Source organism: Phacochoerus africanus, chromosome X (assembly GCF_016906955.1).
Source record: "Phacochoerus africanus isolate WHEZ1 chromosome X, ROS_Pafr_v1, whole genome shotgun sequence".
NCBI lineage: Eukaryota > Metazoa > Chordata > Mammalia > Artiodactyla > Suidae > Phacochoerus > Phacochoerus africanus.
Window position 1 is genome coordinate 31,692,174 of NC_062560.1, and position 72,089 is coordinate 31,764,262.

Genomic DNA, 72,089 nt, shown 5'->3' on the forward strand with positions numbered 1-72,089 from the left:
TCCGCAGGAATGCATTAATAAAATCTATAGTTTCAACATTAGGGAATATAGTAATATAATTCCACTTATTTGATTTTAAAGGAATAGTACCACCACTATAGAATTTTTATAATAATTTGAATCAAGGAGAATTTACTAAATTGTGTAAATAGTTACATAACAAAGTCTACAGCAAGAATCATGTTTTATGGACAAACGACACGTATTCCATTTAAAATAAGGTAAAACTCAAGAATGATGCTTACGATTATTCTTTAATATAGTACTATGTTACTGACCATTTATATAAGACAAAAAAAACCCTAAGGATTAAAAGGTAAAAATCTATGAGTTTTGTATAGTTACACTAATCATAGGTGGTCAGACTGCAGAAATGGTACGTCAGACTCCAGAAATGGTATGAATAGGAGTTATGTTATAGTTAAATAAATGCATAAAATTTCTAAGATGTATTTTTAAGAGTATCTGAGAATAGGAGAAAGATGGGTCAATAGCTGGGGTGGAGAATAAGGAAATATTTGCTTTACTGTCCTGGAGTTTCTTGTATGTGATGGCAATCATTTGGGATAGGGTTTTGGAGGGGAGAGAAAGAGAGACAGAGATTGACTGGGATTGAATCATACCAAAAGTAAAGGCATATGGACACCTCATTGAGAGGAGACAGACATGCAGATAGTTTGGTATATGTGTCATTCTGTTGTGAGAAGTCCAAGGTAAATAAATAAGCCACATGTAGGTGCTCTGGTTGACAGCCACAGCTGTGTGCTCAACCAAGAGACAGTATGAGGCACCAGGCATGTCAATGAATCAACATGGACATTGAGCCCAGCCTAGTCTTCATATGTCTCCAGTCTAAATCACTGTTGTTTTTTTCCCTTCTTTTATTATTTTTTAACCACTAACTGGGTTACCAAACTACCACATATCGCTTCAAGTCTGGAAACAAATTTGAAATAAGAAGAGAGTGGTGGTGAAATTTAGTAATAATTCAGTTTTACAATAACTTATAAAACTCTGAAAGCCAGTCTAATTGTAGAAAGACTGATTCTATCAAATGCCAAATGGTCCAATTAGAGGACAATTAGTTGTCCTTTCTGATATTCATCTATCTCTGTTTGGTACCCCAAAGTGCAGGTCTTTCTTGACAGCTGTGCAGGCATCTCATTACATTCTGAAGGCATCACACAAAAATATTGAGCTAGGTGTTTGGAATCACTGAGTTGCCAAGGAAAGTATTTGGGCCAAAATTAGTCAACTGCCACAGTTCATACACCAACATCCAGGGAATGAAAGCCATGCAGAATCCAGTATTAAAAATAGAGGATCCGGAACTAAAGACTCTCATACTAAGTGAAGTCAGAAAGAGAAAGACAAATACCATATGATATCACTTAAATCTGGAATCTAATATATGGCACAAATGAACCTTTACACAGAAAAGAAAATCATGGACATGGAGAATAGACTTGTAGTTGCCAAGGGGGAGGGAGTGGGATGGACTAGGAATTTGGGGTTAATAGATGCAAACTATTGCCTTTGGAATGGATAAGCAATGAGATCCTGCTGTGTAGCACTGAGAACTATATCTAGTCACTTATGGTGGAGCAGGATAATGTGAGAAAAAGGACTGCATATGTGTATGTGTGACTGGATCACCTTGCTGTATAGGAGAAAATTGACAGAACACTATAAATCAGGTATAATGGAAAAAATCAATAAAAAAATAGATGATCCAGTTTTATATAAGGTTTCTCTTCTGGTATTACATTTTTAAAGAAACTTTCTTAATGAGATATAATTCATAAGCCATAAGACATCCATTTAAAATGTCTTGTACAATTCAATGTTTTTTAATAATAATCACGGAGTTGCATAACATTCATGACAATATTTTAGAGTATTTTAAAATACTTTAGAATTTACATATTTAAAATATTTTAGAATATTTCCCTCAACATACAAAGAAATCTCATACACGTTAATAGTTACTTCCCATTCCTTCTTCCACTCTCAGCTTTAGGAAACCACAAATCTACTTTCTGTCCCTATCCTTTTGTGCACTTTTCATATAAAAGGAATCATACAAAATGGAGTTTTCTGTGATTAACATCTTTTACTTAGCATAATTTTTCAATATTCATCCATGTTGAAGCATATATCGATACTGCATTCCTTATTATGATTGAATAATATTCCATTTATGCATGTATAACATTTTGTTCATCCTTTCATCACTTAATGTACATTTGAATTGTTTCCACATTTTTGCTATTGTAAATATGCTGCTATAAACATTTTTGTTTTAAGTTTTGGTTTGAACATCTGTTTTCAATTGTTTTTGTTATATCCCTCTGAGTAGAATGCTAATTCTATATTTAATATAGATTTTGGAGGAACTAACAGTTTTCCACAAACAATATTTAATTGGTATATCTTATCTCCACTAATGTATATTTTTGTCTTTTTCATTACAGACATATCTAGGGGGGTGTGAAATGGTTTTTCATGGGTTCCAAAGCATGTACCTAATTAGTTATGATGTTGAGCATCATTTCATATACTTAGTGGTAATTTGTACAGCTTTTTGGAGAAATATGTATCCCTATTTTAAATTGGATTTGTATTTTTTACTGCAGAGTTGTAAAAATGTTTCATATGGTATAGATACAAGTCCCCTCTCAGACACATGAATTACAAACCCATTTTTTCCCATTGTTTTTACTCACTTAATGGTGATTTTTTTTTGTCTTTTTGCCTTCTCTAGGGCTGCTCCCATGGAATATGGAGGTTCCCAGGCTAGGGGTCGAATTGGAGCTGTAGCCACCAGCCTACGCCAGAGCCACAGCAATTCCAGATCCGAGCTGCATCTGTGACCCACATCACAGCTCACAGCAACGCTGGATCCTTAACCCACTGAGCAAGGGCAGGGATCGAACCCTCAACCTCATGGTTCCCAGTCGGATTCATTAACCACTGTGCCAGGATGGGAACTCCCTTAATAGTGACTTTTAAAGCACAAAACTTTTTACCTATTATCTCTTTTGTCATTTCTGCATTTAATGTCATATCTAAACAAGCATTTCCTAAGGATTTACTGTTATGTTTCCTAGTACGCATTTCCTAGTATAACATAAACTTGCATTTTGTTATATGGTCTTTTTCAAGTTAATTTCTCCTATATTACAAGATAAGGTTCAAAATTCATTATTTTGTATGTGGATATCTAGTTGTCCCAGCAGCATTAAGTGAAAATAAAATTATCCCCCAATTGGATTGTCTTGGCACCTTTGTCAAAATCAACTGAGCAAAATGTAAGGGGTTAATTTTGGACTCCCAATTCAGTTCCAATGACATATATGTGGATGCCTATGTCAGTGCCACTTTCTCTCTTTCTTTTCACACTTTCATGATTAATACAGCTTTAGAAAAATTCTGAAATGGGACATATGTGTCCTCCACATTTGCCTTTTTCCAAAAATTTTTGATTACTCTGGATCCCATACATTTTATATTAATTTTAGAATCAACATGTTATTTCTTGAAAACAAATGAAGCTGAGATTTTTTTTTTGTCTTTTTGCCTTTTCTAGGGCCGCTCCTGTGGCATATGGAGGTTCCCAGGCTAGGGGTCCAATCAGAGCTGTAGCTGCCAGCCTATGCCAGAGCCACAGCAATGCAGGATCCGAGCCACGTCTGCAACCACAGCTCACGGCAATGCCGGATCCTTAACCCACTGAGCAAGGGCAGGGATCGAACCTGCAACCTCATGGTTCCTAGTCGGATTCATTAACCACTGCGCCACAATGGGAAATCCAGAAGCTGAGATTTTGATAACCACCTCACACTGGTCAGAATGGCCATCATTAGTAAATCTACAAATATAACAAATGCTGGAGAGGGTATGGAGAAAAAGGAACCCTCCTACACTCTTAGTGGGAATGTAAATTGGCACAACCACTATGGAAAACAGTATGGAGCTATCTCAGAAAACTAAATACAGAACTACCGTATGATAAAGCATCTGAGTTCTGGGCATATACCTGGACAAAATTTCATTGAAAAAGATACATGCACTCCTATGTTCATTGCATCATTATTCACAGTAGAAAAGACATGGAAACAACCTAAATGTCCATCAAGAGATGAATGGATTAAGAAAATGTGGTACATATATACAATAGAATAATACCCAGCCATAAAGAATAACAAAATAATGCCACTGGCAGCAACATGGATGGAACTAGAGATTCTCATACTAAGTGAAATAAGAAAGAAAAAGACAAATACCATATGATATCACTTATATCTGGAATCTAATATACAGCACAAATGAACCTATCTATAAAAAAGAAACAAACTCATAGACATAGAGAACAGACCTATGGTTGCCAAGAGGGAGGGGGAGAAGGTGGGAGGGACTGGGAGTTTGGGGTTATTAGAGGTGAACTATTGCATTTGGAATGGATCAGCAATGAGATCCTGCTGTATATCACAGGGAACTATACTTAATCACCTGTGATGGAACATGACGGACGATAGTATGAAAATAAAATGTATATAAATGTATAACTGGGTCACTTTTCTGTGCAGCAGAAATTGACACAACACTGTAAATCAACTATAATAAAAAATAAAAAATAAATATTCATTAAACTTCTAAAAAAAGAAGTTTTCTATAATAAAAAAAGGACTGCACTTAATCTGAAATTTCTCTGGGGGATATTGCCATCCTCACATAGTAAGTCTCCCAATCCAAGAATATGAAATGCCTTTCCATTTATTTAGATCTTCAATTTTTCTCAGCAATATTCTATAGTATTTAGTGTACAAGTCTTCCCCTCGTGGTTAACTTTATTCCAAAATTTTATATTATTTCTGAGGATATGTAAACAGAACTATTGTCCTTAATTTCATTTTCAGTGTTTTCATTGTTAAGGTTTAAAGCTAAAATTTTTGTGTGTATATTAATCTTTTGACCTGAAACTTTGCTGAAGTCATTTATTAACTCTAATAGGTTTTTAGTAGATACTTTGGATTCCTTATATACAATACAACATCATCTGAAAATATAATTTTTTTTCATAATCTTGATGCCTTATTTTTGCTTTATTGCCAAATCACTTTGGGTAGAATGTTCAGCACAAAGTTGAACAGAAGTACATGAGTGGCATCTGCTCATACCACTTCTGTTTATTGATGATAATGGGAAAGTGTCCAATCTTTCTCCATTAAATAAGCTGTTAGGTATGGTTGTTTCTTAGATGTCCGTTATTATTTTGAGAAATTTTCCCCCATTCCAAGTTCACTGAATATTTTTATTGTGAAAAATCATTTCGTTTTATCAAAGCTTTCTCTGTGTCTACTGATAATCACTGTCCTTTATTAAATGGATATACTGTATTGTATTAACTTATTTCTGAATTTTAAAACAATTGCATTCATGGAATAAATCCCACTTGGCCATAATAAACACATACACATATAAATACACACCCACACCCACACACATATGTCTTTGGTTCTTTTTCACATATCATTGAAGTCAGTTTGTTGTATTTTTTCGTTGAGGAATTATATATCTATACGACCTGTAGTTTTCTTTTCTTGTAATATCTTTGTCTGATTTTGGTACCAGGATAATTCTAGTTTGGAAGTATTCCCACCACTCATTCTTTGGAAGAGCTCCTAAGGGATTAGAAATAATTTTTCTCTGAATATCTAGAATTTATAGTGAAGATATCTGCCCTGGGCTTTTCCTTATCTGCAGGTTATTTAATTATTAAGTTCAACCATTTCATTTGTTACAGGTCAATCCAAATGATCTTTCTCTTCTTGAGTCAGTTCCACTTGTGTTTTGTTACAAAATTTTCACTTTTATTAAAGTGTTATATTTGTTTGCATATGCTTGTTCACAGTATTTCCTAATAAGTGATATTACTTTTCTGAAGTTGAGAGTGATATGCCCTCATTACTGAGTTTAATAATTTGAGTCCTCTTTCTTGTTAGTCTAGCAAAAGTTTTGCCAATTTTACTGATATTGTCAAAGAAAAATTTTTGTTTCGCTGATTTTTCTGTATTTTATTTTTACTCTATACTTTATCTCCATTGTAGCCTCAATTTCATCCTTCCTGATACTACCTTTGGATTTAGATTACTGTTACCTTACATTCCTCTTAAGGTAGAATGTCAGGGTACTGATTTGAAATCTTTTTTAGTATAGGTGTTCCCATATAGGTTTTCCTTTAAGTATTGTATTAGCTCAATTTCTTGACTTATACTGTACTTTAATTTTTGTTCTTTTCAAATATTTTTTCTAGTTTTCTTTGGGATTTTTCATTTGACCACTGATAACTTCAATGTGTGTTGTTTAATTTCCACATACTTCTGACTTTCCCAAATTTTCTTTTGTTTTTCATTTTTAATACCATTCTATTATGGTCAGAGAACATATTTTATATGATTTCAATCTTTATAAATTTTTGAAGCCTGCATTATGCCCTAATTTTGATGAAAATGTATATTCTACAGTTGTTGGGCATAGTGTTTTATAAACATCTATTAGAGTGAGTTAGCTTATATTCTCCTTTATTCTCATTGATCTGCTAACTAGCTGTTCTATCCATTATAAACGGAGAGATAATGAAATCTCCAAATACTATTGCTGAATTGTCTTATTTATCCCTTCATCTCTGCTACTTATGTTTCATGTATTTTAAAGCTATGTAGTTAGGTGCATATATGTCTGTAACTGTTTTTCTTTTTTATAGATCAAGTATTTGCAATTCTAAAATGTTCCTCTTATCACTAGAAACATTTTTAAAGTCAGTTTTATCCAAGGTTAACAAAGGCATTCCAGTTCTCCTATGGTTGCTGTTTGAATAGTGTATTTTCCCCCATAATTTTCCTTTTAATCCATTTGTAATTTGAATACAAAATGTATCTCCCTTAGTTAGCATGCAATCTTAGTGGCTTTTTTTTTTTAAATCAAGGTCACATTTTCAAGTTTTTGTCAATGTTTCATAATTTGTGTTGTTAGTAGTCATTCTAGATAATATAATGTAGCAACTCTCAATACTCTTATAACTGCTGTTCACATGTCTATTTCTTGTTGATTTATCTAGACAAGCTCAAAAAAGTATATTTCTCATATAGTATGAAACCTTGATGTTTCCCTCAGAGGACCACATTTCAACATGCACACTATCTTCCTGACAATCAAGGATGAGTCAGAGTTTTAGCTCTGCCCACTTTGAGTCCTTCATCCCTTCATCTTCAAATTAAGCTCCTGGCTGGTTATCCTACTGGGTGAGATATTAGCCCCCACTAATTGCCAGCTGATTGCTCTACTGTTTCCAAGAATGTTCTCAGGCATACATTGTTCCCCACTGAATTCCAGCTCCTTGACTGGGGCAAAATGTTGCCAAACTTTGAGGCTTCCTCAAACCTGCCGAGGAAATTATTTGTGCTATGGAGCAGGAGGGTGTGTGTGTGTGTGTGTGTGTGTGTGTGTGTGTGTGTGGCATATGCACACCTGTGCATGCATAGCAGGGAGTTGGGGGACTGGTACTGCTCTCCAATTATTACCAGCAAATGTGAAGTTTCTACAGCTCAGAGCCACAGGTGGTGGGATCTACCAAAGTTGAACAGTTGCTAAATCTGAAATAGTTCTTTAATTACACAAGATGGAGGTGATGGAAGCTACCACATGCCTACCAAGGCCCTCTGAAGCAGCTCTTCTGAAACATAGAAGTGTGTGGGAAATGGATATTGACACCTCATCTGCTTCATCCCTAGATGCATTCTACCTAGCAACAGCTGCATGTAGGGAACTGGAAGACATGCAACCACTGCCAGCCACATGATATAAAGTTTCCATATAGCACAAAGAAGTGAAAACGACAGATCTTGATGTTAGCTGGATGCCCAAATCATTCAAAAAAGCTCTTCCACCCCAGGATGTTGAGGAAGATTAGAACTGCAACTTGGCCATTGAACATACTGGAACAGCAATTCTGCAAGGCAGAGCTGTGGGGAATATAACTGTAGTAACTAACACTAATGCCAGAGCCTCCCATTGCTCTTGCTCTGCCTCCACGGATTTTGTTTATTAATTTTTTCCTCGATTTGTTCTTAGGCCTTTAATAAATCTCCAGAGACTTGGAGTGATTGACCCTGCTGACTGTTATCAGATTAATAGATACCTGTCCAGGGGAGAATGTTCTCTGAGCTCCTTTTACCGCCGTACCAGAAATTCCACTCAGCCACAAATGAGTGCAACTGAATAAGCTACCCAAACTAGAACCACCTAGGTAAGCCTAGTTAACTCACAGAACTGTTAGAGATAATAATATCTTATTGTTTTAAGTAACTAATTTTGCGGTGGTTTCTTATCCAGTGATAGTTAGAACACATTAACAGATTTACTATTTTTTTCTATTGTCTACTGTCACTGTCATATGAGTCAAGGCTGTAATTCTTTAGGATGAAAGGAAAATCCAACATAATGATTTTGTATGCATAAATATATTTTTAAATAGGTATATTCACATCTTTTGGTAATTATATATCACCACTAGGTTTCTTTGAACATCTCTTATAGGATAAAGAAAGTCAACCAAAAGATATGTATAATCTTATTTTAAACAATATACTCTGATTGTCTATGCAATCAATCATATAATGTGCCAGACTCTTCAGAATAGTCATCATTCTTAATTCTCTATCCATGTTATCTTATCCATTACAAAAAAGGGCATAATGACAGTCCTCTTTCTCTCTCAAAAAAAAAGTTATTGATATGAATCTCATATATTTCCTTCTCCCTTATTATATTCTGTAGTTTTCAAAGCCTACAAACAGAATTTTCTGTATGTTTCTGCCCATCATTTTAAAGGGGGAAACATAGATTCTTAACTGCCTATTAAATGTGAATGAACCCTACTTTCGCAGAAAATAACTAATGTATTCAACTTTTTAACATACTTTTCTAACACTTTAAAATTCTTGCAGATCTCAGTTTAAATCAGGCAGTACAGAATCAAAATATTCTGTTAAATTTGAAACAAACGATGCTTGTTGACATTATTTAAAATTCTATGCACATATTTTCTACAAGGAAATTTCTCATATGTAGACTGTTTTTTTTTTTTATTCAGACATTATATTTCTCCTTTGAACTCAATCAAGAGCTGGCACCTATCCTAGCAAACAAGGGTATGACATATCTACATTTTTTTTTAAGTGTGGGGATTTTAGATCATTATTTGGAGTGCAGTTTCCAGTTTATCATTTGTTTCTTTGACTATATAGCTTTACTAATAAAAAAAAATGCTTTGGGATATCCCTGCCAAGTTAGCTATATCTGCACATGGGTAAATAGTGGAAATTACTTCAAAATGTGGATTAAATATAATCAAATTATGTGACTCAAGGGATGTCAAAATAAAATTATTATGAATTACCTTTGAATATGATGGTTTTCAAAATTCTTTTTGAATACTATTGTGAAGGACCTATTCAAATTGAGAAAGAAAAACATAATTCAATGGCTGTCAACATAAGAAACACCGAGCAGGCAGAGCAAACATTATAGAAATGGTGACATTCTTGATTCTTGATTCACCCTCTGCATCTCCCTTAATTTCCTAGTTCTTTACTTTTTCATACTCAATTAATATAAAAATGTTACAAAAATTTGAATATGTTAAATTTGAATGTTGTAACAAGGTACCCCTCTTAGGAGAACAATGACTTCCTGCAGGTTCTTTTCTTTCTTTTTTTTTTTTTTTTTTGCTTTTTAGGGTCACACCCATAGCGTATGTTAAGTTCCCAGGCCAGGGGTAGAATGTGAGCTGTAGCTGCCAGGCTACCCACAGCTATGGTGGGATCACGTCTGAGACCCACACCACAGCTCACAGCAACACTGGATTGTCCACCTGAGCAATGCCAGGGAATTAACCCTCATCCTTAAGGGTGATAGTCAGATTTATTTCTGCTTTATTTCCACTGCTCCTCAATGGGAATTCCCAACTTTCTGTGGGTTTTTTTTTTTTGGTCTTTTTTGTCTTTTTAGGGCCTCTCCCAAGGCATACAGAGGTTCCCAAAATCGGAAATGCAGCTGCTGGCCTACACCACAGCCACAGCAACGTGGAATCCAAGCCACATCTGCGACCTACACCACAGCTCATGGAAACACCAGATCCTTAACCCACTGAGCAAGGCCAGGGATCAAACCCAAGACCTCATGGGTGCTAGTCGGGTTAGTTAACTGCTGAGCCATAATGGGAACTTTTTTTTTTTTTTGGTCTTCCTTCAGTTTTAATATCAAACTTGATTAGAGGAATTTGTCACTGGGTTAGTTAAGCATCCTCAACTTTTCTGCACAGTATTTGTCAATTTGTGGTTTTAAAACTCACATTTTAGGCATCAAAACACCTCAGAAATCCCACCAAATCTATGTGGTAGGCCTACTAAACAAATCCTCCCAGAAACCCACTGCATGCAGAACAGTTTCCATAGAATAAGTTGTACTCTTGAACTTGTTCAACTGATTAAATTTTAATAATAGTTTCAAAGCTCCAGAGTATCAGTCATTTCTTCAAAGTAGTTATAAAGTTTAAAGAAAACACTTATTTTTAAAAGACCACAATGTTCAACTATAAAATTATATAATGCTTTCTAAAAATCACAAAGAAATCCCTAAGAATTAAAAAAAAAATCTTAATGGAACATACATTCTCTCTTCCCTCTCTCATTCAAATGTTTTACCTTAGAAGTCTATATAACCTTGGAGTTCCCATCATTGCTCAGTGGATAATGAATCTGATTGGCATCTGGGAGGATACAGGATAAATCCCTGGCCTTGCTCAGTGTGTTAAGGATCCGGCCTTGCTGTGAGCTCTGTCGTAGGTCACAGACGTGGCTGGGATCCTGCGTTGCTGTGGCTGCGGCTTAGGCTGGCAGCTACAACTCCAATTTGACCCCTAGCCTGGGAATCTCTATATGCTGTGGGTGCAGCCCTAAAAAACAAAAAACAAAAAACAAAAAAAAAAGAAGAATGCTGAATCCTTAACCCACTGAGCCACTGAGCAAGGCCAGGGATTAAACCCACAACTTGGTTCCTAGTTGGATTCGTTTCCACTGCACCACAATGGGAATTCCAAGTCAGTGTAATTTATAGTTAAGTGCTTGTTTTCCCCCATTTTAACCAAAATTATACCAAAAAATAGTTTAAGTAAAGGAATTCCAGTAATATTAAATAGTTGTCATATCAGTGAAAGAAATGCATATCATTCTAAGGGAAATTTTTAAAAAAGAATCTTTCAAACACTTAAGCTGGATTGATTCAGTAAATGATGGTCACCAATGTATTATTTTAATTTCATTTGTATTATTATAATAATAATGAAAATTATCATTGATGATATTATAACTGAATATGCAATTCTTTTGTTTATACTGTGTAAAATTCTCAGCCAGCTAGGGTTTTTTGAGAAAGCTTTTTTCCTCAAAAAGACAATCCAATTGAACCTGTTGCTGCATTCCCATCTTTTTCTAAATGTTACAGTTACACAGTATTGTGGTTTCAACTCTTCTCATTTCAATATGTTAACAATGTCTCAAGTGTACTGCATGGTCATGTTCATTTTAATGTAAGTAAGGGTAATTTTCACAGAAAATGAATAAAATAACAGATTCTAAAAGTTATCAGTCATTTCCACCCAGAGAATGCCACATTTTTCATGTTTCTAGGTAAATACATAAATTATATGAGATTCCTGAAAATATTCTCCTCATGCCTACTCCCTCTGTTTTTAAATCTTACTTTCTTCATCTTACTGTGAATACTAAAATTTTTTTTACTTTTGTCAAAGCATTTAGCTCTTTCTCCCAATAAAGGCTCTATCCCTAAAATGTATTTAATTTGGGGGCCAGTTTTCATCAATGGAAAAGCCCATTCTAGCTCAGTAAGTTAACCATCTTCACCAAAAGAACATAATACTTATCATTTATTGCACCAGATCCTCTAAAATATTAGCTTGGACTCATTCTTTACTTTCTTCCTTGTTTGCTTTTACATAAATGAGTAAGTTAAGGAATTTATTTTTTCATACTGTCTTCCTTGGATTTAGATAATTAAATAAATGATATCAATACATTAAAACTGATCACCAAATTCTGTTTCATACAATCTTGCTGGATAGAGAAACAGTAAATACAATAAATCCAATAATATAACTTGACATGGTTTCAGAGAAGTTTCAAGTGTAAATTGCATTCCAGAATAGACGGTACCATTTAAAAATCAAAGACTTCTACTTTTGGTCAAGACTAACTGGAACTGAACAGACCCGCTCACCTGAAACGACTAACACTGGATAAAATATACCAAATAACAGTTTTAAAGGCATTTGACAAATGTCAATGATCCCTGAGAATAGGGAAACTAACAAGGTTAGTCTTATGATTTATCTCAGCTTAGTGCCTAGAGAGTTTCCAAGTTGGGGACTCCAAGAGAAGTCTAGCAACCTTGTCAACATTAGAAAATGGAGTTATAATTCTGGGAGAGGCTAACCTGACTAAAATTAGCAGGGTACAATATTTGCACGAATAGAGTCTGTACAAAGCAAGGGCTCTGGAGATGTGCAGAGACTTCTTCCAATGATCAGGTGAGTATTTATCAGTACATAAAATTACGAAAAATAATGAAGGTTGTGGAAAAACAGCCCAACAAGATTAGAGGAAATAAATATCGAAACTCACACAGAGTTAGTAATAGTTCATGTTCCTTCCAGAAGAAGAGTAGAAAAACTAATAAATCATGGGGCATCAAGCAGAATACTCAGTATGATTTTTTTTTATCAGAAGTGAGGCAAAATTACCCAATGACAAAAGACTGATTTAGTATTTGAAAGTGTATTAAAAGTAATTCCAAAAAGGATCAAACTCTTTAGAAATTACTTAACTGCATTCTGGAACAAAACTCAAGAATATTTATATGAGTATATTCAGCAACAAACAAGGTTAAAATCTATTAATCTGAGAGCAAATCAAAAAATTATCAGGTGTTCAAAAAAGAAATGCAACACATATGAGAAGGAAAATTAATCAATTAAAACTGAAGCTAAAATGACAAAGGGGATAAAATTACTAGCCAATATGTTCAAGAACTGAATATAGATAACATTAGAAACATCAAAAATATTTTTTAAAAACTAAAAATTCTACTATTGAAAAGTACAAAGAATTAGATGCAAAATATACTGGACTTAAAGGCAGAATAAACAGAAGAAAAGATTAATGAACCTAAAGGAATAATAAAATAAACTAAAATGACATATAAAGATAAAAAACTGGGAAAAAAATCTAAAAAGCCACTGAGCTTTAAGACAACTTAAAACAAGTTAATAGAATGTATTTGAAATCCCCAAGAAAGAATAAAGAAAACAAAATATTAGAAAATGTAACAACCTGATTTTTTAAATAAAACAAATACCATAAACCCCCAAATTCAAAGGTCAACACAAAAATCTTGAAAACAACTGAAGCAAGGAATATTATAATCAGTGATAAAGAGAGAAATTTAGTAATAGCTAGAAAATAAAAGACACATTAAAAGTAAAGGAATTAAGATAAGAATTGTAGATTTTTTTGGTTGGAAACAGTGCTAACAAGAAGGCAGTGAAGCAGTATCTTTTAAGTTTGGTTATCTGTAATTCTATATTCAGCAAAATTATTTTTCAAAAAGAAAAGTGAAATAAAGATATTTGATATATAAACAATCTTTACAAATCAACAAGTAGATATGTGCTACAAGAAATATTAAAGGAAGTACTTCTGGCAAAAGAAAAATAATTACCAGAGGAAACCATGATATGATATATATGTATATATATTTTTAAAAAGTAGAAATCGCTATTTTGTGGTTAACTGTAAATATTTCTCACTAAGTAAATGCCTTTAACACAAAATTGATTCTTTAAAGCAAAGATAATGAGTTGTGGACTATATAATATACATAAAAGTGTATGACAACAAGAGCAAAAATCTGGGACAAAAAAATGGAAAGACAGTGTTGCAAGTTTCTCCCCCTCCATAATTTCTTACATTATATATGAAATGATGCAATATTACTTCAAAGTGTTAAAATTTAAAGATATGTACTATAAAACATTATACAAGCAGTAAAATAACTGAAGAAATGAGTATAATCAATAACAAAGTAAATAAATTAAATCATAAAAGTAAAAAAACAATGAAAAAGAAGAAAAAGTGAAAAAAGAAAACAAACAAAACAACCTAACGCATATGGCAAATATAAAATAAATCCAAGATAGTAAACTTAACCCAATCCTATCAGTAATCATATTAAATACAACTGGTTGAAACAACCCAATAAAAAAGAAAAGATAATCCAAATGGATAAAATAAGAAGACCTAACCATACTCTGCAAAAATAAATGAATTTTACATATAAAAACAAAAAGGTTAAAAAGATAGAAATGGTATAACATACTAACAATAATAACAGAAAAGCTGGAGCACCTATATTACTATCAGACATAATTAATTTTAGAGAAAAGAATGTTACTAAGAATGCAAAGGGCCATTTCTCAATTATATAGTAGACAATTCAGCAAGAAGACATAATAAACATAAAAATTTAAGAAATTTAAAACAGTTTCAAAATAAGTGATAAAAAACTTTTAAATTACAAGGAGAAATAGCCAAATCCACAATTAAAAACAGAGATTTGACACTCTGCTTCATAGAACAAGCATTTGTAGAGCATTTCATGTCAAGACAGAATAATATGCATTCTTTTCAAATGAACAAAAATGCACTGAACTAGAATTCATTCTGGGCCAAAAAAGAGTATTATCAAATTGGAAAGAATTCAAGTCATACCAAATATGTTTTGTGACACCAAAGGAATCCAATTAGAAGTATACAATTAGAGGATAACTGGAAAATATCCCCATATTATTTTATAATAACCTATGCCGCAAAGAAGAAATTTGAAAGAAAATTAAAATTATTTTTAACTGAAGAAAAAATCAAAACATCAAGATATGTGAAATGCAGGAGTTCCTGCTGTGGTGAAACAGGATCAGTGGCATCTTACAAGTGCTGGGACACATGTTTCATCCCTAGCCTGGCACACTGGGTTAAGGATCTGGCATTGCTGCAGCTACGGCTTAGGTAGCAAGTGTGGCTCAGATCTGTCTGATCCCTGGCCTGGAAACTCCATGTGCCATGAGGTTGCCAAAAAAGAAAAAAAAAAATGCGGGATGCAGCTGAAGAAATCACTAGAGAACATTTTATTAAGTATAAAATGCTTATATTAGTAGTAATGTGTGGAACAATATTCATAATTTTTACATAAAGAAATAAACAAAAGAAATGCAAATAAATCCAAACTACATAGAAAAATGGAGATAATAACAAAACAGAAGAGAAATCAAGGAAATATATACAGAAAAAGAGGAAACATATAATAAAAATATTGGTCCTTGTATGCACACATGGACGACAAATAATCAAACACAAAATGGTCTATGGTGTAAATTAAAATCATACTGATATAGCATGACATACCAAAGAATGGGAAAAAAAACCTTAAAAATTAAAAAAAAAATCATAACAACTGCCTGTGTCAATTACTGGCAAGAATGTGAAATCACTAGAACTCACATCTAATGCTGGTGAAAATCCCAAATAGTATAATCATTTTCAAAAAAGTGCAAGGCGCATGCCCCTACTAGTCACTTTTTTCCTAGTTATTTATCCAAGAGTAGTAAACTCATGTGTCTACAAAAACAGTTGAACACAAATGTTCATAGCGGTGTTATTTATAAGAGGGGAAAAAAAAAACTCAACAGCAATCCCAAACCCAAATATATCAACAGGAAAATGGATAAAATAATTTTGATATAGCTATATATTGGCATATAGATATGGATATAGCTATATATTGATTATCACTCAGAACAATAACACTAAAGCAATGAATTATTAATATAGGCAACAACACTGATGGATCTCAAAATAACTATACTCAGTGAAAGAAGTCAGTAAGTATATACTATATGGGTTCTATTAATATAAAATTCTAGAAGATGCAAATGTATAGTGACAGAAAACAGATCAATGGCTGCCTGAGATGGAGGTGAAATAAAGGGTAGTTGGAAGAAATAAATAATGTGCAGGAAAAATTTTTAGAAGTGGTGAGAGTTTTTACGATTGTGATGGGAGTCTCACAGAAGTATATATTTATTAAAACTTAACAAAATGTACTATTTAAATACAAATAGTTATCTATTTAAGTACCAATAACACCCCCTATAAATCTGCTAAAATTTAAGAAGTACCAGTGAGTTATACAACTTAATAATATTTATACAATTAGATCTATAAAAGACACAATGCAATGGAGTGGGGCATGATGGGATGTATGTTGTGGCATCAGGGAGAAACGTTTCTTTTTGAAATTGTATAGGCAGTATAATATAAGTGAATGTACAATGTCATAGAATCCAAAATAACAAAATTGTAATCTCTTGCTCTCAAATAACTAGCTAAGTCAATTTGGGTGGTTCTTTTCTCCTCCCTATTGATCTGTAAACTAGAGAGTCTTCATCAGGGAACTTGAAAGTTTTTCTCCACTTTCCAATTCCACATCTAGATCCAGGAAAGGAACTGAATTTCTGGTTAAGCCATAACCCTTAGGTGATGTGTGACATGTCAATAAATGTCCACAAATTAGAAATATTAACACCCTTCAACAGTGCTGAATTGTCCAAGGCCTCAAAATATTCAGTATGAGATTAATAAACAGAAATATTTAAAACAACAGTCTACTTCCAGCAAAGCAATACTCTTTCTTATAATCTTCACATTTATCCTCTTGCAAATAACTTTTCTTGCCTATGTGAGGGTATTTACTTCTTTGGATTTATTGAAATACCTTTAAGTAACAATTATAATTTTCAAAATTTTGAAAACTGCACAAAACCTGTGAAGAAATCAATTGTCTGATGAGGAACTGAATGGGTGCTCTGTTTTATGATATATATCTTTATCACCTTCAATACAACAATTAAATTTTCACAGATTGAAATCAATTCTCTTTTCACACATTTCTCTTAAAAATACTATTTCATAAACTTCAGTTAGATAAAAGCTTACAGATTTTGATACCTGGCCTTCCCCTTCCTATCACCATTATGCACAAAAGAAAAATTGATTCTGACCTTGAAGTCAGAGTGTTAAAAATAAATCTCTTTTGCACTGATGTTCCTTTTCTCTGTTTCTGAAATGACTGTTTAAACTCACTCAGAGGATTACTCTAATGATCCACTAGCTTTTCATAAGTACTAAAGAGAAGTAAAAGTGATGTTTGTGCAGGGAAGTGTTTATAAGTTCCTAACACACTTCAAGGAAAAATACGTGTGTGTTTAAATGATGCTGAGCTTCCCCACATATTCCATATGTCCTCTATCAGTCAAGATGATAACTATTATTCAGAGAACTTATCAGAAGACATAAGTAATTCATAATACTAGAAATATTTATTTAAAACATTTACTTAAAAGCAAACATGATTTTCAAATCATGGGTTACAAAAAAGATATGGCAAATCAAGCCTAGTGACACAAGAGCAAATTCTATTTTTTCCAATTGTCCTAATTATAACAAGCCTTGGTGTAAATTTTAATTATTAGTCTCACAGCTATTTACATGATTTATTGTTGCAAAACTTACTTACCAAGATGTATACATTTCAAGTTTTCTAAATTTGAGTTTCTTAAAAACAGGATTTCTATGGTAGAAGACAAATTACTAAGAAAAGAAAAAGAGAAGAAAATATAAAGCTCACTCTTATCAGTGATAGGAAAATCCTACCTAAGAAGTCAAATGAAATTAAAAAAGAGAATAGAAACTGTTACAGAAATTTATGATAGAAAAGTAATCCCTGAGACAACTGTAACTTTAAAAAACAAATTTATTGAAACTTAAGGCTCTCGTTAGTAATCGCAGAGTTTACAAAAATGGCTTCCCTGCAGAAAACAAAATAAAAACCTGGACATTATACTAAATTCAAGCAATAGAAAGTGAACAGAAGCTTTCGGAATGTAATGGTGAGTACGTTTTCAAAGGAGGGGTGGTATATAAAGTGAAAGTCCATTTTTATGAATGTTAGCTTGGAGTCAGGTATAGTTATTCAGTGCATGAGGTGGCAAGCTATTGGAAAATTCATCACATTCCCACCTGGAAAGCCAGAAAACAAGATGGGGAAATTGCTGCTAAAGAAGAGTGTAAGGGAATCCAAAATGGGAAGGTGTTAATTCTATATACCCATATTTTTGCCTAACCTGTGCCACAAGCATGCACAAAAAAGAGTAAAAACAGCTCACTTAAAAACAAAGATCTGAACTGAGGCCAGAGCTGCAACTAAAAAAACCACAAGTTTGCAATTTAAGTTCAACTAAAATAATTATTAAAAGTAAGGAAACACAATTCACGTGATCAAAAATAATAGAATCCCCAAACCCTAAAACTTAATATCTGTATCTCCAAGATACAAAATTAGGCAGAAGTAGCAGGGATCTAGGGAAAAGTAAAAAAGAAAAGTCCAATTAAACAAAGACCAATTATGAGGTGACTCGGGTTTTGTGAATAGCAAAAAAGGATTTTGAAATGGCTATTATAACAATCCTCAATGAAGTAAAGCACAATATTCTCAGAATGAATGAAAAGAAAAATTTCATCAGAAAAAGAGTAAAATAGAAATTCAGAACTAAAAAAATCTTAAATAAAAAACACTTGATTGATTTTTGAGGTAAATGGAAATGACAGAGCAAACACTAAGTGAATGTGAATAAAAATCAACAGAAATTGCCAAATTGTGTAGAAAACAGGTATAAAAAGATTGAAAATAAAAGAAGACAGACTCAGAAAACTCTTCAGTAATGTATACAATCTGCCCTATATGTAATTAGAACCCAAGAAGAAGTGGAAAGAAAAAATAAGGCAGAAAAAATCTGAGGGAATAATGTCTAAAATTTTCTCAAGATTGATTAAAGGCAGAAAATTATAAACAGAACATGAAAAATACCATCAAACTGTTGAAATGTAGAAAAATAACACCTATTGAATATAGGAAGAGAAAAACAACTTATTACCTACAGGGCAACAACAACTCAATTAACAACTGACTTTTTCACCAGCCACTACAGGGGACAGAGAGGGGAATAGCACTACTAAAATACCAAAACAAATGAACAAATAAAACTGTCCACCCAGAATTTATACAAAGAACAGTCTATAAAATGTCCTTCAAGAGTCAGAGTAAAATAAAGACACTTTCAGGTTAATCAAATAAATAAGGAAAAGACCAAATAAATGAATACAATAATTTGTTGTCAGGAGATCTATAAGATAAGGAATGCTGAAGAAATTTCTACAGGTTGAAGCTGAGTAGTTAACAGATGGAAACTCAGATGCTCAAAAAGGAATGAGAAGCATTGGAAATCATAAATATCTGAGGGTATGCAAATCAACATTTGTTTTTTTCCCTCTTGAACATTGTACAGATTAAAGCAAATATTATGACTATTTTGTAGGGTTTGCAATGTACAAAAAATATAACACATAATAATCATAAAAACTCAGCAAATATTTTAGGTTTTGCGAGGCCCCTGTTGCAATTACTTAACTCTGCCACTGTAGCACAAAGGCAGCCAGAGATAAGTGGACAGTTATGGCTCTGTTCCAATAAAACTTTATTTACAGAGAAGGGAAGTGAACTATGGGTCACTGTTTGTCAACTCCTGCAAAAAAGGCTGAGGAATATATGGACCTATATAGTTTAACAGACTCTATAATTTATGTGAAGTGGTAAACTATTTACTGTAACTGTATAGGAAAAAGTAAAAGATATTTAAATTTTCAGAGCACTATACAAAATGTAAAGAAGGCAGTAGGAATATTAAAATAAAATGCTAAAAACATTTAAAATAATCTCCCAAAATGGTGGGGGGGCAGGGAAGGAGAAATGAAAAGAAAGGGAACAAGTAATAAAATGGTAGACACAAAACCATATAAATAATCATACTTAATTTTACTAGTCTGCAATATGAAGGCAGAGATTTACAGAATGGATTAAAAAAAAACAGACAGACCTAGTACAGTCTCCAAGAGAGGCACTCTAAATATAAAGTCACAAATGGGTAGATAGTAAAAGGATGGAAAAAAGATATACCATAAAAATGGTACTTATGAAAAGGCTTGAGTATCCACATTTTTATTTGTTTCTCTTTAGGACCACACCTGTGGCATATGGAGGTTCCCAGGCTAGGGGTCAAATGGGAGCTGCAGCCGCCAGTCTATGCCAGAGCCACAGCAACGCAGGATCTGAGCTGCGTCTGCGACCTACACCACAGCTCACAGCAACGCCAGATCCTTAATCCACTGACTGAGGCCAGGGATCAAACCCAAGTCCTCCTCATAGATGTTAGTCGGTTTTTTTAACTGCTGAGCCACGAGGGGAACTCTTAAGTACCCATGTTAATTGCAGATTAAAATGAATATCAAAATTTAAGATACTACAAAGATAATGAGTAATATTTTATAATGATAACGTGTAAATTATACAGGAAAACAATCATAAATATGTATATATTTAATGTTGGATTTTCACAATATATAAAGCAATTTTGACATAAAGGAATAAATCAGTAATTCCAAACCGAACTGCAGATTTTCACATTAATAGAACTATGCTAAGTGAAATAAACTATACAGAGAAAGAAATATCATATAATCTCCTTTATATGTGGAAAATAAATAATGTTGTACTCATGGCAACAGAGAGTAGCTGGGGGATGGAGTAAAGGGGAGGTATTGATCAAAGGGTAAAATTTTTCAGTTATGAGATGAATGAACCTAAGGTACAGCATTAGGTGACTATAAATAGACAATTAATAACATATTGCATATATGAAATTTGCTTAGAGAGTAGATCTCAAGTGTTCTCACCACAACATACAAAAGTAAACCTTGGAGGATGATGGCTATATTAATTACTTTGATTTTTGTAATCATTTAACAGTGTATAGATACATTAATATACCATGTTGCACACTTTAAATATATATAATTTTTGCCAAAAATAAGTTTAAATTTTTTTTGTCTTTTTTGCCATTTCTTTCCATATGGAGGTTCCCAGGCTAGGGGTCAAATCAGAGCTGTAGCCACCGGCCTACACCATAGTCACAGCAACGCAGGATCTGAGCCACATCTGCAACCTACACCACAGCTCACGGCAACTCCGGATCCCTAACCCACTGAGCAAGGCCAGGGATTGAACCCACAACCTCATGGTTCCTAGTCGGATTCGTTAACCACTGAGCCATGACGGGAACTCCAAGTTTAAAATTCTTAAAAATAATTTTAAGAAAACTGTGCAAAAATAAGTCATAGAAGACAAAAAAATTACCAACTTCACTTGATTGGTATTTATAGATCTCAAACCAGAACATCAGTACATAACATCAGAATATATATTATTTTCATGTATACATGGTATGTTACTGTGATATACAATATGCTGAGCTGGAAATCATGTCCCAAAATATTATTACTTTTTTAAGAATGAAATGAGTGCATTCTCTTATTAGATAACTAAAGAACAGTATATGTAGGACTATTTGGAAATCAAATAATAAATTTTAAATGAGACACTGGTCAGAGACGAAATCAAAAAGGAAATGAGAAAGTGTATTGAACTAAAAGGTAATAAAACACATAAAATGTGGTAGATGCAGCTTAAACAATGCTTAAAGGAAAATTTATACCAAATATTAATGTCAGAAGAGATGGGGATTTAAAATCAATTATCTAAGAAATCAGGAAAAGAAAAGCAAATTAAACTCAAAGTAAATAGCCTAAATAAAAAGCAGAAATCAATACAACTGAAAGAGATAAAAAGAAAGTAAATAAACTTAAAAGCTAGTCTTTGAAAAATTTTAAGCTTATAGCTAGAAATAACAAATCAAAGAAAGAAAAGAATCTGCAGGGCTTAAAGACAGTGCACCACTGCAGATCCTACAGAAATTAAACTGGTAATAATATAATATAATATAATGAATAATATATGCCTATAAATGCAACAACCTAAATTAAACAAACAACTCCATGAAATTTACAAATGACCCAATGATCCAAAAGTAAACAGGAAACTTAATTATCCTTATGCAGAATATTGACATTGTAATTTCCATAAAAACCAACCAACAACCAAAAAACACTCTGACCCTAGATTAATTGACAGGTAACTTCCTTCAGACATTTAAGGAAGAAAAATACCTATGCTAAACAAACTCTTAGTAGTAATGAAGAAAGAACAAAGACTTCTCAACTAATTTTTATCAATCCAGCATTTCCTGATTTCAAAAACAAAGATATCCCATGAAAAATATAAATGGATAGCTCTGATGAATATAGATGCAAAATGTGTCAGTAAAATTTTAGCAAATTTAATCCAACAATAAGTAAAGATGATACATCATGTCTAAACATGGTTTATCTAATTAATGCTATATTGACAAGCAACTCAATTAAAAAATGGGCAAATGTTTTAAACAGATACCTAACAAAAATATATGCAAAAAATATATGCACATGGAAAGACAAATATCCCTAGTCATCATGGAAATAAAAATTGCCCACAATATAATATGACATATTTGCAATAGTATGACTAAGGTTAAAACTACTGATGGCTCCTGGTACTACTAAGGATGTGAAGAGAGTAGAGATCTCATATGGCTTGGTAAGACTGTAAAGTGATCAGCCACTTTAAAAAAAAAGTTAGGCAAGTAGAGTTAGGCAAGTAACTGAAATACCTATGATAATTCTATTCCTAGCTATTTAAATGAAGGAAATAAAAATAAACACTCATACATTCTGATCCATTATTCAAATAGCCAAAATCAGGAAACAACCCAAATCTACATTATCTTAATTGTGCTAGAATTGTGGTACATCCACACTATGGGATATTATACAGTGACAGAAAGAAATGATGTGTTAACACATGCAAGAACTGGATGATTTAGCAAGAGAAATAAAAAACAAAATACTACATATATGACACCACTTATATGACTTTCTATAAAATCTATACTGACATATAAAAGATAAATAGTTGCCTGGGCCTGTGGGTGATGGAGGGAATCAAAGGGCATAAGGAAAAATAAATTAATGTGGTGAAATATTCTACATTTGAATTGTGGTGTTTGTACGCTTATACACAATTACTATAATTCATCAAACTGAACACTCAAAATGGGTGAAATCTATTGTATATAAACTATACTTCAGTAAAACTAAAAAATGTTTTGAAGCCTCAAATTGTTTTTGTTTGTTTGTGGTTCTAGATTTTCTACATCCTAGTGTTGGTACTGTGGGTACTTTTAATTTTTCAGTTCCAAGCTTCCCCCTTCCTCATCTCAGGAACCTTGCCAACTGTAAGGCTTCAACTACTGAATTTGTCCTATCTAGGCCATAGAACTCATATAATGACTTTAGCTTGTATGTATCCCTTCAACATTTCAAACTCAACATTTAAAAAATTGAAACCAGTCTAAACACCCCCCTATTTCTCTCTTCAAGTGATGCCAGTAAAGTCTTTTCAAAGAGCTCCTTTCATCATTTATTTCACCTTGTTATAAGCATCAGTGGCTCCCTGAAGCTTTCAGGGTACAATCTCTATTCCTCCAAACAAAAAGAATAAGGCTTTTATGATTTTGACCTTGGATTAGCTCTTTATCATCTATTTCAGCTATTTCCTGTACGATCCCTTTCATCATGGGTCAACAATTATAATGCTTTGGGGTGTGTGTACTGGAGGCAGCATGAAAGAAAAACAATAGCACAAGTGCATTGTATTAGAGTTTCCAGTGTCAGGAGTCCAGAGGTGTGCTGGTTAAGAGAGTGATGACCTCATCTAAGTATCTTAAGCAGCTGTCCTATAGCTCTGACTAACTGCTGTCTTCTGGACACAGGTTTAATAGTTCTGAATTTTCTGTATTAACTTTATGTGAAATTTCATGATAATCAATATTTGAAGATAATATTTAAAAACTTAAAACACTGAACAAATCAAATGAAATTTGTCAGCAGTCTGGATTCTAGATCACTAGTACAGAAGAACATCCAGTTTTTCTTCACCTATTTGTTAGTGCTCAAGTTCAACCTAGTTATCAACTCTAAGGGAGCCTTTTCTAATTTACTCTGTAAAAAATGGTAATGTAGATGCCTTTTATGTTTCCAGGGTAAATATCTAATAATTATTATTTACTCTTTGCCAAACATATCTTAAGCCCTCTAGAGATATTAAGTCATTTAATCTCTCCAACCACAGGATAGGTACTGTAATTCTTCTTACTTTACAGATGGTGTAAATGTGGTATGCAGAGTTTTAGTAACATTCCAAATATACAGATAGTAAATAACAAAGTCAGGATTCAAATCCATATAACAACAGAGCCCACATTATTAAAAACTGTAGTGTAATAATACTAGACTTTATGACTCAGTACTAAAATCATCAGTGTGTTCAAATGTTTACTCATTGGACTTTAAATATTTAAATAACAGGGATGATGATTTACTCTTCCTTTTGTTCAACAGAGCAAGGACATAAGTACCTGTAAGTACTGGTTGAGTGCATGAATGAGGTATTGCAAATTTTCAATATTGTTCCTATAATTTTTAATTTTAGAAGATATTACCCTCACCATAAAATTTCAAACAATACATTGAAAATATAAATTATAAAGTTTCTCCATTCTCTTATTCTGTCCTCCCTGGTCCTACTCATAAATCTCAAGGATGCACATTGTTACCCATTTCATTATTTTCTACTCTTTAAAAAAAATTTTTAGAATCTTTATAATTTGAAAAAAGGTCTATGGAACTACCATAACTAAGAAATAGGCTCTATTTTAAGAAAAATACTCACATGTACAACTCTCAGAATGAAGGAGAATAAAACTTCCATAATTTTATTATTAAGATCATTTTTTTCTCCAAAACTAATAAGTACCGTATCTGGAATACTCTGTGTAAGGAAATGAAACTATGATATTTACTTTAGTGTCGTCAATAATATAAAGTTTAAACTGAATTTGAACAATTAAAGAGAAATGAGTTAGTCTAAACACTGGTATAAACCACTCAGAAAATAATACCTCATGGGTGTGCTGCAAAATGGAATGGAAAAGTAGAAAGATCTGGCCTTGAAATATTTGTCGCTTAACAAATTCCAACTGCAAGTTATACAGTGAGAAGCATACTGATGGACTTTAGCACATAAACACTTATAGGTAAATGACCAGTAGAATATATATACAATCAAGATTCCACATGGTTAGATGAGAAGAGAGAATTCATAAATGTAGAGGCACAAGGCTGGTACAAGACCTTATACTACAGACTTAAAAGTTTGTGTCTCCCCAAAATTTATATATTTAAACATAATCCTCAATGTGATGGTGTGTGGAGGTAGACCTTTGGGAGGTGATTAGATTATGAGGGTGGCATCATTATAAAAGATGTTAGTGCCCTTCCTTCTTATGAGCACACAATGAGAATACAGCCATTTATGAACCATGACAAGGGTTCTGACCAGATAGTTTATCTGATGACACCTTGATCTTGGATTTCCCAGACTCCTGAAATGTGAGAAATAAATTTCTGCTGTTTATAAGACACCCAGTCTGTGCTATTTTGGTTATAGCCTGAATGTATGATGACATCTTACATGAAAGCCATATGGAAAAAAGCTTCCTACCTTGCAATACAGAAAGTACTGACATTGAACATAAAGCAATAGTGTTGCTAATTTGAACTTCCTAACAACAGCAAACATACCTTACTTGTTTAGTTGCCTAGGTCTGAAGGTACCTAGACCATATTCAACAGTGCCTAGGGACAAACTGACTGTGTCTGGTTATTCATCAATCAAATAATTCTTTCCACAGGATCCCCATAATCCACCTCCAGAGGGAAGTATAGCATTTCTGCAGCCAAGCAAAAATATGTGTCAGATACCTTATGTTTTCAAACAGAATACCATTTCTGCCTTGCACATCATTCTATTTTTAGTCAACACCAGAGATAATCAGTGTTTTGGGCTTTTGTCAAGGATGTCAACCATAAAGTGTCAGAATTCAGAACTTGCCAAAATTTTGTTGGCAGCATCTGCTAGTTGGGGAAGACATTTAAGTATTTATTAAGTGTCGATAAAGTATCCAGCCACATGTTGAGAGAATGCATTAGGTAGTACCAGGAATATGACAATTCTGAGAATAAGAATCTAAATTTCCATTGTTAGGAATAATGGCTAAGAGAATGTGAAAGCTTTGGCTTATGGGGAAAATGTCCACTATAATCATATTAAAAATTTTAACAGGAAACAAATTATTCAAGATAATTTATATAATTTTACTAGAAAAATTCAAACAGGGAACCCCATATGCCTATAACAATACCATATCACTTTGTACAGTGATTTAGTGAAATTTATAAGTTTCTCATAGATATGACCTGTTCATCATCCTATTGCTCTCTCTGCCCAACATATCGCATAAAGCACTTGTAAAAAGGAAACAAGTATTTCCTTAATAGTAGACATCAATTACAATATCCTAAAAATATTCATTCAACAAATGTTTATTGATTAAAATTTATGTTCTAAGCATTCTGCTAGGTGGTGGGTGTAGAGTAATGAAATATAAGCATAATCCTATTTCCACACAATATACAAGTTAGTGATGACAGATAATGAACAATGGTGGTAATAAGTGTCATAAAGAAATAACCATTTAGTGTTCAGCAGTTAGAGGAATCTAGGTTGATGAGAAATGCTAGAATATGCTACCATATTCCAGATACTCCTTCCTAGTGATACATGTAGCATGAAAGGACACTGAAGCCAAGGATTTTAGAAATCAAGCATTCAATTTGGCATGTGCTGGCATTTTTAACAGGAGGATATGATGAAATTCTTTAGTGACTCCTACTTACTGGAATGTGATTTCCTTTTTAACACTTGGCTTGATGTTGTGCTCATTCCTAATCTGCTGGCGTTATCTATACTCTTCCCTGTGCAGTAGCCATTTGTGTATATTCTCTTTTCCAATAGATTGGAAGTTTCATGGAAGTAGAAGTTAGGTGTCAAATCTAACAAGAGCAATGGTTCATAGATAACTGTTACTCCTTGGATTCTAGTACCGCTGAAGAAATCTGGGTAACTGCAGAATAATTTCTATAGAAAACAAAACTTTAATTTAAAATATCTATAATAAAAAAGAGGAAACAGTAGCCTTGAAATACATAAAAATATATCTAAATGTTTCAGTGAACAGTAAAAATTGAGCAGATCTGTTTCAAGGGAAGGAAAATTGGGCTTTTTCCTCTTTATTTGCTTTTCTCTTACCATTTTAGCAAATATAAAATTTACAGCTGGTCTCTCTTATCCTGTCAGAGTGATTTAGCTTTTGTTTTTGGGTTTGACAAGAGGGAATATTCCTATCTTGATTACCATTAATAGCAATGTTACACATGTACATCAACTACAAATGAATCCCAAATGTTTTAAATAGGTCTATGTAAATAAATGTTTGAAACAAAGGATGAAAAGAGAGTTCCACCAAGAGAAGGGGAAATGTATTTTTATGTGATTAAATTCTTACATATCAATTGATATTCAACTTCTTCATGACTTAAAAAAAACCCAAAACATTCATCCTCTGTGTATGAACTCTTAAGTGACAATCACCTTAAGACTATCTTTTTTTTTTTAAAACAAGGATGTAAGACACTAAGAATGAAACTTCCACGACTACCTTTAAGAAAAATCCAGTATCTTACATCAAGTTCAATATACATAATAAACACCAACATTTATCTTTCTAATGTGTCATCCCCTACAGTACAATGCCAGTTAACCAATGTTTAGTTGTAATGAAATACTATAGCCCACACATTCAATTGCCCTATTACAAAACAAAAATGACATTTATTTTAATAAACATACCACACAGAACATTTAGAAAAAATGTTTATATTTGATTGACATAACTCCTGAAATGTTTTCCTCATCAACTTATAAAGGATGTAAAGCTCTATTGGAGTTTAGACAGTATATGGTCATTCTTTCAAACTGAAAAAGCATCTCTTAGCTCTGGCATCATGTGGACCAGATATCTTTGTTCTTACTCTTACTAATTTTAGTAAACATATGTTAGATTTACTTACTAATTTTAGTTAGATTACTTACTAATTTTAATCAGCAGATGTTAGATTTCAGCCATTGCCTTCCAGAATACCAAGTTCTTTATTAAAGAATGTATAGTCACATCATAGTTCCTATGTTATACCCTACCCCCAACCTGTGACTCAATTAGACTTTCAAGTTATCCTCTCTTGTTCTGAAGTGTGTGTGTGTGTGTGTGTGTGTGTTTAGATGTGGTAATATCTATAAGCAGTATGTCCTGGCGGTCAATAGGACATATTCTCAGAATCATCCAATCTAAGATTATATTTTATCTCTAACACCAGCTAGGTATGTTAGCTTCATAGATTACTTAATCTCTCTACCATTAAGTTTCTTCATCTATAAATGTGGAAAATAGCAGCAACTTCCATGATGAGGTGGTTTTGAGGATTAAGTAAGGCAACAAGGATGAAATGTTTAGTATATGAAGTGATAACTGTAAATGTTGTATTAAATTACCTACCATCTTTACTGTTATTACTATCACAATAAGTGAAAAGGTGAGTATCATATAAATGGTAGCTATAAACAGAATGAGTTATTTAACAATTTAAAGTTACCTCATATGTGTAAAATTTCTACTTATATTGCAGAACTGAGCTGGAAAAAAGATTTTAAATGATTTTATTTTGTAGATTTTGTAAAATGTAATATTTATTAGAACCCATTTATTTAAAAAAGTTGATTTCTTGATAGGAGAGGCATATTGTTTTGAAATAATCATCATTTTCTTCACATTACTAGCACTTAAGAAATATCTAGATTTTTCAAAAAGTAGAAAATACTACCAATTCCCGTATTTTCCCCAAAGCAATCAGATTTCTCCTTTCATCCATTTGCATAACACTCAATTTTACTTTCAAATCACAAATGTTTGGAGGTAAACTATGCTAACAAAGGTTAAATAGAAATATGAAAATAAAAATTACAGTTTTCTCTGGAACACATATTTGAATTTATTTTCCAAAATGAAGTATGGAAGTTAACACTAAATCAGGCAATACTCTTCTAAATTTTAGAAAATCTTTTTATTTGAAGGGAGCAATAAATATTTGTAACGATGTGACATCTTTCACATGTTTGTAAGATTCCCAACAATAAAAAGTGATTAATTTTATTGCTAGAAGATTTTATCTTACAAAAATATGCAATAAAGATTCTAAACACACAGTTCCTACTTCACATGACTATTTTACTCTTTTTTATTTATTTATTTTTTTAAATTTGTTTTGTCTTTTTGCCTTTTCTAGGGCTGCTCCTGTGGCATATGGAGGTTCGCGGGCTAGGGATTGAATTCGAGCTGTAGCCACCGGCCTACGCCACAGCCACAGCAATGCAGGATCCAAGTCGAGTCTGCATCCTCATGGTTCCTAGTCGGATTCGTTAACCACTGCACCACGATGGGAACTCCTACTCTCTTTTTTAAATCATGTTTTCTTCTACTTTGTTGCTATTAATAAATTGCTACAGTAAAAAAATGCTTTTCTATTTCTCACTGATAATATAATGTCAAAATTAAAATAAGACACAAGTAATGTGACTTCATAAGACTTTCCAGAATTCACCAAAAAGAATCAATATTGCCAAATAAGATTAAGTAAGTGATGACAATGACAATGATTATGGGAAAGCTAACATGTACTGAAATTTTGCTATGTGTCAGGCACTGTACTAAACATATGCACATATTCTTGTCCCTCATCGTAATTCTATAGCATATGTACTTTTATCAATCTCATTTGTCACATAAGAAAATTAAAGCTAAAAGGGGTTAATTAATTTGACCTTATTAAGTGTATTAATAAAATAAGTATGAATGAATGGGCAATGGGGTCCTACAATACAGCACAGGGAACTGTGTACAATTGTGTCACTTTGCTGTACAACAGACATTGAAGAAACACTGTAAATCAACTATACTTTAAAAAATTATTTTTAAAAATAAGATAAGTAATATTTGAACCAAGGACTATAAATGTATAAGTTCAAGAGTTTAACGACTAAGGTCGTATAAGCTATGGCCACTTGTCAGCAATGGACAAAGTGATGCTCTTCAACTCCTGCTGAAGAAAATGACACCCAAGTGGTACAGCACATCCTTGGCCAAGCTCACCACCTCAAAGGTTAAAAAAAAAAAAGAATCATGCACTGCTTATTTCTTCGACAACTGAGGGGCCCTACTTCCTTTGACTCTACTCTGCTCAGGCACCCTTCAGGTCACCATGTTATTCATAGCTGGAGGTGATATCAGCTGTTAGGCTGTCTTCAAGGCTGAGAGAATGAACATCAATCAACCATTTATCATTCATTCATTGATCTCTGTTCTGTGACACACTGGTTGGGACTATGTGCCCTTAAAATAATTTAGTAAGTACCATTTACTTATCAGATGGTTTACAATAGAATCATTAAAAAGAAACACTGTATTCTATCAGTTTCAGGATGTGTCTTCTGAATTTCTATAGCTCTCTCTTCCTGTGACATAATCTACCATGATCATACATTGCCACACAATTTTTACACATGATTATCTCTTTTAAAAATTATACTATAATTCCTTGGGTGCCAGGTCTGGGTCCTCTTGATTCCTTTCATATTCCCCCCATCTCTGTGCAGTCCTGGCTCCCACAGGTCTTAATAATCTTGCTTGATGACTGTTTCTCAAACCTGTATTTAATGCTCCATTGTTCATACTCAAAATGAAGTTAATTTTTTGTAATTTTTTCTTTAATAGTGGAAGTATATTTATTTGTGTTATTTTTAAATTCAACTTGCCTCAAAACAACTTTCTTTCTTTCTTTTTTTCTTTTTTTAGGGCCACACCAGTGGCAAATGGAAGTTCCCAGGTTAGGGGTCCAATTGGAGCTACAGTTGCTGTTCTCCACAACATCCACAGCAACACAGTATCCAAGACATGTCTACAACCTACACCACAACTCATGGCAATGTCAGATCCCCAACCCACTGAGCGAGGCCAAGGATGGAACCCACATCCTCATGGATCCTAATCAGGTTTGTTAACCACTGAGCCACAAAGTGAACTCCCAAAACAACTTTCATTTTTTAAGGTGCTGATCAGGATGTGGAATAGACTCTCTTAGAACACAGTAAAGCCCACCCACCTACAGAAAATTACTTCAGCCTAAATCTAAAAGTAGCTAGTACAAGTTTAGCAATATATTTGGTATTAAAGTAGTAATAGATGTTATCTACAATCTCAATGGACAGCTCTGTAATACTTTAAAACAAATTACTATAAAGCATATGCAAATAATGTGGCATGCAGCATGAATAGGCCAGCTTGTAGTGACATGAGGATATATACCTATTTAACTATTTCCATCAAACACTATAGTGAAAGCCCATAGTTTTGCCTCACAGAACACATCATATTTGTTTGAACCTTTTTTGTCATTTATTTGGTAATTTAACCATGTCAAGTTAGAGTTGATACTGTCAGGTTGGAAGCTGCAGCAAGTTAAAAGCTTTGCCCCTTCTCCTCAGTGAGCCAATTAGCATGATGTTCCAGAACTGAAAGTACAATTTTCTATTATTCCTTTTTGTATGGGAATTTTAATTTTCTTCTGAAACTTTATTTTCTAAGCTTTAATTATGTATAATTGAGATGCAAAAATTGCACATATTGTACACATTTTGATGAGTCTGGATATATGTATACACTCGTGATACCATCACCTCAAAGTACTGAACATACCCATCACCTCCAAAACTATCTTGTTTTTAGGTATGTATGTTTTTGTGTTTTCTGGTAAGAATACTTAACATGAGGTCTATAATCTTAACCTGTTTTAAATGCACAATACCATTTTGCTAACTGTAAGTACTATGTTATTCAGCAAAAATTTAGAATATTTTAACCTAAGTAAAAATTTATGCCCATTGAGCTACAATTCCCTATTTTCCCCTCTTCCCAGGCCTTGATTATTCCTGTAGCCCTACTGTATTTTGAACTTCTATTTCAGATATCTCATGTAAGTGGACTCATGCACTACTTGTCCTTTTATCATGCGGCATAACGTCTTCTAGGTTTACTCATCTTTCTGAAAATGGCATGATTTCCTTAAGGCTGAAAAGTATTCCATTGTATGTATATCGCATACTTTCTTCATCCATTTATTGAATGGACATTTGTCTTGTTTCCATATCTTGGTTATTGTGAATAATGCTGTAATGAAATCAGGGTTCAGATATCTCTTCGAGATTTTGATTTCAGTTTTTTTTGGGGGATATATATACCCAGAAGTTGGATTGCTGAATCCTGTGGAAGTTTTAGATCTAATTTGTTATAGAATCTTGATAATGTTGTCCAATGTAAATTTGGTATGCTTTTGAAGGAAATATACATTTATACAGCTACCATTAAAAACAGTATGGAAGTTCCTCAAAACATTAAAAATGAGTACTAGGACATGATCCAGCAATCTGGGTTTGCTTCTTTATTCGGAGTAATTGAAATTCAAATTTCAAGATAGCATCTTGAATTTTGATAATGCCAAAGGTAAAGGAAATACCGCAAAAATTGTAAAATATACAAAACCTACAGAGGTACAGAAAACCAAGAAAGGATTAAGAACTGGCCTGTAATCATACTTCAATCTAATATCACTACACTGTTGTTTTCACAGCTTTGTAACAATGATTTTAAACTGGATTTTAGATACATATAACCTAACAGGTTAGGCCATTTTCAGAAGTTCAAAAAGTGAAGAAAATTACATCTCAAGCAATCCCTCTGAGAAAGTTGCCTGTGGCTACACTGAGTAATAAGAGGGTAAAAACTGAGAAACAGGAAGAACATAGGGGTCAATACATGGTAGAATTCACTCAGTAGTTAAGTCGCCATCTCTAAAGTAAGCTTAGAATGTTAATAACCTGCCCCCCCCTTGCAAGGAAGACGTAGTTAATAAATTCACAAAACCAGAGTTCCCTTCATGGCTCAGTGGTTAATAAACCTGACTAGGACCCATGAGGATGTGGGTTCCATCCCTGGCCTTGCTCAGTGGGTTAAGGATCGAGCATTGCCATGGGCTGTGGTGTAGGTCACAGATGTGACTCAGATTCCATGTTGTAGTGGCTGTGGTGTAGGTTGGTTGCTACAGCTCTGATTCAGCTCCTAGCCTGGGAACCTCCATATGTCACGAGCGTGGCACTAAAAAGCAAAAAATAAATAAAATAAAATAAAAATAAAAAATAAATTCACAAAACCAAGAAAGCCACAGATTTTGATATATTGATAAAACCTACATTACCCCACTGAGAGTCTAGTAGTGTTTACAATGTACAAAGATTTTCTTTATTCAACAAAGATTTCAAGTTATCTTATGATATAGAAACATCGAGTAAACTTTTACAAGGACAAGTATACCACCACACCTGAGCTGACTTCTAGATTAATCCAAAAAGTCAACTAAACAGCAATCAGCAATCTGAATGCTCACTCTCTAGTCCTTTAATTATGTGTCTAGTCTAACCCAATGCAAAATTAACTGAGTAATAAACAATTTTCCTTCTTTTTATCCTTTTTGGGTCTAGTGTTATTTCACTTATAATCTCTAGCTACCTTCAGAGAATGATATCTACAATAAACTTAATGACCTGCTTATATTAAACAAGTAGTAAATGAACATTAAATGATCAAATGTCTCTAAGAATAATTTTCTCAGACGATGACTAGAATGGATTCCAAAATGCAGTATGAATAAGATATAGGTTATGAGTGATGCTATGAAACATGCTTCCCCCTTAATCTTTTTTTTTTTTTTTGGTGTTTTTGTCTTTTGAGGGCCACACCTGCAGCATATGGAAGTTCCCAGGCTAGGGATCTAATCAGAGCTGTAGCTGCCAGCCTGTGCCACAGCCACAGCAACGCCAGATCTAAGCCGCATCTGTGCACTAAACCACAGCTCATGGCAATGCCAGATCCTTAACCCACTGAGCAAGGAGATGGATCGAACCTGCAACCACATGGTTCCTCGTCGGATTTGTTTCCACTGCACAACGATGGGAACTCCTACCCCTAATCTTAATAAAGAAAAATAAATCCAGTGAATTTGGGGGTGGTTAGTATGACAAGGAAGAAAGATATGGTTTAACTGTGAAGCAAACTGATATGACCTACTTAATTGAAAAACAATCCACTAAACCTGGAAGTAAGAATTGTTTGCTGTGAAGTGATACATGGATTATGATACTGGATATAATCAGATAAAACACAATCTTAGCACTTTACTTCATTGCATTGTGAGCCATAGTTACAAAGTAAAATGCATTTAACTAATTACTTAATTCTTAAAAAAATTAGCACAGAAATAATTCATGGATTATTTTAGAGTATAAAATTACAGAATAAAAGTGAATGTGATTAACCTTGATATATACAAGTAATGATATATGTGAGAGAAACTGAAAGATAGGCTCCAAAAAGTGGACAAAGGAGTGGGTTTGCTAATCTCTTTATAACCCATGGATTAGAATTGGAAATCCTAACAAAGTCATGGAATTAAAAATAAAACATTTATTTATTTATTTATTTTAATTTCTAGGGCCACTTCCAGGACACGTGGATGTTCCCAGGCTAGGGGTCGAATCAGAGCTGTAGCCGCTAGCCTATGCCACAGCCACAGCCACGCCAGATCCGAGCTGTATCTGCAACCTACAACACAGCTCATGGCAACACTGGATCCTTAACCCACTGAGCGAGGCCAGGGATCAAACCCGCAACCTCATGGTTCCTAGTCACATTCATTAACCACTAAGCCCTGATGGAAACTCCTGTTTCTTTTTTTAATTACAAAAGTAAGCAAAACAATAATATAAAGTATACGCTATAGAAAGAGAGGTGAAAGAAATGTGAATTTTATCTTCGTGGCATGTATCAATAGATAATGCATAAATTCACAGAAAAATTGTCTTAAAAGTCTCCTTTTCAGAGTTTAGAGAGTTACTAGCCAGAAAAACAAAAACAATAAACAGTTAAAACAGTTAACAGTGTCAGCTTCTCTTATGTGGAGACAGAGTTGGGGGAAGAGGATAGCATAATAGATTTATTACCTCATGCATTATTACTTTTTATTTAAAAATAGTAAAATTTATATGTTCTATTTAATATGCTAGGCAAAGCTGAATTAAATGTCCTATTAATGATCTGTATTTTGAAGATGTATTAAGCAATTCATGTTTTTGTGCAAATAAATTTGCCTTCATAAAAGCAATCATTATGTCAAAATTCTAACAGTGTAATTCAAAAGAAATAAGATATTAATCTTCTGAAATATGCTTTAATAAATAGACATATTTAAAAAATAAAAGCTACATTATGGAAAATTACTTAGTATGGAAATAAAATGTGAAATATTTTCTTAGTGAAAAGAACAAATATGTATTCTTATTTTTAAATGTCTCAGACATAAAAAAGGATTGGAAACAATTTAAGAAATGCACATAAAACGTATAGGTACTGATTTATGTAATGGGAAATACCACTCAAAACCATAGGTTCCTCCTACGACATTGTGGGTAGGAATATAGGTCAGTGCAACCACTGTGGAGAACAATGTGGATGTTCTTTTTAAAAAAAACAGAAATATGGAGTTCCCGTCATGGTGCAGTGGTTAATAAATCCGACTAGGAACCAAGAGGTTGTGGGTTCGATCCCTGGCCTTGTTCAGTCGGTTGGGGACCCAGCATTGCCATGAGCTGTGGTGTAGGTTGCAGACTCGGCTCGGATCCCACGTTGCTGTGGCTCTGGCTTAGGCTGGTGGCTACAGCTCCAATTAGACCCCTAGCCTGGGAACGGGGCTGCGGGAGCGGCCCTAGAAAAGGCAAAATGACAAAAAAGAAAACAAAAAACAAAAACAAAAAAAGCAAAAAACAGAAATACCATATGATCTAGCAATTCTACACTTGTGTACATCTCTGGAGAAAGCCATAATTTGAAAACATACATGTACCCCAATGTTCACTGCAGCATTATTTAAAATAGCCAAGATATAGTAATAACTTAAATGTCATCAACAGAGGAATGGGTAAATGAAGTTGTGGTACATATATAGAATGGAATATTATTCAGCTATCAAAAAGCATGAAATAATGTGACTTGCAGCAACTAGATATTCTCATACTAAGTGAAGTAAGTCAGTAAGAGAAACACAAATATCATATGGAATCACTAATATGTGGAATCTAATAAAAATGATACAAAAGAACTTATTTACAAAACAGAAACAGACTCAAAGATTTCAAAACCAAACTTATGGTTACCAAAGTAAAAGTGCTGAGGTCAGGGATGGATTGAGGAATTTGGATTGCCATATACACACTACTATATACAAAAATGATTGGAAACAAGGACCTACTATATAACTTGAAATATATTCAAAAGTCTGTGATTGCCTATTTGGGGAAAGAATCTGAAAAATAATGGATACATATGTACATGCATGGATGATTCACTTTGCTGTATACCTGAAATTAACATTACATTGTAAGTCAACTATACTGCAATAAAATTTATTAAAAAAAACCCAAAATACACATATAAGAAACCTAATGTTGATGGACATTTAGGTTTCTTCCTTGTCTTGGCTACTGCAAACAGTGCTACATTGAACATAAGGGTGCATGTTCCTTTTTGAATGAAATATTTGTCTGGATATATGCCCAGGAGTGGGATTTGGGATCACATGGTAGTGCTATTTTTATTTTTCTGAGGAACCTCCATACTGCTTTCCATAGTGGTTATACCAATTTACATTCCCACCAATAGTGCAGGAGGGTTCCCTTTTCTCCATACCCTCTCTAGCATTTGCTATTTGTAGAATTACTAATGATGGTCATTCTGACCAGTGTGAGGTGGTACACACTGTAGTTTTGATTTGCATTTCCCCAATAATTATTAATGTTGAGCATTTTTTAAGTGCCTACTAGCCATCCATATTTCTTCTTTGTTGAAATGTCTATTTAGGTCTTCCAACCATTTTTCAATTGGGTTGTTCTTTTGTTATTGCTGCATTGTATGATTTGTTTGTAGAGTTTGGAGATTAAGTCCTTGTCAGGTGCATCATTTGCAAAGATTTTCTCCCATTCTGTGGGTTGTCTTTTCATGTTTTTTTCTGTTAATGGTTTCCTTTGGTGTGCTAAAGCTTGCAAGTTTGATTAGATCCCACTTGTTTATTTTTGGTTTTATTTCTATTCTCTTGGGAGACTGACCTAAGAAAACATTTGTAGATCTGTACATTTGATATCAAATGATGCTTTGCCTATGTTCTCTTCTAGGAATTTTATGGTGTCTTATGTTTAAATCTTTAAGCCATTTTGAGTTTATTTTTGTGCATGGTGTGAGGGTGTGTTCTAGTTTCATTGATTTACATGCAGCTGTCTAGTTTTGCCAGCACCACTTGCTGATGAGGCTTTTCCCCATTTTATATTCTTGCCAACTTTGTCAAAAATTGACAATAGGAGTATAAGTTTATTTCTGGGCTCTCTATTCTGTTCCATTGATCCATACGTCTGGTTTTTGTACCAGTACCACACTGTCTTGATTACTGTAGCTTTGTAATATTGTTTGAAGTCTGGGAGAGTTATGCCTCCTATTTCCCCCCACCACTCAGAATTTTATTTGGCAATTCTGTGTCTTTTATGGTTCAATATGAATTTTTGGATTATTTGTTCTAGTTCTGTGAAAAATATCATGGGTTAAGTTGATAGGGATCACATTAAAACTGTAGATTGCTTTGCTCAGAATGGCCATTTTTACAATATTAACTCTTTCAATCCAGGAACATGGGGTATCTTGCCATTTGTTTCAATGCTAATTTCCCTAATTAATGTTTTACAGTTCTCAGCATATTGTTCACCTTGTCAGTTGCATCATTTGAAACGATTTTTTCCCATTCTGTAAGATGTCTTTACTGTACAAAAGCTTGTAAGCTTGACTAGGTCTCATTGGTTTATTGTTGCTTTTATTTCTATTGCCTTAGGAGACTGACCTAAGAAAACATTTGTAAGGTCTATGTCAGAGAATGTTTTGTCTATGTTCTCTTCTAGGAATTTGATGGGGTTTTTTCTTACGTATAAGTCTTTAAGCCAATTTGAGTTCATTTTTGTGCATGGTGTGAGGGTGTGTTCCAGTTTCATTGATTTGCAGGCAGCTGTCCAGGTTTCCCAGCAATGCTTGCTGAAAAGACTGTCTTTTTTCCATCTTATGTTCTTGCCTCCTTTGTTGAAGATTAATTGACCATAGGTGTCTGGGGTTATTTCCGGATTCTCTATTCTGTTCCATTGGTCGGTCTGTCTGTCTTGGTACCAGTACCACACTGTCTTGATTACTGTAGCTTTGTAATATTGCCTGAAGTCTTCGAGAGTTATGCTTCCTGCTTGGTTTTTGTTCCTCAGTATTGCTTTGGCAATTCTGGGACTTTTGTGGTACCATATAAATGTTTGGATTGTTTGTTGTAATTCTGTAAAAAAATATCATGGGTAATTTTACAGAATTACATTGAATCTGTGGATTGCTGTGGGAGACTGACCTGAGAAAACATTTCTAAGGTTGATGTCAGAGAATGTTTTGCATATGTTCTCTTCCAGAAGTTTGATGGTGTCTCATCTTACATTTAAGTCTTTCAGCCACTTTGAGTTTATTTTTGTGCATGGTGTGAGGGTGTGTTCTAGTTTCATTGATTTGCATGCAGCTGTCCAGGTTTCCCAGCAAAATGTGCTAAAAAGACTGGCTTTTTCCCATTTTATGTTCTTGCCTCCCTTGTCAAAGATTAATTGACCATAGGTGTCTGGGTATATTTCTGGGTTCTCTATTCTGTTCCATTTGTCTATGTGCCTGTTTTGGTACCAGTACCACAATATCTTGATGACTGTGGCTTTGTAGTATTGCCTGGAGTCTGGGAGAGTTACGCCTCCTTCTTGGTTTTTGTTCCTCAGGATTGCTTTGGCAATTCTGGGTCTTTTGTGGTTCCATATAAATTTTTGTATTGTTCTACTTCTGTGAAAAATGTCATGGGTAATGTGATAGGGATTGCACTAAATCTGTAGATTGTTTTGGGTAGTATGGTCGTTTTTACAATATCAATTTTTCCAACCCAGGAGCATGGAATATATTTCCATTTCATTGTATCTTCTTTAATTTGCTTGATTAATGTTTTCTAGTTCTCAGCATATAATTCTTTAACCTCCTAGGTCAGGTTTATTCCCAGGTATTTGACTTTGGGGGTGCAAATTTAAAAGGTATTGTATTTTTGTATTCCTTTTCTAATATTTCATGGACAGTATACAGAAATTCATCTGATTTCTAAATGTTAATCTTGTATCCTGCTACTTTGCTGAATTTGTTGATCAATTCAAGTAGTTTTTACATTGAGTCCTTAGGGTTTTCTATATATAGTATCATGTCATTGCATGCATTGTCAGGTTTACCTCTTCTCTTCCTCTTTGGATGCCTTTTATTTCTTTTGTTTGTCTGATTGCTGTGGCTAGGACTTCCAATACTATGTTGAACAGCAGTGGTGAGAGTGGGCATCCTTGTCTTGTTCCAGATTTTAGTGGGAAGGCTTTCAGCTTTTCTCCATTGAGTATTATATTTGCTGTGAGTTTGTCATAAATGGCTTTTATTATGTTAAGGAATGTTTCCTCTGTACCCACTTTGGTAAGAGTTTTGATCATGAATGGATGTTGGGCTTTGCCAAATGCTTTTTCTGCATCTATTGAGATGATCATGTGGCTTTTGAATTTTCATTTGTTAACGTGGTATCTGATGTCGATTGATTTGTGTATGTTGAACCATCATTGTGAACCTGGGAAAAACCCACCTGGTCGTGGTGTATGATCTTTTTTCTATGTTGTTGGACTCGGTTTGCTAAAATTTTGTTGAGAATGTTTGTTATATTCATCAAAGATATTGGCCTATAGTTTTCTTTTCTGGTGGTATTTTTGTCTGATTTTGGAATTAGGGTGATGGTAGCATCATAGAATGTCTTTGGGAGTATTCCTTCTTCTTCAACCTTTTGAAAAAGTTTAAGGATGATGAGTATAAGTGCTTCTTTGTATGTTTGATAGAAATCACCTGTGAAGCCATCTGGTCCTGGACTTTTATTTGTAAGGTGTTTTTATGACATTCAATTTCATTTCTACTGATTGGTCTGTTCAGTTGATCTGTTTCTTCTTGATTCAGGTTTGGCAGGCTGTAAGTCTCTAGAAAGTTATCCATTTCTTCTAATTTGTCAAATTTGTTGGCATAAAATTGTTCATAGTATTCTCATGTGTTTTTTGTATTTTTGTAGTATCCATTGTGACGTCTCCTTTTTCATTTCTTATTTTGTTTATTTGGGTTCTTTCTCTCCTCTTCTTGGTATGTCTGGCCAGAGGTTTGTCAACTTTGTTTACCTTTTCAAAGAACCATCTGTTCTTTTTATTGATTTTTTCTATTGTTTTTTGAATCTGTATTTTATTGATTTCCTCTCTGATCTTTACGATTTCTTTCCTTCTGCTAACTTTAGGCTTTGTTTGTTCTTCTTTTTCTAATTCAAGTAGGTGGTGGGTTAAGTTTTCAATTTGAGATTTTTCTTCTTTTTTGATGGAAGCTTGTATTGGTATGAACTTCCCTCTGAGCACTGCTTTTGTGGCATCACACACATTTTGAGTGGTTGTGTCTTCATATCATTTGTCTTGAGGTATTTTTTTTAATTTCCTTCTTGATTTCCTCATTGACCCATTGTTTCTTTTAGTAGCATGTTTTTTAGTGTCCATATAGTAAGTTTTTCTCATTTCTTTTCCTGTGGTTGATTTCTAGTTTCATGCGATTGTGGTCAGAGAAGATACTTAAAATAATTTCTATACTCTTAAATTTGCAGAGGTTAACTTTGTACCCCAGTATGTGATCAATTCTTGAGGACATTCCATGTGCACTTGAGAGGAATGTGTATTTTGAATTTTTTGGAGGTAATGTCCTGAAAATGTCAATTAAGTCTAACTTCTCTAATGTGTCCTTTAGGATCTCTGTTGCTTTATGGATTTTTCTGTCTAGAGGACCTGTCCATTGATGTGACTGGGGTGTTAATGTCTCCTACTATGATTGTATTCCCATCAATTTCTTCTTTTATGTCTGTTAGTATTTGTCGGAGGTATCTGGGTGTTCCTATATTAGGGGCACATACATTGATGATTGTAATATTTTCTTGAATGGATCCTTTTACCAATAAATTGTGTCCTTCTTTGTCTTTCTTTATTGCCTTCGTTTTAAAGATTATTTTGTCTGATATGAGTATTGCAACTCCTCCTTTCCCCTCTTGTCCACTGGCATGAAATATCTTTTCCCATGCCCTAACTTTCAATCTATATGTGTCCTTTGCCCTAAAGTGAGTCTCTTGTAGACAACAGATTGAAGGTTTTTGCTTTTTTATCCAATCTGCCACTCTGTGTCTTTTGATTAGAGCATTCAGTTCATTGACATTTAACGTGATTATTGACATGTATTTATAGCCATTTTAAACCTTGTTTTCCAGTCGATTTTATGTTTCTCTTTTCTTCCTTTATTTTTTTGGTTGAATGGTTTCCATTTATTTTATGCTTGAGTACTTTTCTTTTCAGTTTTTTTCTGAATGTGATGTTTGGTTTTGATTTGTGGTTGCCCTGTTTTATAAGTTTGTTCACCCCTTCCTATATCTGCTTGCTTTAGCCTAATAGTCATCATTTGAGTCATCAGTCAAACACATTGTCAAAAAAAAAAGAATCTGGAGTTCCTGTCATGGCACAGCAGAAACAAATCTGGCTAGGAACCATGAGGTTATGGGTACAATCCATGGCCTTGCTCAGTGGGTTAAGGATCTGGCATTGGCATGAGCTGTGGTGTAGTTCGCAGAAATGCTCAGATCTGGCATTGCTATGGATCTGGCATAGGCCGGTATCAATAGCGCCAATTAGACCTCGAGCCTAGAAAACTCTATATGCTGCAGGTGTGGCCCAGAAAAGACAAAAGACAAAAAAAAATCTATATTTTCTTACTTTCCTTTCCCACATTTTATCATTTTTCAGTCTTTTTGCTTTTTTTTTTTTTAACATCTCCATGTTTAGATCTGTATGCTGGCTTATTTTAAGTGACTGCTTTCCAATTGTGGTTTCCTCCATCCTATTTCTTCTTGCTTCTTTTAAATTTTTTTTTTTTATTTATTTAGAGACGCCATTTCAGTATTTCTTCTACAATGGATTTAGTATTGCTGTACTCTTTTAGCTTTTGTTTGTTGGAGAAATTCTTTATTTCCCCTTCTATTTTAAATGATATTCTTGCTGGATAGAGTATTCTAGGTTGCAACTTTTTTCCTTTCAGCACTTTAAATATATCTTGCCACTCACGTCTGGGCTGTAGTCTTTCTGTAGAGAAATCGGCTGATAGTCTTATGGGGGTTCCCTTATAATTAACACTTTGCTTTTCTCTTGCTGCCTTTAGAAGCCTCTCATTAGCTTTAACTTTTGCTATTTTTATTATGATATATGTCTTGGTGTGGGCCTGTTTTGGGTTCAACTTGTTTGGGGCCCTCTGAACTTCCTGTATCTTGATATCAAGTATGCTTTCGATTTGCAAAGTTTTCAGCCATAATTTCTTCAAATATATTTTCAATCCCCTTTTCTTTTTCTTCTCCTTCTGGAATTCCCGTTATGCATAGATTGGCCCACTTTATATTATCCCATAGGTCTCTTATATTGCTTTTGTGTTTTTTCATTTGGTTTTCTGTCTGCTGTCCTGATCGGGTGATTTCCATTATTCTATCTTCCACATCACTAATTCATTCCTCTGCATTATTCATTCTGCTCTTTATTGCCTTTAGCTCAGTGTGTATCTCTGCAAATGAATTTTCTAGTTTTTCTTGGCTCCTCCTTATGTTTTGTAGTTCCTTTCTAAAGCAATCTGCATTACTGTTCCTATCCTCTCTTAACTCCTTCAGTATTTTCACTATCTCCTTTTCAAACTCAACGTCTGTCAGATTGTAAAGGTCTGTTTCACAATTGACTGCTTTAGGTGAATTCTCCTGTTCCTTTAACTGGGAATGGTTTCTGAGCTTCTTCATCTTGCTTGTGTTTTTCTTTTTCTGTGAGTTTGGGGAAGCCAAACTGTAGTCTTGTAAGGCTACTTATATGCAAGAATACCCCTTTGTATTTTGGGGGGGATTCCTGTTTGCTTTTGGCGTGGGAGTTTCAATCTTTTCTGTTCCTTTCTTCAGTGTGAGCAGGCTGTTATCCCCAGGATGCTCAGTGTGTTTTCAGAGAGAAGGAGGCAATGGGTAGGGCCAGAAGTCAGTGCCTGGTCCTTGGGCTCTCAACAGCAGCAAAGACCTTCAGGGAGGTGACACAGGCTACTCCTAGTTGCAGGGGCCTTGAAAGTGGTAATGAGCTCTAGGCAGATCTACAAGGTGTCCAGAGCATTTGGCAGCAGCAGAAGCAGGGTGAATGAGTTCCCAGGGGAGTGAGAGCAACAATAGCTTGTGTTTGATTGCAATGCCCTCCTCTGAGGTGATTCAAACCGCAGGTGGTGCCTGTTCAGGGACCCCTAGTGGGAGCGGGCGGTGACTGTCTCTAGAGTCAGTGATAACTGTGGTGGTTTGCCCCCACCACCTTGTAGACCATGCATGAATCAACCTGTCTCACTTAGCCCACACAGGACGTGCTGTACAGGCTGTTCCTAGTTGCAGGATCGTGGGAAGTGACAGAGATAAGGTGTGTGGGTACTGCCCAGTGCATTTCTCAGTGGCAGCAACAGCCCCGGTGTGTTCCCAGGGGTGCGAGAGCACCAACATGTTGTGTTCAGTCACAATGTCCTCCTCTGTGGTGCCCTTGAGGTGAATGGGTCTGCAAGTAGTGCCTGTTCACAGATCCCTAGTCGTGATGAGCCACTCCCACCTCTGGAGCAAGAGATAACTGTGGTGGTGTTCCCCCACCTTCTGTGAACCATTCCAGAAGCACCTCATCCTGCTTAGCCCCCACAGAAGGTGTTGCACAAGCTGCTCCTAGTTGCAGGTTCCTGGGAAGGGACAGTGATCAAGCATCTGGGCACTGCCTAGAGTGTTTGGCAGTGGCAGCACCAGGGCGGGTGTGCTCCCAGGGCAGTGAGAGCAACAACAGGTGGTGTTCCATCACAATGTCCTTCTCTGTGGTGCCTTCTGAGGTGGCGGGGGCTGCGAGTTATTTTTGTTCGGGTATCCCCAGTGGTGATGGGCCACGCCCACCTCTGGAGTCAGAGATAACTGCCTCCGCCACTTGCAGACCACGCAAGAAGCACCCTGTCCCACTTAGCCCATGCAGGGGGTGCTGCACCAGCTGCTCCTAGTTGTAGGGTCTTGGGAAGGGACAGTGACCAAGTGTCTGGGCACCACCCAGAGCATTTGGCAGTGGCAGCTGCAGGTTGGGTGTGCTGCCAGGGGAGTGAGAGCAACAGCATATGGTGCTTGGTTGTAGTGCCCTTGTTTTCTTCTTTTTTGTCAACCCCTGAGGTGACTGGGGTCACAGGTGGAGCCCACTCACAGGGCCCCAGTGCTGGCAAGCCATGCGTCCCTCTGGCCTCTGAGAGGACTGCGGATGTCTGCCCCTGCTTCCTGTAGATCGTGCAAGAGGCACCATGCCTCACTTAGCCTCCTGATACTCTTAGCCCACACAAGAGGTGCCTGGCCACTAGTAGTAGCCTGCACAAGAAGTGCCCAGTCTCCTGTAAAGGAGCAAGAGGTTTCTCACCACCCAGAGCCTGTGCCACAACCACCCCACCTTCTAGAGCCTGTGGGCGCATGCAAGTTCAGGTGCAGGGAGTTTCCTATGGCAGTCTGCCCCTCCTCCTCTCATCCTGCCCAACAATGGTGGTTTGCCTCTCCTCCAGGTCCAACCTTCTCTTGGGTTCCCTCTGCCATGGCGTTCCACTCCCAGCCCATAGCACACTGCTCCCCTGTCCATGGCACACTGTTCCTTAGCCCCTTAGGCTGTCTCCAGACCACCTACTCCAGTCCTCTCCCCAGGACTGACCTCCGCAGCCTAATTCTCGGCACCAGACCCCACTGGAGCATCTCAGGCTGTGGTGTCTGGGCCATTTCTCAGTGACTTTGAGGTCTCTCAGTCTCGGCTGATCTTTCCGTCATTTAGGTGGCTTCCCAATATTTGGGTTCCTTTTCTCCCTCACAAATCCCTCTCAGAAATGCTAGTCCCGTCCTGATTCCTTTTCTCTCTCTCTCTCTTTTTTTTTTTTTTCGTTTGTTCTACTCAGTTATGTCGAGAGTTCTTCTGCCAGCATTCAGTTACTCTTCTGTGGGAGGCATTTTACATGCAGATTTTTTTTGATGTGTTTGATAGAGAAGTTGAGCGAGACATCTTACTCTTCTGCCATCTTGCTCCATCCCAGGTATTGTTTTTATTTATTCCTTTTCTAATACATCATTGTTAGTATATAGAAATGAAACTGATTTCTGCATGATAATCTTGTATCCTGCTATTCTGCTGACTTTGTTAATATGTTTGAGTAGTTTTTGTGTGGAATCCTTAGGATTTTCTATAGTAAGTATCATTTCATCTTTATATAGTGACAATTTTACCTCTTTTGTCCCAATTTGGGTATGTTTTATTTCTTTTGTTTGATTGCTGTGGCTAAGACTTCCAATGCTACACTAAAAAACATAGTGAGAGTGGGCATCCTTGTCTTATTCCAGATTTTAGTGGGAAGGCTTTCAGCTTTTCCCTGCTGAGTATTATATTGGTTTTGGGTTTGTCATAAATGGCTCTTATGATGTTAATATATGTTCTATCTCTACCCACTTTGATAAAAGCTTTTTTTAAAATCATAAATGGATGTTGGATTTTCTCAAATGCTTTTTCTACATATATTGATATGATGTATTTTTTTTACTTTTGTTGTGGTATATGACATTGATTGATTTGCATATGTTGAACCATCCTTGTGAATTTGGGATGAATGCTACTTGGTGGTGGTGAATGATCTTTTTTATGTGTTACTGGATTTGGTTGGCTAAAATTCTGTTGAGAATTTTTGCATCTATATTCATCAAAGATATTGGCCTATAATTTTCTTTTTTTGGTAGTATCTTTATGTGGTATTGGTGTTAGGGTGATGGTTGCTTTATAGAACGTCATTAGGAGTACTCCTTCTTCAATGTTTTGGAAGACTTTAAGAAGCATGGGTATAACAAGCTCTTTGTATGTTTGGTAGAATTCACCTATGAAGCCATCTGATCCTGGACTTTTTGATTTCTTCTTGATTCTGTTCTGGTAGGTTGTTTGTTTCTAGAAAGTCGTCCATTTCTTCTAGGTTGTCAGATTTATTGGCATATAATTGTTTGTAATACTCTCATGTTTTTTGGTATTTCTGCATTATCTGTTGAAATTTCTTTTTCATTTTTTATTTCATTTATTTTGGTTTTGCCACTCTTTTGAGTCTAGTCAGAGGTTTGTCAATTTTGTTTACCCTTTCAAAGAACCAGATCTTAGTTTTATTTTTTCTATTGTTTTTTAATCTCTATTTTATTGATTTCCTCTCTTTATAATTTCCTTACTTCTGCTGACTTTAGGTTTTGTTCATTCTTTTTCTAAGTCAAGTAGGTGGAAGGTTAAATTGTTTATTTGAGATTTTTCTTCTTTTCTGAGGAAGATCTGTGTCACCATGAACTTAAGTTTAGGAATTGCTTTGGTGGCATCCCATAGATATTGAATGGTTATGTTTTCACTGTCATTTGTCTAGAGGTATTTTTAAATTTCCTTTTTACTTTCATCATTGACCTACTGTTTTTCCAGGAGCAAGTTTAATCTCCATGCAGTCAGTTTTTCTTTCTCATTTCTTTTGGTGTGGTTAATTTCTAATTTCATGCCATTGTGGTTAGAGAAGATGCTTGAAATAATTTCTATACTCAAATTTCTTGAGTACATCCTAGAGAATTTCCATGTACACTTCAAAAGAATGTATGTTCTGGGTTTTTTTTTTTGGATGTAATGTCCTGAAAATATCAATTAAGTATAACTGTTCTAATGTGTCATTTAGGATTTCTGTTCCCTTCCTGATTTTCTATCTAGAAGATAGGTCTATCGATGTGAGTGGGGTTTTAAAGTCTCCTTCTATAGTTGTATTCCCAATAATTTCTTCTATAATGTCTATTAGTATTTGTTTTATATATTTTGGTGCTTCTATATTAGGGTCCTATGTGTTGACCAGTTTAACATCCTCTTCTTGAATTGATCCTTTTATCATTAAATTGTGTCCTTCTCTATCTTTCTTTATGACCTTGGTTTAAAGTATACTTTTTCTGATATGAGTATCATGAAACTTGCTTTCTTTTTTCCTGCTTTCTTTTTATCAAAGTATAGCTGATTTACAATGTTTCTTCAATTTCTGCTTCACTTTCTTATCATTTCCATTCACATGAAATGACTTTTTCCATCCTACCACTTTCAATTTATATGTGTTCTTTGCCCTAATGTGGGTCTCTTGCAGGCAAAATTTTACGTTCTTGTTTTTTCATTCAGTCTGCTACTCCATATTTTTTAAATGGAGAATTCAGTCAATTGATGTTTAAGGTAATTATTGATAAATATCTATCTGTTTCCCTTTTAAACCTTGTTTTCCAGTTGATTCTATGTTCCTTCTTTGTTCCTTTTTCCTTTATGATTGGGTATCTTACTTTTATCTTATGCTTGTATCCCCTTTTGTTTTCTGTGAATGTACTGTTTTTTTTTTTAATTTGTGATTTCCCAGTATTTCAAATCTGCTAACTCCTTCCTCTCTTTGTTTTAGACTGACAGTTATATAGGTTCAAACACAATCTTAAAAAAAAAAAAGAATCTAGGCGTTCCCATCTTGGCGCAGCAGAAATGAATCCAACTACAAACCATGAAGTTGTGGGTTAGATCCCTGGCCTTGCTCAGTGGGTTAAGGATACAGTGTTTCTGTGAACTGTGGTGTAGGTTGAAGATGCAGCTCAAATCCTGTGTTGCTGTGGCTGTGGTGTAGGCCGGTGGCTACAGCTCTGATTGTACTCCTAGCCTGGGAACCTCTATATGCCACAGGTGCAGTCCTAAAAAAGCAAAAATAAATAAACAATTAAAAAAGAATCTGTATTTTCTTACTGTCCTTCCCCACTTCATTATTTGATACCTTTTTTCACATCTTTGTTTATCCTTTTGCTATTCCTGTACTTAACATCACCTTCACAAATAGGTTTTTTTCTCCCTTTGATTGTATACTGGCTTATTTCAGTGATTACTTTCCAACTCTGATTTCCTCCATCCTGTATATTCTTACTTCCTATTTAGAGGAGACCTTTCAATATTTACTTTAGGATAGGTTTAGTATTGCTATATTCTTTTAGTTTTTGTTTGATAAATTCTTTATTTTTCCTTCTATTTTAAATGATAATCTTGCCAGGTAGAGTATTCTAGGCTGCAATTTTTAACCTTTTAAAACTTTAAATATATCTTACCACTCTCTCCTGACCTGCAGTCCTTCTGTAGAGAAATCAGCTCATAGCCTTATGAAGGTTCCCTTATAATTAACACTGTTTTAATCTTGCTGCTTATTTTATTTTTTTATTGCTCAAATGAATTTATCACATCTGTAGTTGTATAATGATCATAACAATCCAATTTCACAGGATTTCCATCCCATAACCCAAGCACATCCCCCCACCCCCCAAACTGTCTCTGCCAGAGACCATAAATTTTTCAATGTCTGTGAGTCAGTATCTGTTCTGCATAGAAGTTCAGTCTGTCTGTTTTTCAAATTCCACATGTCAGTGAAAGCATTTGATGTTGGTATCTCATTGTATGGCTGACTTCACATAATATAATTTCTAGGTACATCTATGTTGCTAAAAATGCTGGAATCTCATTCCTTTTAATGGCTGAGTAATATTACATTGTGTATACGTACCACCTCTTCTTCATCCACTCCTCTGTCGATGGACATTTAGCTTGTTTCCATCTCTTGTCTATTGCAAATAGTGCTGCAATGAATATTAGAGTACATGTGACTTTTCAAATTATGGTTTTCTCTGGATAGATGCCCAGGAGTGGGATTGCTGAATCAAATGGAGTTCTTATTTTTAGTTTTCTGAGGAATCTCCATACTATTTTCCACAGTGGTTGCACCAACTTACAATCCCACCAACAATGTACTAGGGTTCCTTTTTCTCCACACCCTCTCTAGCACTTATTGTTTGTAGACTTTTGGATGATGGCCATTCTGGATGGTGTAAGGTGGTACCTCAGAGTGGTTTTGATTTGCATCTCTCTAACAATGAGTGATGTTGAACATCTTTTCATGTGTATTTTGGCCATCTATATGTCTTCTTTAGAGAAGAGTCTGTTTAGATCTGCTGCCCATTTTTTGATGGGGTTGTTTGTTTGCTATGGAGCTGCAGAAGGTGTTTATAAATTTTAGAGATAAATCCCTTGTCAGTTAAATCACTTGCAAAGATTTTCTATTCTGTGGGTTGTTTTTTCATTTTGGTTAGGGTTTTCTTTGCTGTGCAGGAACTTCTAAGTTTGATTAGGTCCCATTTGTTTACTTTATTTGTTTTTATTGTCAATACTCTAAGAGGTGGATCTGAGAAGATGTTGCTGTCATTTATGTCGGAGAGTGTTTGGCCTATGTTTTCCTCTAGGAGTTTGGTAGTGTCTGGTCTTATATCTAGGTCTTTAAACCACTTGGAGTTTATTTTTGGGTATGGTGTTATGGAGTGTTCTAACTTCATTCTTTTCCATGTGGCTTTCCAGTTTTCCCAGAACCATTTATTGAACAAGCTGTCCTTTCTCCATTGTATATTCTTGCCTCCTTTTTCATAGATGAGTTGGCTGAAGGTGTGTGGGTTGAGTTCTGGGCTTTCTATTCTGCTCCACAGATCTAAATTTCTATCTTTGTGCCAGTATCATATGGTTTTGACGACTGTTGCTTTGTAGTATAGTCTGAAATCAGGGAGCCTGATTCCTCCAACTCCATTTTTCTTTTTCAGGATGTCTTTGGATATTCTGGGTATTTTGTGCTTCCAATCAAACTTTAAAATATTTTGTTCGAGTTCTGTGAAAAATGTCCTTGGTAATTTGATAGGGATTGAATTGAATCTATATCCCCACTTACAGCAATGGACAGATCAACCAGACAGAAAATCAATAAGGAAACACAGGCCCTGAATGATATATTAAACGAGATGGATTTAATAGATATTTATAGGACATTCCATGCAAAAGCAACAGAATACACATTTTTCTCAAGTGCACATGGAACATTCTCTGAGATTTATCGCATCCTGGGCTACAAATCCAACTTTAGTAACTTTAAGAAATTTGAAATTATATTAAGCATCTTTTCCAACCACAATGCTATACAACTGGAAATCAACAAGAAAACTTCTGCAAAAAATATAAACATGTGGAGACGAAACAACATGCTACTAAACAACCAATGTATTACTGAAGAAATCAAAGAGGAAATTAAAAAATACCTAGAAGCAAATGACAACAAAGATACGACACTCCAAAACCTATGGGATGCAGCAAAAACTGTTCTAAGAGGAAAGTTTATAGCAATACAAGCCCACCTCATGAAACAAGAAAAAGCTCAAATAAAGAAGCTAACTTTACATCTAAAGCAGCTCCAGAGAGAACATACAAGACTTAAAGTTAGTAGAAAGAAAGAAATCATAAAGATCAGAGGAGAAATCTGTGAAATAGAAACAAAGAAAACCATAGAAAAGATCAATGAAACGAATAGCTGGTTCTTTGAAAAGATCAATAAAATTGATAAACCCTTAGCCAGACTTATCAAGAAAAGAAGATAGAGGACTCAAATCAATAAAATTAGAAGTGAAAAAGGTGAAATAACAATGGACATCACAGAAAAAACAAAGGATCATAAGAGACTACTATATGCAACTATACGCCAATAAAACGGAAAACTTAGAAGAAATGGACAAATTATTGGAAAAGTACCCTCTCCCAAGACTAAACCAAGATGAAAAAGAAAAGATGAATCGACCCATCACAAGAACTGAAATTGAAACTGTGATTTAAAAACTTCCAACCAACAAAATTCCAGGACCAGATAACTTCACAGGCGAATTCTATCAAACATTTAGAGAAGAGCTAACACCTCTACTTCTGAAACTATTCCGAAAAAATGTAGAGGAAGGGATACTCCCAAACTCATTCTATCAGGCCCTAATCACCCTGATACCAAAACCAGACAAAGATGCCCCAGAAAAAGAAAACTACAGGCCAATTTCACTGATGAACATCGATGCAAAAATCCTCAATAAAATCCTAGCAAACCACCTCCAACAATACATTAAAAAGATTGTACATCCTGATCAAGTGGGATTTATCCCAGGGATGCAAGAGTTCTTCCATATCTGCAAATCCATCAGTGTGATACACATTAACATACTGAAGAAGAAAAATCATATGATCCTCTCAATAGACACAGAAAAAGCCTTTGACAAAATCCAACACCTGTTTCTGATAAAAACCCTTCAGAAAGTGGGCATAGAGGGAACCTACCTCAACATGATAAAGGCCATAGATGACAAACCCACAGTGAACATCATTCTCAATGGTGAAAAGCTGAAAGAATTCCCTCTGAGATCAGGAACAAGACAAGGATGTCCACTCTCGCCACTACTCTTCAACAGAGTTTTGGAAGTCCTAGCCATGGCAATCAGAGCAGTAAAAGAAATCAAAGGAATCCAAATTGCAAAGGAAGAAGTAAAACTATCACGACTTGCAGACGACATGATACTATACATAATCCTAAAGACTACCAGGAAACTGTCAGAGCTCATCCATGAATTTGGCAGTCGCAGGATACAAAATTAATACACAGAAATTGACTGAATTCCTATACACCAACAATTAAAGATCAGAAAGAGAAATTAGGGAAGCAATCCTGTTTACCCCATCACATCCAAAAGAATGAAATACCTAGGAGTAAACCTACCTAAAGAGACAAAAGAACTGTACTCTGAAAACTATAAGACACTGATGAAAGAAAGCAAATATGACACAAATAGATGGAAAGATATACCATGATCATGGATTGGAAGAGTTAATAATATCTTGCTGCTTTTAGAATCCTTGCCTTATCTTTAATTTTGCCAGTTTTATTATAATATGTCTTAGTGTTGGTCCGTTTGGGTTCAACTTGTTCGGGGCCTCTTATGCTTCCTGTATCTTGATATCTGTTTTCTTTAGATTTGAAAATGTTTCAGACATAATTTCTTCAAATATATTTTCAATTCCCTTTTCTTTTTCTTCTCCTTCTGGAATCCCTATTATGCATAGATTGGCATACTGCATTTTATCCCAGAGATCTCTTATGCTGCTTTCATGTTTTTTCATTTGGTTTTCTGTCTGCTGTTCTGATTGGTGATTTTCATTATTCTTTCTTCCAAGTCACTTATTTGTTCCTCTACATTTTTTCATTCTACTGTTCAATGCCTTTAATTCAGCTTTTATCTATGCAATTGAATTTTTCTGTGTAACTGTTGGTAGAAATTCTTAATTCCTTCAGTATTTTTATTACCTTCTTTTTGAACTCAGTGTATGTTAGACTGCAGAGGTCTGTTTCATTGTTTGTTCCTTCAAGGGAATTTTCCTGTTTTTTTAACTGGGGATGGTTCTTTTGCTTCTTCATTTTGCCTTTATTTTTTTACTCTGTGAGTTTAGGGAAATTAATTATCTACTGTAATCTTGAAGGAGCATACCTGGGGAGCTTGTAAGAGTTTATAATTTTTTTGGCAAGGGGGCTGCTTCTGGTTTAAATGCTGTCTCCTCCTCAGTGTGTGCATGTCATTATCCCCTTGATGGGGATGTGCAGTGAAAAGCTGGCACATGCTTCCAGGGTGTGCAGGCAATAGGCAGCACCCGCATGCTGTGCCTCATTGCTGGGCCCTTGGCAGTGGTTGTGACCCAAGAGGAGGTAGGGGCGGCAGGCTTCTCCTGGTTACAGGGCCCTTGGCAGTGGCAGTGACCCTCAAGGAGATAGAGACAATGCCAAGAGCCCTTGGCAACAGCAACAGCAGGACGTGTGAATTCCTAGGAATGTGGGGTAACAGGTGGTACTTGGGTCCAAGGTCCTCTGTGGCATGAGGTGATCAACATCTTTCCCTGTTTCTCCTTTAGTCCTATCATTCATTGATTCATTCACTCAGTCATTTAGGCTGTTCTTGCATATTTTCCTATATAGCCTTTATACACAACTTCAATTGCAAGGAATACCTATTAATTTTGAGGATTTTTTAAAGCTATTCATCCAAGTTTTTCTCCCTTCTTACTGAGATATAACAAAATTTATATAATCTGTATGATTGGGTGTTTTGATACATATATCCATTGTGAAATAACCTCCGCAGTCAAGGTAATTAACATCTATCACCCCACATAGCTACCTTTTTTTTCTGTGTGGTGATAACACTTAAGGATTACCCTTTGTAGCAAATTTCAAGTATTAAATACTATTTACAGTCACATTGTGATACATTAGAACCTTATAAGTTAATCATTTTGCATAAGTAAAATTTTAGACCCTTTGACCAACATCTCCTGCTTTCCTCTTTCTCCCAGGCCCTGACAACCACCATTCTACTCTCTACCTCTATGACTTGATTTTAGATTATACACATATATTATATCATGCAGTATTTATCATGCTTTGGCTGGCTTATTTCTCTTAGCAAAATGTCTTTCAGGTTCATCCATGTTGTCAAAAAGGCACGATGTCCTTCTTTTTAAAGATGGAATAATATTCCATTCTGTATAAATAGTACCTTTCTTTATCCATTCATGGACATTTAGATGTTGTTTACCTAAATACTTACAATTATTTTATCTCTGTTTAATTTATCCTTTTATCATTATTTGATGACCTTCTTTGCCTATAGAGATAGTTTTTGACTGAAAGTGTATTTTGTCTGATCCAAGTATAGCCACCCCTGCTTTCTTTTGGTTACCATTTCCATGGAATATCTTTTCCTATCTTTTCACTCTCTGCCTATTAACATCTTTAAATTTAAAGTGAATCATGCACACAGAATATCACTGGATTTTAAAAATTCACTTTAGCCACCATATCCCTTTTTATTTAAGAGTTTAATCCATTTACATTTAAAGTAATTATTGATATGAAGGTATTTTACTATTGCCATTTTAAAACCATTTTCTGTACATTTTGCAGTTATTCTGTCCCTTTCTTATCTTACTGTCTTCCTTTCATAATTTATTTTAGTAATTTGCTTTGATTCTTTCCCCTTTATATTTTGTGTATCTACTATAGAATTTTTTTCTTTATGGTTAGCTCAAGACTTGCCCAAAGTATCTTATAGTTACAACAATCTATTTTATGTTGATAACAACTTTAATCTCATATAAGAATGCTATATTTCCACTCTCCCCCTTCCCCACGTTATGTTCTCATAATCAAAGTTTGCATCTTTTATAATGTGTATCCATTACCAAGTTTTTATCATTTAATGTTATTAGAATTATAAGTAATTTATGTATACCTATTAGAAGGCTACATTATTCTGCACTTACCTATGTATTTACACTTGCCAGGGAAATTCACACTTTATCAAATTTCTACATTACTGTACAACATGCTATTTCAATTTTAAACTCCCATAAACGTTTCTTATAAGGTAGGCCCACGATGGTTATGAATTCCATCCATTTTTATTTGCCTGAGAAGGTATTTAACTCTCCATTTTTACCAGATAATTTTGACACATTTATTATTCTTGGTTAACAATTTTCTTCTTTCTACACTTTCAATATATCATCCTACTCTCCCTTGGCCTGCAAGGTTTCTGCTGAAAAATCTGCTCATTGTCTTATGGGGATTTCCTATAATATGATGAATCATTTTCAACTGTAGCCTTCAAAATTCTTCAACTTTGATTTCTGATAATTTAATAATACTGTGTCTCAGTTTACTGTTCTTTGGGTTGACTCTCCCTGAGATCTTTTGAGTGTCATGTATGTGGATATCCATTCTCTTCAGAGGTTTGGGGGAAGGTTTTAGTCATTATTTTTAAAATGAGATTTTTGCTCCTCCTTTACTTTTTCCTCCTCTAGGACTCCCATAACATGTCTATTGATTCTGTTTAGGGTATCTCATAAATCCTACTGGGTTTTTTTTCACTGTTTTTCATTCTTTTTCCTCTGACTGGGTAATTTCAAATGATCTCTGTTTGAGTTTACAGATTATTCCTTCTGACTGTGTCTGCTATAAAAGTTATTTCAGTTTTCATTTCATTTACTGTATTCTTCTTTTTCATGATTTCTATCTATTGATCTTGTTTTGTTCATATCTTTTTGCTTATTTCTTGAAGTCATCTACTATTTCTTATGTAGCTTACTGAGTTCCTTTAAAGCAGCTGTTTTGTCAGACAATTTATATATCTCTAACTATGGTTAGTTAGTGGAAACTTAGCAAGTTCCTTTTCTAGAGTCATGTTTCCTTGAACTTTTTTGTGTGTTCCTTATAATCTTACATTACTATCTGTATTTTGAAGAAACAATCACCTCTTTTATAATTAAGATTTGCTCCAGTGGTGAAAGACCTTCATCTATTGGTGGATGTAAGGGTGCTGGCTGGGTGGGGATGTAGTGCCTCTCACTCTGGGAGGTAGAAAGGTAAAGGTATAGCAATGATGACTCCAGAGAGCAAGTTGGCTGGGGTCAGCCTCAGTGAAGACCCCTGAAGGTTGCAGGTGTTTGTGGCAGCATCAGAAAGGGCTGCAGGGGTCATCCAGCTATTCTTTCCCCTGGTGGGGGAGCTGCCAACAACCAGCTCCTTTTTGACGTTAGGGCAGGAGACAATGGTACATACAAAAGGGGCTTTAGTAACCCAGACTCCAGGCAGATCCATCAGCTGGGGTCAATGTCAGTGAAAACTACAGAGGTGATTATTGGCCAAATATGATGGAGTCTGTGGTGATGGCTGCTGGAATTCTCCTGTCCTCCTCTTCCCCTGATGGGGGAGCATCAGCTCGGGCAGGTCCATTTCTAAGGTATTTTCTTTGTTTGGTGGCCTTATGCTTTTTGTACTGCTTATCTTTCTCTGTTTTTGTCTTTATAACATGTGAATTCCCCAGTCCTCTCTATATGTTATGAACTTCTTACAAATATGGGTCTCATAAGAGATATAATTTTTACAATGGCAGCTAGATTCAAAGAGTAAAGAGTTCAAAATACAAGCAGTATAAAGTTTCTGGTATCTTAAATTCTGGGCCCAGAAAACAACATAGCACCACTTTGACCATATTCTGTTGTTAAAAGCAGTCATACAGCTCTCTGCCTATGAAGGGGACACTATGCCTCACATCTAAATGGGAGCAATTTCACATAATATGTGTTCATCTTTAATCCAAAACATCCTAATGTACAGCATTCATCATTAGGCCACTGCCTACTTTTTCAGGCATCAGATCACATGACAACCACCCATCTAAACCAGCTGCCCCTACACACACTCACACTCCACTGCACCATGTACTGCCAGTTATTCATATATATTTAGATTTTCCTGTTCCACTGAAGACTACAGGTAGCTAATATTCATTCCATCACCAAAGATGATGTCAAATGAGCTATGTTCAATTTCAACTTAAGTCTATATAAGAAAATTCTATCTGTAAAACCACTTTAAAATAAATAAAGTTCAAGATTTTAATATCAACAGCCATAATAACAAATCCATAATTTTGAAATAGAATTCTAGCTATTACAAAATAGGAAACACATAAGATTTACAAACTGATATGATGTGTCTTTATGGTGCCATTTTTACAGTCACTGTGAATATGCACATTCTCTGAATATATACGTGTGGAGTGTAAGAGCAAATCACCTGAAAATATCAATCACCTTGAGTTTGAAATATTCTATTCATGAGCTGTGAGGAAGATATTAAGTTTGTAGAATACTGTAATAACTGTCACTTCACAGGATTAGGGCTCCCAAATTTGGATATCTGCCATGGAGTCCTCAATATTACATATGTAAAGGTTAGCCCATACACCATACCTTATGCATTACTAAACATCATTTTCATCCTTTGCTTTTATCACAATCTTCACTGACAAAGAAAAGCACCCTATGCAACACCAATATGTAAAAGACTAATTCAGAAGTAGAATAAAAAGTTCCTGAAAACTGTAAAAATCAATGAGGTAGATTTATGATTTCATATGAATTCTTATATGCACTCCTAAGGAAAGTTAACCAGAACAACAAAAACCCTTCCATTATAAAATTTCATGTTACATAAATTCTCCCTCAAAGAGTTTCTTTCTGCTGTGAATATATCTGTATAGTTGCACAAATATAGTGCTGAAGAGCAATTACTTGTATGTGGGTTATGTAGATAAAACCTAACCCTTACCTACTCCCTAGGTTTGCACAATTCTCTTGTCAAGATATCTGGCTGCAATGAAATGGCACTACAGCTTAAATTTAGATTTTGAAAAATATCATCTGCACAAATTCATACATAGGTAACACAACTGACAAAACAGATAATCAGAGTAATTTTCAAAGATGCTTAGTCCCATTCCAAATATAGCTCACAACTTTTCCAAAGTTTATTGAACTGTACCAACAACTCAGAAGGAAAGAAACATAGGACATCTCTAATTTAATAGGCTCCCCAGGCATAACGACTTTTGAGGCCTTTAACTCTTATAAATTACCAGGCTCTATATTCAAACTGAGCAACTTCAAATGCAACTATTTTGACTTAAGGCCTAAGTGAGGCAAATCATAATAATTCTCTATTCCATAATCTCTCAATTCTAAAATGCAGATCTCAATATCATATGTCAGGATTATTTTTTGCATTAAAAAGTTAATTCATGTAAAATAGTATCTAGTATCAATCAATAGTAGCTGTTTAATTAGTATTATTATTATTTATCTTGTAGTTCTATTTGTAAGTCTCTATTTTTATCTAAAATCTGAATTTTCTCAGAAGAAAGATTACACTTTAAAAAAAACTAACTTTACTATATAAGCAATCCACACACATTCTTTTCTATTACCTCAATTTTTATGCATGTATGACAGGAAATTAATAATCATTTACTCTGAATTTACTTAACATCTACTATATACAAGGTACTGAAAACAAAGTACAAAATGTATAAAATATACATAAATAAAATGTATAAAATATACATAAATAAAATGTATAAAATAATGTACAAAATGTATAAAGTACAAAAGTCCCCACTTACAACAAATACCCAACATGTCCAAATTGCTTTGTCAAAGCAGATTGCTTTTGATCGTCTCTCCCAACATAAAATCTTATTATTAACTACTTTATAGATGAGGAAACAGCCTCATACATGTTGAGAATTGTTCATTATCTGATAGCTAAGTATCAGAAATAATTGAGATGAACTATTCTAGCTTATCCCCATTCTATTCTATATTTCTGGTTTTGACTCTCAGCAGAGATAGCTACCTGACCACCTGCAAACATGCTCCTCTTTCACAACATGGCCATTGCTGGGATAAGGCTGCTGAACAACTGGTTAGAATTCTCACTCACTTATGATCTGATGGAGCCTGTGCCTTATTGTGCTTTCTTAAATGTTAGTACAGTGATGTGTATCCCTCTTGAGCAAAAGTGAGCTGGAGCCTTCCCCATACTTCCTTTTCAGTAGCTGCCTTTGAGTACATGAAAAGAAGGGAGCATTATGAGATGGAAGAGCAAAAATTCTATAACAAATAGCAGAAAATCAGAATTCCTTACAGTATGATGAATGAGTTCGAAGACCAGAAGTACCAAAACAGAGAGCCACCTGGAGGCTGTATCATTTACTATGACATAGCCTGGGAAGCCATATGGTGTCACTTCTGCCATAGCGTATTAGTTAAGATAGTCACAAAGGTCCGCACGATTTCGGGTGAAGAGGGCATAAACTGTATTTCTTCATGGAAGGATAGCAAAGTATTATACAAGATGATTTGCTATAAACAGTAAAGATTGAAAAAAATAAGTATAAGGTAAATTGTTATCTATTTGGAAAATCTGTTCTAATAATAAAATGTCTTGTCAAAATGATACAATGTGATTAAGTATGAAACTCAACTTGACTGTTTAGAATTTTGGGCCTGTTTTACATTTTACCTACAGGGCACAATGTTGACAATATCTGATACAGACCTCTCAGTTTGTTATGAAGCTTAGACAGCTGTTTGAGAAAGTTGAGGTTGATTGTTCTCAGCCTCCAAGAGGACAAAGTACATATAATCATTTGACAATTATGTCCTATTGAATTAGAGAAATTTATAGAGTAAGGCAGTTATAAGGCAGACTAAGTTCCTGACACTTTACTATAGTAAGATAACTTCTAGATAGCCTCAAAAATACGTAAACTCTGGAGTTTCCATCATGGTGCAGTGGTTAACAAATCTGACTAGGAACCATGAGGTTTAGGGTTCAATCCCTGGCCGCACTCAGTGGGTTGAGAATCCAGTGTTGTCATGAGCTGTGGTGTAGGTCGCAGACGTGGCTCAGATCTGGTGTTGCTGAGGCTCTGGCATAGGTCAGCAGCTACAGCTCCAATTAGACCCCTAGCCTGGGAACCTCCATATGCTGTGGGTGTGGCCCTCAAAAACAAAAAGACAAATTATATATATATATATATATATATATATATATATATATATATATATATATATAAACTCTTTCTTTGAATTTTTTCAAATATAATCCAAACTAGAATCAAAGAATAGATGAAATGTTCCCAATATTCTTAGAGATTCATCTTTAATATCCTCACTGGTTAAATTTTAAAGGCACACTTAAGATTCTATATATTCAAGATTGCGTAACATCTGGTACCCTGCTCCTAGGGTTTATAGTTTTGGATATGTAAGAAATAAGGTAATTGTATAGGAAACAAGGTAATTCCAAAAAAATCTGATAAGCATTGTAACAGTGATGAACAGTGTTCTAGGGGAGAGAGGGGGAAAAAAAAGGTAGTTAGCTCTGTAGGTTTAGAGAGGGCTCTAAAAATAAAAAAAAAGACCTTTCACTTGACCCTTGAACAATGAATAGGATTTGCCAGGAGGGAAATGAACACTTAGTAGAACAGCATACCTGTGACACAGTCTATATGTTGCACTGAATTTGTGTGATAACCAGCTAAATATACTACATGAAGCAATTTTATTAACATCACCATTTTTCATCAAGTAGTAAAAAGCAATTCTTTGCCATGAGATTCTGGCACATTGACAGATTTCCTGTTCTGATCACCTATTTGATCTGAGTCCTCTCTGTGGTCCCGGCTATGCAAATAAGAAAATGCTGTAAGGTAACACCAAAGATGGCCAGGAGTACATGCAGGTTCACAACATGAAGCATTTTGGATGGTGGAAATGAAATCGCATCAGGCAGCTAAAGAAAAAGGTAGTGCTGTGAGGAAGTTACACTCTTCAGCCCCTAAAAGACCTATTCTATTATCAAGAGGAATCATAATGACAATCGTGTTGTTGAGAGTAAATTTTCTGACAAAGGAAAAATTTACAGACACATAGATGTATACTGATATGTATGACAGAACCAAAAATTCATGTATACCAGTGGTGTAACTGTTTAGCATTCATTCCCTTCCATGTTTAAAAAACGACAGCATGGAGTTCCCGTCATAGCACAGTGGAAACAAATATGACTAGAAACATGAGGTTGCGGGTTTGATCCCTGGCCTCACTCAGTGGGTTAAGGATCCAGCATTGCCATGAACTGTGATGAACTGTGGTGTAGGCTGCAGATGCAGTTCAGATCTGGCACTGCTGTGGCTTTGGCATAGGCCAGCAGCTGTAGCTCTGATTAGACCCCTAGCCTGGGACCCTCCATATGCCACTGGTGCATCCCTAAAAAGACAAAAAAAAAAAAAGACAGCAAATGAAACATGATGAGGTTCTATTTATAAAATTAAGATGGTATTATGTAAGATATCAGAGCATATGACATATATTAATGGCTTTCAAATTTGAGAGTATACTGGAACCACCTGGAAGACTTGTTAAAACACTAACTTCCAGGGCTCACCCCCAGTATATATTTTATAGGTCTGGGTTTAGACCCAAGAATATTTTTTGGAAAGTTCCCAGGAAATTTGGATGCCTGCTGGATTTTAATCCTGAATTATAATCTTGACTCTGTCAACTTGTTAACAATTCCCAGAGTTGCTAACTCTGGAAAATTAATCAACTTCTCCCTGCCTCACTTTCCTCATATGTAAACTAAAGATGCATCATAGTGTTAAGTTCCATCAATAACCCCTCCAAACTCATCATTCTAGGCCACTCTGGTGGAGTCCTATAGAAAAGTTATGTAGTGTTCTACCTAAGGATGTATGTTAGGTACATTAATATTTTTGACCCAAAATGTTAGCAAGTTAATGCCTAAGAAGGATTCCTCAGCTAGTGAGGAATAAAAAATGGAAAATAGTAAAACTTCCTGCCCCAAGATGAAACAACTCTCAGGAATGTCCTTACCCAATGTTCTAAAAGTTTGGTACCCAGGCCAATTGTAGAGCTGTAAGGTGTAACAAGCTGAGAACTTGTTAGAAAAACTCTAAGGTCTCAGATCCAATCTGACATATATTGAGCAAGACACGAAGGATGAGGCCCAGCACTATGGTTTAACAAACTCTGCAGAGACTTCTGAGAGATGCCAACATTTAAGAAAATTGCTTTATACCATCTTCTAGAGACCATCATCAGGACTGAATCCAAGATAATCTGAGCAGCAACCAGCATATTAAAATGTCTTGTTTTCTCTTTATTTCCTTCTCTGTCTTAAATCTCCACTTATCCTACTGGTGCTTTCTAGGATCACTCCTTCACACACAGAGAGAATAAAATACATATACTCTAGTCATTCCTTAAGTATCTGCCTATTACATAAAAAACAACACTAATAGTGCATACACCCCAGGGAGTGGCCAAGATGGTGGAGCAGGAAGAGCTTGAGAGCTCACTTCCTTTAATGGGCACACCAAAATTACAACTATTTACTGAGGAACTATCAGAAAAAAATTTCCGAAACTAAAGATATAAAGAAAGAATCACAACAATATTCCTAAAAATGGAAATGTGGTATAATCAAGACCCACACACCTAGGTAGGCAACCCACAAACATGAGGATGGTCATAATCACAGTTTCTTCCCAAAGAACGAGAGGTCCAAGTCCTGCATAAGGTTCCCCAGCCTGGGTGTCCTGTACCCGGAAGATAGGCTCCCAGAAGATCTGACTTTGAAGTCCAGTGAGGCTTGTATATAGGAGAACCAGAGGTCTATGGGAGAGATTTTGCTCTTAAAGGGTGCAAACACAATCTCACATGCTCTGAGACCAAGTGCAGAGGCAGTAATATAAAAGGAGCCTAAGTCAGACCCACTTGCTGATCTTGAAGTCTTCCAGAGAGGAATAAGGTTACTAGCATGCCCTTGGGAATAAAGACACTGGAAACAGCCATTTGGGGAGTCTGTTATACCATGAGGACATGAGTATAGACAAGAACCATCTTGAATCCTCCCTATAAATGATTACTACTTGGATGAGGCCCTACCTATTAGCCAGGTGGCACCAGTCCTGGGCCTGTCCCCAGGCTGAACAACCAGTCTCATGTGGACCCAGCTGTGGCTACCAGCCTTGAGTCTCTCAAAGCCAAAGTCTCAAAGTCATCTCAAGCCATGCCTGGACCCAGATTTTATTACCACTGGCTTGGTAGCCTTTATGAAAGGGAGAGCCTGGCAGCCAACCAGGCTAGGGACCAGACCCAACTACCAGCACACCTATAATAATCAGGCCCATAGCAACAGAAATGCCTACTCAGCACACATAGGGAACATCCTTAGACCATACAGATCTGGTAACCAGAGAAGAATGTGATGCTGGGGCCCATAGGATGTCTCTTGCATAAGGCCAGTTTTCCAAAATCAGGAAACATAACTGACCTACCTAATACATACAAACAAGCTCATAATTATGAAAATTGAGAAGATAAATATGTTCCAAAAGGAGGAACAAGAAAACTATCACAGAAGAATGACTAAGCAAAGTGGAAATAAGCAATTTACCCAATAAAGAGTTCAAGGTAATAATGTAATTATTACATTACAATGTAATACAATGTAACTACAATGTAATTACAATTATTACAACGTAATAATCATAAATATGCTTAGTGACTAGCACAGTGAGAAGTTTAACAAACATAAATGAAAAGTAGAACCAAAGAGAGCTGAATAATATAGTAAATTTAAAAATATAGCAAAGAATCAATAGTAGACTAGATGATACATAAGAACAGATCAGCAAACTGGAAGACAGTAGTAGAAATCACTCAAGCTGAACACAAAAGAGTTTAAAATGAGGATTACATGTATAATCCTGCACAATAATGTTCCCACAACCAAGTAATTACCTATGGCCAAGAATACTCTAACTGGCAAGACTTTTGTTTCAATTTGCAGGTGAGATAAAGGGTTTTACAAAAGATAAAAAAAATTAAGTACTAATAAAATTGGCTTTACAGGAAGTGTCAAAAGGATTTCCTGAAGTGGAAAATAAAAAGCCGCAACTAGAAATATGAAAATTACAAAAGGAAAAATATCACTCACTGGTAAAGGCAAATACACAGTAAAGGTAATAGATCAACCACTTATAAAACTAGTAGGAAGGTTAAAAGACAAAAGGAGTAAAATCATCTATATCCATAATAGTTACAGGATACACACAAAAAAATGTAAAATGTGATTTCAAAAACTTTATACATAAGGGTGAGTAAAAATGCAGGGTTGGTAGACTGTATTCATACTTAAGAGATCATTAACTTAAAAAAATCATATATAAACCACATGGTAACCACAAATCAAAAATATGTAACAGATACCCATACAGGGAAATGGAACAAACTCAAATATAATACTAAAAATACTCATCAAATGATAAGGGAAGATAAGAAAAATTAAAAAAACAAAAACAACCTCAAAACAATAAAATGACAATAAGTACATATATATAAAGAATTATATTTAGATGTAAATTTAGATGTAAGTGGATTCAATGCTCCAATCAAAATACATAGAGGGGCTGAATGGATTTAAAAAAGACCTATATGCATGCTGCCTAGTAGAAACTCACTTCATATCTAAAGACACACACAGACTGAAAGTGAAGGGATGGAGAAAGGTATTCTATGCAAAGATAAATGGAAAAAAAAGGTAGAGTAGCAACACTTGTATGAGACAAAACAGAATTTAGAACAAATACTGTAAAATGAGACAAAGAAGAATACTACAACAAGAAGATATCATAATGGTAAATATATATGCAACCAATATAGGAGCACTTCACTAAAGAGCACAGTATTGTCAAACATAAAGGGAGAAATTGACATTTACATAATAATAGTAGGCAACTTTAACATACCACTTACATCAATGGGCAGATCATCATGATATGTATGTGCACATGTAGATGTATAAATATCCAAAAGCAGAAAGCACACATGGAACCTTCTCCAGGATAGTTCATATGCTGGGCCATGATACATGTCTCAAAAGATATGACTGAAAGCACACCAAGCATCTTTTTTTACCACAAATGTATGAGATTAGAAATCAACTCTAAGAAGAGTTCCTATTGTGGCTCAGTGATAACAAACCTAGCTAGTAACCATGAGGATTCAAGTTTGATCCCTGGCCCCACGCAGTGCATTAAGAATCTGGCACTGCTGTGATCTTCAGTGTAGGTTGCATACGTAGCTCAGATCTGGCATTTCTGTGGCTGTGGTGTAGTGTAGTAGCTGAAGCTATGATTTGACCCATAGCCTGGGAACTTCCATATGCCACAGGTGCATCCCTTAAAGGAAAAATCAACACTAAGAAAAAAATTGCAAAATAAAATACAAAATACAAAACATGAGGAGGTGAAGCAATATGCTACTGAAGAAATCAGTGGGTCCAAAGAAGAAATAAAAAATACTTGGAGAGAAATTAAAACAGACACATTTCAAAATCTATGAGACAAAGCAGTACCACTTGTAAGAGGGAATTTTATAGCGATACAAGCCTACATCAGAAAACAAGAAAAATTTCAAATCAACAACCTAAACTCACATCTTAAGGAACTAGAAAAAGAACAAAACCAAACCTATAAGTAGTAGAAGAAAAGAAATGATAAAGATCAAAGCAGATATAAGTAGAGACTAAAAGAGTAAAAAAAAAAAATCAATGAAAATAAGAGCTTGTTTTTTGAAAAGATAAACAAAACTAATAAGTCCTTATATGTGTGACTGGGTCACCCTGCTGTACAGTAGAAAATTGACAGAACACTGTAAACCAGCTATAATGGAAATAATAATAATCATTATAAAATAAAAAGATAAAAATATAAAAGATATTTATCACTACTAAACAGGAAACTTTTTAAATTATTTCTTTATTTTTAAATTTTTTGGCCATGCCCATGGAACATTGAAGTTCCATGGCCAGGGATCAAATCCATGAGCATAGCCACAGCATTGGCAATGCTGTATCTTCAACCTACTGGGCCACTAGGGAACTCACAATGATGAAAATAGATGCAAAAATCCTCAATAAAATATTAGTAAAGTGAATTCAAAAATACATTAGAAAAATCATACACCATGATCAAGTGTGATTTATCAAAGGAATGCAAGGATGATTCAATATCAACAAGTCTATATGTGATATACCACATTTAAAACGTGAATAAGAATTAAGTGATCCTTTCAACAGATGTGGAAAAATTTTTTACAAAATTCAACATTCATTTGTGATAAAAACTTAACAAAATGGTTACAGAGGGAACATATTTCAACATAATAAAGGCCATATATGCCAAGCCCACAGCTAACATCATACTCCATGGTGAAACTGATAGCATGTCATCTAAGATCAGGAACAAGACAAGGATGCACACACTTACCACTTTTATTCAACATTGTATTGTAATTCCTAGCCATTGCTATCAGACGTGAAAAAGAAATACAAGGAAACAAAAATGAAGGAAAGACGTAAAACTGTCACTATTTATACATTACATGATCTTATATACAGAAAACTCTAAAATCTACACCAAAAAAACCTATTAGAAAAATAAACTAATTAAATAAAGTTGATGGATAAAAGATTAATATACAAAAATCTGTTGCTTTTCTATACACTGATAATGAGAAAAAAGACAACAATGCCATTTAAAATTGCATCAAAAATAATAAAATACCTAGCAATAAACTTAACCAAGGAGTTGAAAGATCTAGTCTCTGAAAACCATAAAACAATGACTAAGAAAACTGAACATGATACCAATAAACTAAAATATATTTCATGTTCATGGATTTTAAGAATATTGTTAAGGAGCTCCCACTGTGGTTCAGCAGTTAACAAACCCAAATAGTATCCATGAGGATGCAGGTTTGATCCCTGGCCTTGCTCAGTGGGTTAAGGATTCAGTGTCACTGTGATCTGTAGGTCACAGATATGGCTTGGGTCCTGCATTGCCATGGCTATCGTGTAGGCCAGCAGCTATAGCTCTGATTCAACACCTAACCTGGGGACTTTCATATGCCATGGGTGTGGCCCTAAAAGACAAAAAAAGAAGATTGTTAAAATGAGCATACTACCCAAAGCAATATACAGATTTAATGCAATCCCTATCAAAACGCCCATGACACTTTTCACGGAACTAGAAAAGGTAATACTATAATAAAACCACAAACGATCCCCAAATGCCCAAGTAATCTTGAGGGAAGAAACATAAGCTAGAAATAGCATACTTCCTAACTTCAGGCCATACCACAAAGCTACTATAATCAAAACTGCATGCTACTAGCACAAAAAGAGTCACATAGATCAATGGAAATGAAGAGAGAGGCCAGAAATGAACCCATATTTGCATGGGAAATTTATCTATGACAAAGGAAGCAAGAACATCCAAAGGGAAAAGATGGATTCTTCAATAAATAGTGTTGGGAAAACTGGACAGCTACATGTAGAAGAATCAAACTGGACTCAATTCTTACGCTATGCACAAAAATAAATTCAGACTGGATTAAAAACAAATTTAATATCTGAAACCAGAAAACATCTGCAAGAAAACATAAAATATGTTCTTTTACATCTGTTTGAACAATATTTTTGATCTATCTCCCCAGAGAAGGGAAATAAAGCAAAATAAACAAATGAGACTACAACAAACTAAAACAATTTTTGCGAAGTGAGAGAAACTATCAACAAAATGCAAGACCACCCACTGAATGGTAGAAGACATTTGCAAATGATATAGCTAACACTAAGTTAATATACAAAATATATAAAGAACTCATACAACTCAATATCAAAAATACAAACTCATCAAGAAATGGGCAGAAAACCTGAATATACATTTCCAAAGAAGACATACTGACGGTCAACAGGCACATGAAAAGTTGCTCAACATTACTAATCATGAGAATATTCCAAATAAAAAACACACACCTATAAAAATGGCTTTTATCAAAAAGACAAAAGTATTGATGAGGATGTAGAGAAGAGGGCACTCTTGTGCATTGTTGGTAGGAATGCTCATTGTAGTTTAGACTTGCATTTTTCTGAAAATTAGTGACACTGAGCATATTTTCATGTTTTTTTTTTTGGTCATCTCTCTTCTTTCAAGAAATGTCTATTTAGATAGTCTTTTCATTCTTTGGATTGGATTTTTTGCTTTTGTGATATAAAGCTCCATGAGATGTTTGTGCATTTTGGAAATTAATCTCTTGTTGGCTGCTTCATTTGAAGAGATTTTCTCCCACTATATGGTTTGTATTTTCATTTTTTTAATGGTTTACTTTTCTAGGAAAAAATATTTTAAGTTTAGATAAGTCATGTTGGTTAATTCTTGGAGTTACTGTCATTATTCTAGGAAGTGGGTCAAATAAGATAATGCTGCAATTTATTCCAAAGAATGTTCTGCCTATGTTTTTTCTAGGATTTTTATAGTATCTGGCCCTACATTTAGCTCCATAATCCACTTTGAGTTTATTACTGTGTATGGTGTTAGAGAATGTTCTGATTTCATTCTTTTACATGTAGCTGCTCAGTTTTCCCAGCAGACCCAGCAATCCCACTCCTAGGCATTTATCCAGAGAAAGCCACAATTAGAAAAGATACATGCACCCCAATGTTCACTGCAGAACTATTTACAATAGCCAAGGCATGGAAGCAACCTAAATGACAGAGGAAAGGATCAAGAAGATGTAGTGAATACATGCAATGGGATATTACTCAGACATTAAGAAAGAATGAAGAAAATGCCATTTGCAACAACATGGATGGACCTAGAGATTATCATATTGAGTGAAATTAGAGAAAGACAAACATTACATGATATCACCTATAAATGGAATGTAATAAAATGATACAAAAGAACTTATTTATAAAAGAGAAACAAACTTACAGACTTAAAACTAGTCTTATGATTACAATAGGTCAAACCATTGGTGGGAGGGAAGAATTGGGAGGATGGGTGGGAATAACATATACACAGGACAGTACAAAGTAAATGATTAAGGAGAAGCTACTGTATAGCATGGAAGATCTACTGAAGAGTTTGTATAGCCTATATGGGAAAAAATAATGTATATATTTCTATGTATAACTGATTCACATTGCTATACACCTGAAACTAAAGCAAGTCAACTATACTTCAAAATTAAATTGATTATAAGAGAAATGCAAATCAAAACTACCATGAGATACCACCTCACACCAGTCAGAATGGCCCTCATTAATAAATCCACAAATAACAAGTGCTGGAGGGGCTGTGGAGAAAAGGGAACCCTCCTGCACTGTTGGCGGGAATGTAAAATGGTACAGCCACTATGGAGGACAGTTTGGAGATACCTTAGAAATCTATACATAGAACTTCCATGTGACCCCACAATCCCACTCTTGGGCATCTATCCAGACAAAACTCTACTTAAAAGAGACACGTGCACCCACATGTTCATTGCAGCACTATTCACAATAGCCAGGACATGGAAACCACCCAAATGTCCATCGACAGAGGATTGGATTCGGAAGAGGTGGTATATATACACAATGGAATACTACTCAGCCATAAAAAAGAATGACATAATGTCATTTGCAGCAACATGGATGGAGCTAGAGACTCTCATACTGAGTGAAATGAGCCAGAAAGACAAAGACAAATACCATATGATATCACTTATAACTGGAATCTAATATCCAGCACAAGTGAACAGCTCCTCAGCACAAAAAATCATGGACTTGGAGAAAAGACTTGTGGCTGCCTGATGGGAGGGGGTGGGAGTGGGAGGTATCGGGAGCTTGGGCTTATCAGACACAATTTAGAATAGATTTACAAGGAGATCCTACTGAATAGCATTGAGAACTTTGTCTAGAAACTCATGTTGCAACAGAACAAAGGGTGGGGAAAAATGTAGTTGTAATGTATACATGTAAGGATAACTTGATCCCCTTGCTTTACAGTGGGAAAATAAAAAAGTAAATAAATAAAAAATAAAAAAATAAAGTCTATTTCTGAAAGAAAAAAAGAATCACTATGCTGTAGAACTTTAATTTATACAATTCTATGTGTCAACTTTATCTCAATAAAACTGGAAGAAAAATAAAAAGAGAAAAAAAGCATCTGTATTTCATAGGGCTATTGTGCAAACTACATAATAAATATTTAGAGCAATGCCCGGTATGTAATGAGATGCTTAAGGAAATTAAGCTACAAATATCTTCAAATTAGTAATCATAATGACATTAATCTACAAAATAAAAACAGATTTAATATTTGATTATTCTAAATAAAAAAATAAATATCAAGTAAGAACTGCCTTTGGCTTTTTTAAAATGAGGAAGCAACCAAAATTTAATCATCGCATCTTAATAGATTATTTTTTCCCATAATTTCAACTTTCTGCTATAAAGATACAATGCATTTAAAATATTGTACTTCAACTAAATGCATACTCTTTTCTCACTGCTGCTGGCATTTTTGATTTAGCAGTTGTGGCCGATTTCATAGGGAGCACTTTTCCTAAACATTTTTCTATATAAATTTTGTAAACTCCTGCTCATTACTATGTATTCACAAATCTACTTTAGTTGGGAAATTTGCTCTCTTATTTCTGAGGTTTTACTAGGAAATAAAGCCCATGGCAATGTCACTGTGGCTTCCTGAATACATCTGTCATTTGGGTAATTTGACATGATGATAAATAGCAATTAGCTTATAAGTGAGCCCAAACTAGTTGCATCTCCTTTTCTGACATAATGATGTTTTCTTGTCATCCCTGGCTTGAACTCCCACATAGACATTTGCCAGAATGCAGATTCACCACTGGTAATAGTCTCCAGCAGGCATCTACAATCTGCAGGCATCTACAATCTATTTCATCAACACAAATGATTCAAACAAAACGTACTGAATCCACCAAATGAACAAGTCCTTCAAATTCACAAAAGGATTTCTGAATTCAGAAGCTTAAATAACACATGATATATTGAGAATTCTTAATTTTATTTGGAGGTGTAAAAAACAGTACAATGAACTCATGCATCCCGCAAAACTAGCTTCATCTATTGTTAATAGTCTGCCATATTTGTATCATAGTCCTCTCCTTACTAAATAAAAACATTCACACACATGCATACACACCCAATTAATATTGCTAAATCATGTGAGAGTCAAAAATATCAGTATTATTTACCTCTAAATTCTTGAAAATTTATCTCCTAAGGCAGCAGCATTCCTCTTACTCTTCAAAAATATATTTTGTAACATTTTTTGGTATTACCATAAAATTCATGTTTAAAATATCTGCCTGGGGGTTCCCACTGTGGCTCAGCGGTGATGAACCCTACTAGTATCCATGAAGATGGATGCAGGTTCAATTCCTGGCTATGGTCAGTGGTTTAAGGATCCTGCTATGCCATGAGGTGTGGTGTAGGTTGCAGACATGGTTCAGATTCTGCCTTGCTGTGGCTGTGGCATAGGCTGGCAGCTGTAGCTCTGATTCAAAACCTAGCCTGGGAACTTCCACATGCAGCAGGTGCAGCCTTAAAGGGGGAATAAATAAATAAATAGTAATAAATAAATGCATAATAAAATAAAATATCTGCCTATACACAAAAAATTTTAAAACTGCCCCTATAGAAAGCCTCAACTGTACTATTACAGAAAAATATTATAAGGAGAGTAAATATGGAAAAATTAAAAGATAATCATCTGCACTAGGTATCTAAATGATCACATTATTTTTGTGATTCAAATATTATAACCTATGTTATCACCATCAGTGGTATTTTTAAAAATCCTAAATTCCTGGTCAACTTCTGAACAAAATACAGGTTTATCTGACTATAATACAATCATCGGATTATTGGAAAATTCAGGGAATATTTGGAGTGTAAAAAGGCTTTACGTTAGCACATAAAACAAAGTTAGTATTTATATTCAGACATATATAAACAGGCTTCTCACTTACATGGAGGTCTAGCTGCAAGGCATTGTGAAGTTGTGTAGAATGAACAGACAGCTCTCTACCATGCAGTACCAGTGATTGCAATGTGTATTAAAAGATGTCTAGCATATCTGAATTGCCCACTTATTTACCCCACAATTTCTCAGATA